The 72089-nt window shown below is 40.4% G+C and overlaps 3 protein-coding genes and 1 long non-coding RNA gene across 13 annotated transcripts; 1 reads left to right on the top strand and 3 right to left on the bottom strand.

Annotated features, from left to right (window-relative positions):
- Window positions 1–16321: 16321 nt before the first annotated feature.
- On the bottom strand, window positions 16322–21537 carry LOC113463478 (3-ketoacyl-CoA synthase 4-like). Its single transcript, XM_088704863.2, has one exon. The coding sequence runs from the start codon at window positions 18189–18191 to the stop codon at window positions 16614–16616; it is 1578 nt and encodes a 525-aa protein (XP_088560989.1). The 5' UTR covers window positions 18192–21537; the 3' UTR covers window positions 16322–16613.
- Window positions 21538–32524: 10987 nt separating this feature from the next.
- LOC113463744 (uncharacterized) lies at window positions 32525–43814 on the bottom strand. Of its 2 annotated transcripts, none has more exons than XR_015969002.2 (2): window positions 34150–43814; window positions 32525–33437 (listed from the first exon to the last, which is right to left on the bottom strand). It is a non-coding gene; the product is annotated as an uncharacterized LOC113463744 (long non-coding RNA). The 2 variants fall into 2 exon arrangements; XR_003388530.4 differs by having other exon boundaries at window positions 32525–32947.
- A 10024-nt stretch (window positions 43815–53838) lies between these two features.
- LOC103723463 (polygalacturonase At1g48100-like) lies at window positions 53839–58921 on the top strand. Its single transcript, XM_088704843.2, has 7 exons — window positions 53839–54342; window positions 55566–55697; window positions 56124–56288; window positions 56872–56916; window positions 57025–57232; window positions 57864–58054; window positions 58323–58921. Exons 1-7 carry the CDS (start codon window positions 54034–54036, stop codon window positions 58713–58715), a joined length of 1443 nt encoding a protein of 480 aa, XP_088560969.1. The 5' UTR covers window positions 53839–54033; the 3' UTR covers window positions 58716–58921.
- LOC103723462 (peptide deformylase 1B, chloroplastic-like) lies at window positions 56387–70387 on the bottom strand. Of its 9 annotated transcripts, none has more exons than XR_015968996.1 (7): window positions 70136–70385; window positions 69794–69932; window positions 65619–65811; window positions 64283–64393; window positions 63797–63859; window positions 57755–58665; window positions 56387–57677 (listed from the first exon to the last, which is right to left on the bottom strand). XR_015968996.1 is itself a non-coding variant. In XM_088704854.1 (6 exons), exons 1-6 carry the CDS (start codon window positions 70332–70334, stop codon window positions 57654–57656), a joined length of 729 nt encoding a protein of 242 aa, XP_088560980.1. In that variant the 5' UTR covers window positions 70335–70385; the 3' UTR covers window positions 56387–57653. The 9 variants fall into 9 exon arrangements, 2 of the variants coding, with proteins under 2 accessions (XP_088560980.1, XP_088560977.1); XR_015968998.1 differs by having other exon boundaries at window positions 56387–57630; XR_015968999.2 differs by lacking the exons at window positions 56387–57677; window positions 57755–58665 and adding exons at window positions 60790–61016; window positions 61103–61215 and having other exon boundaries at window positions 65700–65811; window positions 70136–70387.
- Window positions 70388–72089: the final 1702 nt, after the last annotated feature.

Below are 72089 nucleotides of genomic sequence, written 5' to 3'. Positions count from 1 at the left end.
GTGTCAAGCACGGACGAGCCCACCACCAAGGACCAGCAGCCCCAGAGAACCGGATCTCACGCTTGGGGTTGCACGTGCCAGTCTCCGCGTCCTACCTCCTCTAGCCCAGTTTGGTCACGTGATTCTCTCTCTCTCTCCATTTCTCTCTCTAGTACATACGTGGGACTTGGAAACAGTATATAATTAAGATAAAGAGAAAGGAAGCAGTAAAAGAAAAGGAGAGGGAGGATTAGGATATTATTATATTATAGGTAGCGAGGGCCTGGGAGCCTGGGAAAATAATGGGGCTATGTGTGAGAATGAGACGGCATTGGTCATGATTACAGGAGGCTTCAAAAAAGTGGGTCGGGCCAGAATCATCGGTCCAAGGACCGTTGGACCGGTTGGTCAGGGGCGGAAGATCCCGTCTTTTGACACCAATGAAAGCGAGAGGAGAAGAGAACATGGAGATCCATCGATCTATTTGATCGTATTTATCTGCAGTTTCGACAGGAAAAAGGAGCGGAGGCTACTGTGTAGCTAATCATCCCTCCCTGCCTATTGGCACGGCTCCGTGAGCTGTTTACTGCGTCTCTTTCCGAAGTCAAAGGGAGCTCGGGTTGAAGAGAAAGCGAAGGCCGGTGGAGCCCATCATTCTAACAGCCAAACCCCTCCTCTCCCCGACCGGATCAGCTGTCCCCTACGCCCTACCCACCGCCGCTCACACTTCCACCTTAAACCATTAACCAGCTTCCACGTGGAAGATAAACAATATATATATATATATATATATATATATTATCAAATCCAATATGTTACAGGTTTGGGTTATAGAAGATGCTGGATCTCATCATCTCGTAAAATACCATATATATTGATGGCTAACCAAGTATAAAATGCAGTGACATGACATAGCATGACCATGCATGTACACCGTAAAGATATATAATGGGAGCCGAGAGAGCCCTCTTAAAACGTTCATAATATTATGACGGCTGTTATTTTAAACACGAGCTGAAGAAGTACGTACACTGATGCACCGTGTTGTGCGCCACGGGTGTAGCAGCTGATCGACCCAGGGAGATCGCCGTCAAAAAGTTTGTCCCGGCAGCGGCCGGAGCCGGACCTAGAGATTGGCGTCCGGAATTCTTGAGGCTCGGGAGGTGAGAGAGTGTGCGTGATAGCGAGAGCGATCGGTTTTGGCGACTACCGCTTTCCAAAAGATGCCTCTCTCTCTCTCTCTCTCTCTCTCTCTCTCTCTCTCTCTCTCTGCCTATAAAATCCAATCCTTGCAAACAACGAGCTCGCATCGTCCCCGAAAAAGAGTAGTAATTGAGCCGGACGACGGAAATAATACTAAAATAATAGCTATCCGCAAAAGTTATCCCCTCCATCTCTTTCCATCTCTCTCCCTCCTTGATGACCGAGTTCTCTTGACCAAGGCGGCTGCAACGCTTCGATGTGTGCGTCACACACCCGAGCAGTCAATGCACCAACTACAACATGCCACGTCGCCTCACAGAAGCTTGTCACGTAATCCAACGCGCGATCTATGTCACTTTTCCTTACGTGGAGATTTCTAGTTGGTCGGAGCCTGGATTTGTTGGTGTGTGACACGAACATTCCAATCCGGTAGCATCAGTGCGGTGTTATGATCCACGCCAGGCGCCCAGACAGATGTACTGTTAAACGGCTTTACGTGTAACGGACCGTTGGACCGGTTGATATGACCAATCTGACGTGGTCCCTCTTTTGCGTCCCCACAACCTCACGCTTTTCCCATGTATCGGCGACCCTCCGCGGTTTCCTAAAATCGGTCCTCCCACTGACGAGATCGAGATTGACCGGATTCTCGGGTTGTGTGGAAGATTTTGGTGATGTGCCCGTGGAAAAGCTACGAACGTGTACAGAACTACCAATTGGAAGGTAATGAGCCCTATGATTTCCCTTGGAGACAATCCCAGTCGTGGATTCTATAGAGCCGGATTCCTTGCACGACGAATTTCGTTGGCTCATGATAAATAGTGTGCATGCGTAATTTGCACAGAAACACGTGCATACGACGCACGTGCATGCACCCATACGTACGTTGCTTATATCAATTTGAAAGCCTCCCATGTTCGATGCAACCCACCATGGTGATGATTCATGGTTGCTGCTTCACAGCATATCCACGACCAAGCATGTAAAGAGACCTTGAGAGTGACACAGGACCCTATGTGGAGTGCCTCTTTTTCTCATTGGGATGAGAAGAAGGTATCCAATAAATAGGGTTTGTGTAGCTCTTCTTACGAGCAAAACATGGATGGAGCTATCATGTTAAGTAATCAAAGAGAGGCAGTTATCTTTGCAGGTGAATTGCAGCAACGAGAGATTCTGAATTTGACTCTTGGATTGTGCATTTCCAGGGAGGTTTTGGATTGGACTTGAGATCTAACTAAAAAGACGACCATTTTGGTATAAATTGTTCCTAGTATTCTACTAGATAGCAATACTATATAAATATGATGTTGGATGACATTGCTGCTGCAGCTGTTGTTTTATTGATATGTTGATATATACCAATTGCAACTCGTTAGATGACTTGATGCTGTTGATACAATGGTTATGTGATTTTTCTTCTTAAATGGGCTTGGTTTTCAAATTTATCGAGGTCTGGCCTTCAAATTATTATTTCCACTTGTTAGCTTGGATGATTTATCGTTGAAGAGCAAGAAAACACATACCTTCGTAGCCTATTAACTCAAGATCAAGGGTCACATGAATATTATTTTCACATTGTTATTTGAAGTGACTATCTTTACATGATATATTCAATTCAGAACATATCCTTGAGATATCATAACTCGACATACAAACATATCTTTTTCTACGGATAGCACCTTCCATAAGAGTCTTAAAGGGCAAAGCAGGGCACCGACGTCTCGATCAAGATCAAATACCGAAAAACAAAAAAAAAAAGAAGCAGCAGAAGAAATTGACTCCATATCTTGTGCGTAATATGACGATTATTTCAGTATCGACACCGTTCTCCAAAGCGAGTAGATCGGCAGTTTAGAAGGAATTTGTCACTGATGTCTAAGAGGACAACAAAAAAAAAAAAAAATCCTTGCATAAAATGTTTGCACCTGTCATTTTCCTTTTTTCGAAAGCAGGACTCTGCAAATAGTATCTTTGATGGGGTAAAATTTTATAACCACACACATAAGGTCCAGACCCCAAAAGTCACTTCAGATATCAGGCTTTCATCGAACCACTAGTCCAATCGTTCCAAATGAGTGAAGTGCAATCTAAGCAGGATCACGGGGAATACCTGACTGTCCAAAGTACATATGTCATAATGATTCTGAATGCGAAGTTGGCTCCTAGCATTTGGACTAACCCACTTGCGGGTATGTCAATGGGCCAGGTCTCTACAGATTATATGCAACGATGTTGGATAGGCTTAACTCCAACCCAGTCCAAAACAGGGCCTGTGAGTCAGACTGGACAGCCATCAGAAATCAAGCAGGTCCAAATTAAATTGGGTTGGCTTTATTTAAGCTTATTATTAAGGAACTATAATTTATGTAAGCCCCTGGTATGCTCATCGCGCACCAAAAATTGCACCCTGCGAGGAGAGAGGCCTGCTCTGTTTCTCAAAAATCCAGTAGGATTTCGTTCTCTCCATTGTAGGAGTTTGTGCATTCTATTTTTTCTTCTCCAATAAATTTCAGTGGAGTTCTGTCCTTTTTTTTGAAAAAATGTTTGATCATAGGAGCAATTTGACACGAGAGAGCCTTTTTTTTTTTTTGTCCCCTTCTTTGAATAGAATGGGATGGTAAAACCCATCCAATTTAATTAATGGGACACATGAGATAGCTTATCCGTTAGGCATAATGTCATGTTTGCAGAGCCATACATGTATGATAATTGTCACTGCTCTTTCGTGGGGTTGTTGGCTTCAAGTCCCCATAAAAGTTTTTAGAATTGATAAGCTTGCAAAAAGAAACTAGATGAGCACAATGATGAGCTAGAGGCTTTGGTGCCGTGCCCAAGTTGCCTTCTCTTGCAACGTTTTCAAAGGCTCATCTCTCATTCATCTTGGAGGTGGCTGACATAAACATGAACCGAGATATCCATCATCTTGGTCAGGATGGTAAGCTAGAGAATTCAGAAAATAACAAGATATCACCTCAACCAAGGACTGTGAACCTTGTGGCAGCGCCCTCTTCTTCTGGTCCGTAAAGATGATATCACGGGTACAAGCATTACCCCAGTGCAGTGATAGAATGATGCCATGATGATTCTGTTGCTAAAATCCTTGTGTCGTTATATGCAAGAGGCTGCAACTGGCACCATGATTAAGTTTTGTTGTTTGACTCTGTTTGGTTGTTCATTTTGTTTGATAACCATGCTAATAAACAAAAGATGTTCTTAAGTTGACGGCATTAATTTCTGATCGAGGAGTCAACCGGCAAAACCACTAATGGCTTATTGCATTCGCCAATGTATATTTCCCTCAAATAATATGGCTTGAAAACATCAATATTCTCTCAGATCACTTTCTTTTATCATCTCCTCACCTTAGACATAGGAAAAATTACACGATTTCTCACGTTTAAGATCATGTAAAGATGGGGTTTACGATCGAGCATGGCAATCCAAGTCCTGGAAGTTGTTTTATGAAGCTTCTACTAAGAGTTTAGATAGAGAAAAGATTATTCAAAACGATGGCAAGTATCAAGAAGGGCTTAGAGGTTCACAATATCATATGATATATTAGTTTGCTAAAATTCAAATAGAAAGAGAGTATTTGAGCTTTGGCGTGCACTAGAAAATGGATAGGCGCATGAACTTGTGACAGACAGCAATAAATACTTATATTAAAACGCATGGTTTGAGGGTTAAACCAAAGTGAAGACAACAGGAGTAACCCAGTATCCTTGCTTACCAAGATATTCAAAGTAGACTGACAAATAATAAGATCCTTCAATCATTATGAGAATGCACAAAAACAAGGTAAGCACGGTTATAGAACACAAATTTATGTCCAACAGGGCATTCAATAATCAAATCCGGATCCTGGCAACTTGCTGTATCAGGTGCAAAACAGCTACAATTTTGAGCATAACAGTACAATATTGGTACTTCTCACGGTACCATCTGAAATAGCTCCATATAGTGATGAATTTGGAGTAGGTCATTGTATAACCAATTGGTCCACCTCGACAAATCTCTGACTCGATCAAAGCATGTGCAATATGGCTGATAACAAGCAACGAGTATAACAGGATATCATAGAATTTATTACTTGAAGACATATAAATGTGGCTACATTATCATTGTATCCACCATATTTTTCAAGGTCATATGCAACCTGTGACTTTTGCCTCCAAGGTGACAAAACTGGCTGCTTGACTGCAATTGCTGGATATCAGTCAATTAATGCACCAGAATCAAACTATAAATACATAACCTTGCCTCTACTCATCTACTATAATCCTGAACTCGCACAAGTAAGGTGCTTTCATTATCAGCATCTCCACATTTCTGAGGCGCACTTCACATTGCTAATGTCTTCATGCTTCCCAGTCCAACTACTTTATCGCTTATTAGTTTCTTCACCTTATCAGCATCTCTACTGTCTGTTGCACTTCCCGTTCACAATTTTTTTCAACCGAGTGCATTGCGCATACCATACTCCAGTAACATTAATTGTCGTCATCATCATTCCTCACTGGGGAAGTACTCTGTTTTGCTTGTTTTAGCAAATCCAAGTCCAATCATCATCCAGTGGAACCTCTTCTGCAGCTTTAAGAGGATGAGTTATGGTGTATCTGTGATGGGTGTCAACCATCAATGTAGATAAACTCATCAAAATGTCTCCAACAACACCATTCACTGGTTTTACCTCTCAGGGCTTCTGCTCTAACATCCTAAACTCATACCACATCTGTGCAAATCACCCAAGTCCGAGTTATCTAATCTGTTATATGGTAGATACATCAAAACATCCATCCATTGTCGATGCCAAAAAAACTCTGATCTAGATGGATAACCAGGTTCATCAAAGTTTTGGTTCTCGATGAAGTCAAATGTTAGACCACCAACTTTTTTCCTTATCATAATATAGAATTCATATTTAAATAGTAGAAGACCACTGTTTCCTTCTTCATGCATGGAAACCAAAAATGATGCTTTAATTCCATGCCCTTATAAGTTTGCTGCCTTTGGGCATCAATCTTGGTGTACATCAAATGTCACGAATCTGTCAACTCCATTACTGAAGATTTAAATGGAAGTGTATACTCCAACACTAAAAACAAATGTACGAATGCATTTGCTAATATTGACACGTATTAATGCCAATGTCAGACATATTTTGAAGTTTCTTTTTTTTTTCTCCTTGAAATTAAAAAATTGGATCCACGAACACAACCACATGTAATTGGATCAGGTGTGTGTATGCACGTATGTGCATAGATGAGTTTGTAATAATAATAAATACAACATAAATGTTATCTATTTGGCAACCAATAGTTACCACAACCATACAGTTCTCCGAAACAATCATCATTTAGTATTGAAAAGAGTTAGGGCTGCAAACGAATTGGGTTGGGTCCAGAAGATCCAGAACTAGCCCATCTGAATTCGATCTAGAAATGTTGATCCAACCTGATCCACTTATAAATTTTCTCCATTTGATTGAAAATTACATTTTTTTATGATCCATTAAGGATAATGGGCAGAGTTTGGTTGCCCTAGACCCAGGTCCTTTCCCATAATTCTGTGGTCGGGGTTGGGTTTGGATCAGAGAATATGAGGGACAATATTAATGCAGCCTGTTATATAATAAGACTGCAAAATTTTAGCTTAAATTGCAAAATTAACCCTTGAAATCTGATTTAATCTGATATTTTACTCTTTAGAACATCAGTGAAAGAGCGATTCAAGGTGGGTGGGAAGGGGCGGTGGTGAAAAGTGGAGAAAACAGAACAAGAGATAGTATGAGATAAAATAATAGAGACTAGAGGAACATCTGGGTGGAGAAGAGTCTAGAAGAGTTACAATGCTTGAGAGAGTACCGGTGTTATTGGGTTGGGATATCACCCAATCTGGGCATTGATCCAATAGGGGTGTTAAGAGCCTAAATTTTGTACCAAACCCTACCAATCCACCAATCAGGTTGCCTCCTGGTCCGGGTCTGGGTAGGTATGAAATTGTACGACACGTCAAATCTAGGGTATTGCATTGGGTACAGATCAGAAGTAGGCCTGAGTACTGAACGAATCCATTTGGACAAAAGTCAGAAAATGAAGAAAAAAAGATGATTCATTAGAAGATACTTTATGAGATACTCTAATAATATACGAGTAAATTATTTGTATTATAATCGAAAAAACATGACTCTAGAAGATTTTATATGAGATAATTTAATAGTATGAATAAAACTGTATATATGTATATTATACAATATAAGATACACATATTAAATGTATTGAGTAAATTGTTATGGGTAGGGTTAGGCATGTTCTGAAGCACTTCGTGGGTCTGCCTCAGTACAGCCAAAACCAGGACAATCAATAACATATATATACACACTCAAAAACTTCATTTATGTTATGCTTCATTTTCATTAATGACTGATGACTTATTAATAATCATTTGGAAGTGACAATAACATTATTTTGTCCCTTTGCAATCATTCATCTCATCTACTGCTCACAATCGTCTCTGCCAACACCTGGGCAAGCGGACAGCCCTCAAATGGCAGTCTTCCACCCCCAAATGGATGCTCTTTGGAAGTGCTCTGGCAGCCAGCAGACCTCTGGCAGCCGTTTGATAGCTTGCCTTTTTGTTCTCCTCTTCCCCTTATCTTCTGAAAGATGCTTCCAGTTTTCTTCTTGCTTTTCTTCTTTTATTCTTCCCCTCTATTTCTCCTCTTCATCTTTTTCGCCTTTGTTGTCCTTTTCCTCCTTTTTTTTTCAGATTTCCTTGTCACAATCTTTTCCTATGTCTTCATTAGTCTGAGCTCCTATTATACTATAGTGACTTATTTGGTTATCTATATGCATGAAAGGAAAATGAGAGCCCACCAAATGCTTTTTAGCCTTTTATGATTTTTCAAACTCTTTTTTCTTATCCAAAAAAAAGGGATCAAGTGCCTACATAAGTAGTCAGTCCACCTAGGCAGTCACGGGCCATGCTAGCTACGGACCACCTGGCAACCTTGAACATTCGGTCCATCTTTGGGCTCATACCCATTCCAAAAGTCTTAACAAAATCCAGGTCAGTTCCATGTCTAAGTGACAGTCCTAATAGAGAGAAAGTATCTATTTATTCAATGTTTACTCAAAATTGATTTTACAAAAACTCTTCTTCTCATTATAAAGTTAAATACACCACATGACTTCCCTAAATATGACTCCTAAGTCCATAATTAACTAGGACACTTGCAGACTCCTTCCGTGCACCATATAGTGAAAGGGCAACCAAAAACTTTCCTGAAATAGCAAAATTCTAATTCTAGGGAAGCAGACCATCCTCAAATTACAATCCTGATGAACTTAAAATTTTCCTAATCCAACCTAGGCCCAAGCTTGAACTTTTAAATGAAATTCCTACTTAAAATGAAACTGAAAACAAAAATCGCCATAAAAAATAGCCCCTAAATTAAGAATGAAAATCACAAGAAAATAGAAATCCCAACCTTCCTAAAAAAAGATGCAAGCATAGCAGATCACTGTCCAGCCCTTGGTTTAACTACCATTTAATGATTAGTCTCTGGCTATGTTTCATTTACCATATGTGGTGGGTACTATACTTTACATGCTTGCGCTTTGTTTTATATATGCTCAAGACTAAGACTATATTAAACACAGATATGCCTATTTTTATCACTTGTGCTTGTTTTATACACATTTTACCTTTTTTTGTACATAGTCCAGGGATAAAACATAAATTGACATGAAAACAAGGGACTAGAAAGTAAATATATGATCAATAGGTTGATCACTAAGGTGTCGACTGAAACAAGAGCCAGAAAGCAATTTCCAAAAACTAAATATGATGTCAAATTAACTGGAAGTGAAACAGAAAAAAAAGAAACTCAATCTACATAATAGGAGACTAAATTACATCCAATCAAAGATTCAAGTGCTGATGTAACTGGGTGTGCCAACTAGTGGCTGGCAAAGTATGTATTGTTCCATGCCATGCCAAAACAACAACTAAAATAAAATAAATAAAGCAGAAGAAGTGGCACCATACTGAGCAGTATAAAGACATATAGACCTGTCCTCACAAGGTATGAAGGGGCACGTGTTATTGGTGCCAACACTATGTTGACACTGCACAGCATGATATGATTGGCACTTGAATCCTTGAATCAAAGATCTTCTAGGTATCGGCAACAATAATTACGTTTTATTACAATTCTCATGTAGGTTAAAAAAACAAGAAAAAAGATATGTACATTATAACTTCCGTAAGTTAAATCCATTATTCTGCATTATAGCTTAACACCACATTATTGATCACTGTTAAAAACAGGATAATTTCAGAGCATCCAACTCAGATATGCGAAGGCCTAACGAAAAGGCCACTCTAGTGATAACAATGATTAAATGGCCTTTATGCCTACTTCAACATAGCATTTGTTAATTTTCCTCATTGAACTTGACTAACTAAACATATACAAGGTTGGGCAGGGTATTGTGGGGCCTGGTTAGCTATGGGAGCTACCTAACCCATAACCTTCTACATGTTATTCAGATCCGGTTGAGTCAGGATGGGGTCAAAAAATGAAAGATGGAGTCTAAATCAGGACCTGGCCCAACCAATGATTTTATATGGGTTAGGTTGGGTTGGATCGGATCTTACTAGGCTGTGGTCTAGGTAGGATTTTGATGGGACTTAATCCATTTGCAGCCTAGGAAAAAGAAATGAGATGATTACTGCATCTGTGAAGCATGTACTATATTCTTTTGGTCCACCGAAGAATGAAATCCAAATGGACCCTAAGTAAATTTCATTTATATCTCATAACCATATTCCTAGAATTTCTTAAATATGATTTGCCATTAATCTAGTGGATTAAAGATAGAAAAATGAAAACAAGAAATTATCGATTTTTTCGGTTTATGGCATCAAAGAAGAAAATCCAAGTGGATCATAGGTAAATTCCATCTATGACTCATAAATATATTCCTAGAATTTCTTACATATGATTTGCCAATAATCTAGTGAATAGAGAAATGAATATAAGATATTATTTATTTTTTGTTCTACAGAATTCTGGAATTTCTTCATGTAAGATCGAATTTCTTCATCAGAGTAATCAAGTTTAATCCAGCAGTTATCGATTCTATCTGGTTGTCAGCATGCATCAGATATCTGTATCCAAGCAGAACAATCCTAGAGATATAGGATATGGCTAGCAGTTGGCTGCACATATAAAAATCAAAAAATATTGTAGGCATAATATTGAAAATTGTAGATAGAATACTCAGCATAAAGATATCACAAATTTGTGATGTTATTAACTAAAGATAGAATACTCAGCAATCTTGCAGAGATTGTTGATGCGAAACTGAAAGAACTAAGTGCCTCCCAGAATTCCCTTTCTAAAGGTATTAACAAGTATGATTAGAAAAAAAGCTCATTACCACAAATACACAGACAACGACAATATTACCTCTCTCACAGCATTTGTTGCTTCAGGACGGTGCCCTACCATTTTACTAGCAACTGACAAGAGGAAGATGAAAAAAACTATTCAGAATTCAGTTGTTCTGGTGCTGGTTGGTCAAGTTCATAGTTCATACAGTCAAGTCCTGAATAAAGGTAAAGAATAATTAAAGACTACAAAGAATATAAGATTGAGAAAATATCATTATTATAACTCAGAAGGAAATACCGAGATCTACATTCTGATATGGTATTTGCAAATCCCACCAACAATCAGTGATCTTGAAATGCATGCCATAAATTTGACGTGCAGCTACCATGGTACTTACACCTTGTATACCCTCATAATCATGCATCGTGTAATGCTCCTACCCACCTCCATCCCTTTTTTACTTCTTTGGGTACCATCCTTGTTGTTTGAACTCAAGATTGCAGCTAATAAGCTTTAAAAAGTGCCCATGGTATTGTCGAAGCTGGGCTACCACACAGTGAATATTCAGTACACAACAGCATAAATGGATAAATATCCAATTAGTATTTTAGAAAAATATTAAAATAAATAAGTTTGATGACAATAGATAGGATTAAGAATATACTTCCACCATTATTTTATTCTTTTCTATTATGCAAATGCTATAACTTACAATCCACCATGCAGCCTAGCCGCATATTGGGACTGCATTGTTCCGTTGTGGTGCAGTCACGACACCACATTCACATAATGGGTGCATATGCAGCTCTGTAGACTGCATTTTAAGGTAGTAACACTGCAGCTTCTTTTCAATAGCAGAAAAATGTGAAGATTCTGAAGTTGCTCTATGCTCAGATAGGAGCATCCCCCTTCAATCAAAATTTATGCTGTTAGAGAGTCTTGAGTGTTTTAAGTTCATCTTTCTCTTGTTACATCCAGCTTTAATAACTCTATATCGGTATGATCTCTCATCAAGCTCATCAGTCAACTATACTGTCCCAGTAAATTCAGTCACATAAGTAATCCGGAACAGGTATCTATCCTTTCATAAATCACTTTGCAACTCTGATCCTACTATTTATGATATGGAGAGATAAAATCATGATACCAAAATTGGATGATAAAAGTTTGTACTGCTTGATTCATTGCACAATTGATTGTCAATTGGTTTTGTTTGGGCACCATAACAAAGATTTAGGCAAAACTAAAGTACGCTATCTCAGTACCAGACCCTGTATCAGTGCCACCTGTCATTGTCGATATTCTCAATACGGGGGCCAGTTCGGCGTATCGACACTCGGTACACCTTCCATACCGTGTACCGAAACCAAACCAGTATGGTACGGTGTGCCCCATATTATCCAGTTCAGTATGGTATGGTGCAGCATAGGCAAAACCAAATAGTTTGGCTTAAAACAAGTCATTACAATATTTTAAGCTGATAGAGATAAGACTTCTCTTACTAGACACGAGCAAAATCTTCATATTACAAAAGTAATAAAAAAGGAGAGGAAAAAAGGTTTTGACATATGATAATTAAAACAATACTCCCATATCCCCTCTATTTCAAATTTTTATCATGCATGTCTCATTTTTTAGTTTAAAATCATGTGACGCTAATCTAATGCACAGTTTCCACTCATATTGGGGAGGTGCCAACATGGCTGGGGTCCATGCAACCTCAGTGGTGAATAAAGAAGGAATTGGAACTGCACTTGTTGCAGGTAAACAGGAGGCCTAATATATTTAAGAATATTTTGGATCAATGGATGCATGAACTCAAATTGACAAGTATTGTGCTCAAAAACAACTTAAAAGAAAGAAAATGAAATATATAGTTTGCAGTATGTTTTCTCATTCCAACTCATTCTGTTGTAAAACTTATTTCCAGCGAACAGTTTTTTGCATACTATCACGATTACTACCAAGTAAAGCCAATTTCTCTGAAGGGCCAAAATTTATCTACCAGATATGGTGAATCCCTCAAAATTTGACTCCTAAAAATAAAAACACTCTTGTAATTAATAAGATAGACCAGTTCATTGTTTTCATTGGGATTGTTCTAAGAGGATTTACTTTATAATGCTTCAGTTATATGCAACCTTCAGTCATATGCAACCTCCATTAAATCAGCCAATTCAACAACAGTTACTGAATGTATGACTATTCTCAAATGACATACCACTTAAATCCTATACTGCAATATCTTTTGTCATAAGAGATCAAAGTGTTTTCCACATAATGCAAGGAATCATCTCCAATCCATATATACCTGCATTGATGCCTCAAGAAATTGAATCAGATGTCATTAAGTGGACCACTAAATATCAAGAGCCAAAATAAACTACGAAGAAACTAGGACGCTAGCCTCCAACCTTCTAAGCATCGAGGCATCCAGCTGATAAATCATTAAACACTACAGATCTTTAATATTGTCATAAAGATCTCCATCCACTTTCTTCATTTTATAGACATTTAATCTCTCCATTGAGGACTAGATTTTGGTCTTTAGTCTTTACAATATTGTGTCTTATGTACTTATATAATACAAGTGTGTCTACCTCTACACCACTTGCATTGACTTGTTGCAGTACATCTCAGCTTACAATAATGCGTATCTCTTTAGTCTAACTGATATTTAGTGGCACAGTGAAGTATATTGCTCCCCCACATTAAACCTATGCTCAATAAATCTCATCCCTTTTATATTCTAAACACTCTGAAGCACTTCCAGTTTGATTGTTTTATTTCTATATTAGAGGCTGTGTTATATAGCAAATATGATACTCATGTAAAAGCGCCCTCCTAAATCAAACCAAAAGGCTAGAAATTAAGGTTACTTATACTGTATGAGCTTTTCACAGTAATACTAGTAAATGAAATTTCCAAAGTACTGACATTAAATGCATAACAGGTACACTGCAGTTAACAGGTAAACATAGTTATGAGCTTCAATTGCTACCTTGTAATCATAATTATGTAATGTTAGTTCATATGACAAATTTATTTATGTAATGCATATTAGAACCAATGATCAACAGATATATGGGACGGACTGCAATCCAAATTTCTAATAAAAAATTAGAAATAATGTTTATTTTTCAAAATATATATGTATATAAAGTAGTTATGGTCCATACCAGGGAAATTTGATCAAAGTAGCACGTTAAGCATGCCAGAAATGGATTCCTTACTCTCTATAACCTCAAAGGTCAATCAAGCAATTCCCTCTATCACAAGAATTTACAACTAGGAAATCTAATTAAATATTATCATAATCTCTTTAAAGCAAATTTCTAATCCGTACAAGCTGCTATACCTTGTGCACTAGTCTCTGCACTAGTTTGATTTTTCTGTCATACAACCTCCATCTTGTGCACTACTTGAAGCACAGTCACACTTATCTAAACAACAAAGGTCATGATTCCTTCCATTTCTTTTGAGATCATTCTCTCATACGTCATGGAGTTTTACTTTAATTCTGAGATAATAACAAAAACTTGCTGAAAGAGCACAAAGAGGATTGATTAGCTTCACAAGATTATGACTATAGAAAAATAATCATCATATTCACAAGAAATGAGATGGGAAAACCTTATGAAAACAAGAGAAACAATGAAAACAAATCAGGCAATAGCCAAACAATCTATTTATTGAAATAGGAAACAACATCAAGGTTTATTCTTTATCAACTATAGTTCTTTAGAGATGTAATCACAATAATATACAGGCAGAAGCAAAAATATATATATGCATTTTTTTTAATTAAAAAAAAAGAGAATTACAAAAACATCTTGCCAAACTATACATCAATGAAGTTTCATCCACAAGATATAAGTGTTTGATCTACTGGCAACAGGAGACCTTTAAGGAAAACAAATGAAAGATACTTTTAGCATTGGTATTAGATGTCGAGCATTGAGATAAGAAAAAAGGTGATAGGATCCATTCTTTCATACATAGCTCTACACCAAATTAACTAGCTTACCAATGATTAACAAATGCACTATTTTTGACACTCATTGTTGCATGGACATTGATGCAAGAATCAGATTTGGGAGCATATCTAAAAGTGTTCGACTCAGTAGGAAGGCAAAAGAAGATATGCGGAAATATATGATTAATTTTAATTTTAACAAAACTATACATATGTATACCTTTAATTTTACATTTATTTAAATATAAAAAGTAAATATTGAGAATATATTATTTGTTAAGGTCTTTCAGCATTAAAATATCCCAATTAACTTAAGAATATGAGAAAAATGATATTTTCCAAAGTTATTTCAATGCCTAAAAGAAAATAAAGGGTCAAACTCATTATTGGAAGAGTTCAACTCTCCACCAATCTCTAAAAGCAACAATCAAAGAACTTCTAAGCACCAAGTCAGATACATATATGATGCAGTTTTTAGAGCCAGATGTGAGTGTTGAGGTGACAGAGTGATACAGGTTCATGCTCCTATTTTTAAATTTCTTCTCTAGATATTATGATAAATTCAACTCACCAAGTCTTCAAAGAGGAAGCCCCATTCGATATTATCATAAGCTCTTTCCAAGTCAAGGTTCAATTCATAAAAAATGACATGGAGTTTACACCAACATCTAGTCAAATTAATAGAAGCTAGGTATGATTACAAATACACTAATTCAGCTAGGAATCAGCAAAGACTTTACGATACAAGCTTATTCTTTTGAATTCACATCAGCTAGTATACTCAAAGCGCAACTGCAATCCATTGGGAATAGGGTATGCCGTACCGGCCGATCTGGGCCGGTACGAACCGATCCGGGCAGGGACATGTATCGAATCAGCGTGGGATCTCGTACCGAGAGCTTTTCATTGAAAAACCAGCCGGTACGACAGTCGTACCAGTACGGACCAATACGGGCCGTCACCGATACGCCGACCAGTACCCGTACAGCGGACCTTGATTGAAAATTTGAGCAACACCCTCCACCTTTTTCAACATCAATTTCTTTCAAAAATTGAAAGCAGATTATATTAAAAAGATAGAAAATTAACCAATTTAATTGGATGGCATGTGCAGGATCGGGTAGTGTCTTAAAGATAGTCAATGAAGAAAAAACACTAGTAACATTCAAAGAAATGACTCAAGAAAAATCTTGAGGTGAAAGGAACAGAAGCTGTTTTGCAAAAATTAACAACTTGGCAGGCATTCAGGTTGCCTCGTAAATAAAGATAGTATTCTTGCTTCCCCGACAAAGTTCTTTCCTAATGTAATTTCATGTCAATTTCATCAAGTTATCTTACAACATTAAGTCTCAGCCAAACCATTCGACAAACTCCAGAAAATGCATAAGAAAAAATTACTTCAGAAAATATTAAAATACCATCTTGTGAAGAAAAGAAGTTTGTCACAGATTAATAAAGGAACCATCATTGACAAAATCTAAGTTTTAGGCATTGACACCTCAAAGACAAAAATACCTAATTAAAAAAAGAACTCCAGCATGCATAGTAATGAACGGAAAATGGTATTGAACAGAAAAATGCATAAAAAAATCTAACCTGGAACAGAGACAGTTAATCCAACCATCATAAAATAATATAATATATCAGACAAAAGTAGATGATACCCAAACTATTACTGAGGTCTTAAACACAAACATGAAGAAAAGAAAGTTCCTTAGAGAAGAACAAAAAAAGCGGGAAAGAAGAAACAGATCGAAGCAGCATGTGGAACCAGGAAGCTAGTCATAATTTAAAGAGTAAGTTACAATGACATTTTACCTTAACGCACATGAGGTCATGGTGCCTGAAAACTTTCACACTATTAAAGTACAAGAACAGAAATCCAGAACTTTAAAGTGCTTGCACAGATACACTAAAGACAGACCGTCTTATGACTCCCATCATTAAGTAACAGATTAAAAGCAGAAAGACAAGACCTAAGAGAAGAATAACCCAATCGTGTTCCTAGACCCCCACAATCAATCAGCTTAATTTTCGTCAGAGACACAACCACCATTATTGCTGCGGCCGTGAAGCAGGAAAACCATCAACTAACTGCACAGGGTACCTATCCATGCAGTCCTCCCATGGGCTGTTGGGAGAAGGCTTCACATTGCGAAGAGCCTGCCACACGGCGCTGTTGCACTTGAAGCCGCTCCCAAAAGCAATCTGCCACACCCGGTGGCCCCTCCGCATCCGCCCCTTGGCCTCGATGTAGGCGAGCTCATACCAAATGGAGCTGGAGGATGTGTTGCCGAACCGGTGCAGGGTCATCCGAGAGGGCTCCACATGGACAGGCGTGAGCTGCAGGTTCTTTTCGAGCTCATCGATCACAGCACGGCCCCCTGCATGGATGCAGAAGTGGTCAAACGCGAGCTTGAAATCCGGGATGTATGGCTTAACCTTGGCATTGAAGAGCTTCTTGGCGACGAGGGTGGCAAAGAAGAGGAGCTGCTCGCTGATGGGGAGCACCAGGGGGCCGAGCGTGGTGATGTTGGTCTTGAGCGCCCCTCCAGCAATCGCCATGAGATCCTTGGAGAGCGAGACGCCGACCTTGCCACGGTCATCCTGCTCCTGGTACACGCAGCGGAAGGCCCTGTCGTCGGCCCCGCGGTGGGTGCGCACGACGTGGACGAGCCTGTACTTGGAGCGGCGGCGGTCGGAGGAGCGGTTGGAGAGGAGCACGGCGGCGGCGCCGACGCGGAAGAGGCAGTTGGGGATGAGCATGGACTTGCGGTTGCCGAAGTACCAGTTCTGGGTGATGTTCTCGGTGCTGACGACGACGGCGTAGGTGCTGCGGTGGGCCTGGAGGAGGTCGCGGGCGAGGTCGACAGCGATGACGCCGGCGCTGCAGCCCATGCCGCCGAGGTTGAAGCTCTTGATGTTGCTGCGGAGCTTGTAGTGGTTGACGATCATGGCGGAGAGGGAGGGGGTGGGGTTGAAGAGGCTGCAATTGACGACGAGGATGCTGATGTCCTTGGGCTTGACGCCGGTGTTGCGGAACAGGGCGTCGAGGGCGCCGAACATGACCTGCTCGGCCTCCTCGCGGGCGTAGGCCATGGAGGGACGGGGCGGCAAGAAGTGCATGGCCTCGGGGACATAGGTCTCCTCGCCGAGGCCGGAGCGCTCGAGGATCCTGCGCTGGAACTCGAGGGCGCCCTCGTTGAATTCGCCGGAGAGGCGGGAGTGCTCCATGAAGCTGTGGAAGCGGACCTGCAAGCGTTCGGGGGGGCGGTAGCAGGCGTAGTCGACGAGGTACACCGGGCGGGGCCGGGTCATGATGTAGACGGTGCTGCCGAAGACCAGGACTGCGGAGCAGACGAGGACGCTCACCAAGTTGTACTGGAGATGGACCCAGAGCTGCCGGATATCGTCCGGGTCGGTCCGGCCGGCCTCCACCAGGATCATCGCCATCAAGGGAATCAACAACAGGGTCACCAGGTGGGTGATCAGATAATGATACCCCAATTTCACATACTTGAGATTCACGCTCTGGAGGAAGTCCGGCAGCCGCCGGCTCGGGCTTGGCCCCGGGACCGCTTCCTGGATCAGGACGCGATCGGCCGCCGCGCTCGCCGCTCCTCCCCCGCCCATCCTGGACTGCTCCTGGAAATCGAATCTAGGGAAGGAAGGAGGAGAGATGGAAAAAAAGGGGGGGGGGGGGGGGGGGGGGGGGGGGAAGGATCCTCTTCGATCCCTCTGGGTGTCTCTATCACTATCTCTATCTAGGGTTATCTATATATCTATGCTTTCCCGGCCACCACCTTCGGTTTCTAGGTCAACACGGATCAGTTCTTGAAGCTTCCACCCTGGTTCCTTCCGCGGCTGGCCAGCTCCTAGTTATCTATTATATAACAAACATGAGAAAGAAAAGAATAAGAAAACCCAACCCCCGCACGCAAGCAAGTTGTAAGAAATCAGATAGGCGAGTGGAATTATTCCAAGCGATGCCGGCGATGCTGGTCTCGGTGTCCCTGTAGAGAATGGTTTGAAGGAGAGATGGGAGAGATGGAAATTAATAGAAATAGAGAGGTCGAGTAAGGGGGGCGCGGTGGCGGCACAAGGGAACGACGGCCGCCACGCTGTCCCCCTCGTGCGCGGATGCCCCGGCGAAACGAGAAAAAAAAAAATAAAAAAAAAGCTCTCCCAAGGGCCCGCTGAAGCTGGGTTAGGTGAGGGGTGCCGTCGATAGGAGAGAGAATGCGAGGAGGAAAAAATAGAAAAGATTAACGAGAGAAAGGGAGGGGACGAAATGGGCACGAAATGCTGGAAGGTTCCGCATAGAGATGGGCACTGGGCCGGCCGCCCATGGCCCGGCACGGCTCATAAGGGCCTGCCTGGGCTGGCACGACTCGTGAGCCAAGCACGGCCCGCGAGCCAGTCCGGTACGGTCCATAAGGGCCTGGGCTGGCACGATTCATGGGCCTGGCCCCGGCACGGCCCGCGAGCCAGCCCGGAACGGCCCATAAGGGCCTGAACCGGGCCTGGGCCGGGCCAGGCATGGCCCGTCTCCCTTAAAATAAATGGAAATAATTTTTTTAATAAATTAATAAATATTGAAAACTAAAGATTTATTAATATAAATCCATCTTAATGGTGGGAGGTTTGGCATAGACGCCTACCAGTTTATTAATTTAAATCAAAATGGTACATGAAAAGAGGTTTGGACCTTGGTCTGACCTCCAGAATACAATAAGAAAGGAAAAAATAGAGATGACTCACTTTAACAATTAAAAAAATAAAAATATACCATTATAAAAAATTAAGAAATCTTACTAATCATCAGTGATTCAGTATTCACTATTCAGTAGTGTTTGTATCATCATCAGAGAAGGATGTTGTATTATGTCCACCTTTATCTTGAAGTCTCGCCTCAGCATCCAACCAATCTTTGAAGCAGAGAAGCATCTCAACTGTTTCGCCAGTCATCCTACTTCTCTTTTCGTCAAGAACACGCCGACTTGCACTAAAAACGGATTCTGATGCTACTGTGGACATCGGCACAGCTAAAATATCGCGTGCAATTGCAGACATAACAGGATATTGATTTTTAACACTCTTCCACCAAGATAATACATCTAGACTCTCTATTTGATTTTCATCATATGCAGACTGAAGATCATTTCGTAAATAAAATTCTAGTTCACTACTTAAAGATGAAGAAGATGAAGATGAACTTGAAGCATGTGTGTGTTTTCTCTATGCAATGAATGAAAAAATAGATGACGAACGAGAACTACTAGAAGAAGAAATAGAGCTTTGTACGGAAAATCTAGATCCACGAATTTTCTCATCATATATAGCATAAATATCATAAAGAAATTGTTTTACCTCAATTTTAGCAGGTTCAGGATCTTGAATCATATTTTCACAGTATGCATCAAGTAAAATTAGCACGCCATTCAATTTAACTCTTGGATCAAATACAGCAGTTAAGTTATGCATAGGACATATCTTGTCCCAATACTCATTCCATTTAGATTCTATTTGTTCAATAATAGGCATTAAAACATCATCATATCTATGTTCTGCAAATTTTTGACTAATTATATATGCTTGTTATAAAATGAACATGAAGTTGGATAATAAATACCAGAAAGAACATTAGTAGCATTATAAAAACTAAGCAAAAAATCTTCCAAAATTTTTCTTTTATTCCAATCAATTTCAGTCAATGTAAAGCCTAATCCACGATTATTAATATATGCACTTAATAAGTTTTTATATGGGTATGCATCATGTATCATGCTATATGTTGAGTTCCAACGAGTAATTACATCAAGTTTAAATTTTTTAAAATGTTTACCATGATTTATACATAGTTCCTTAAATTCTTGAAGTCTTGATCTTGAAGCATAAATAAAAGAAACTGCATTTCTAATTTTTGAAATGACATCTTGAATCATGCCCATGCCAGCTTGAACAGAAAGATTTAAGATATGACATGCACATCTAATATGCAATAAAATTCCATTTAACATGGGATGCAATGAGTCCTTTAATAATGTAACAGCAGAATTATTATTAGATGCATTATCAAAAGTAATAGACATAATTTTATCATTAATATTATATGAACATGCAGTTTGATAAATGGCATTTGAAATTTGTTGCCCAGAATGTGGAAAATCAGAAGCACGAAAAGCAAGAATACATTTATTTAATTGCCAATCATTATCAATATAATGAGCAGTAATGGCAATAAAACAATTACTACCTACAGATGCTGACCAAATATCAGAAGTTAATGAAACTTTTACATTTAAAGTAGAGAGTGTTTCAATTAAACTTTGTTTCATTGCTAAAAAGTTAGTCATAGCTACTCTTCTAAATGTACGCCTACTAGTTCTTTTGTAAGCAGGTTGTAGGTTTAATTGAACATATTCTTCAAAATTAAAAGATTCACATAAACTAAAAGGTAATTCATCCTTAACTATCCATTTTACAAGTGTTTTTCTTTGATTTTCATGATTATATGCAAAATTACCTACAAGTGATCCCCCTTGTATATTAAAGGTACTTTGAGCATGAGAATCATGCATCCTATGACTTTCTTGATGTCTTTTTAAATAGCATGTTCCCCCACTACTACTACAACTATAAAGTTTGGCACATTTTTTACATTTTGCTTTCCAGACTTCATCAACCATAATTCTATCAAATTCATTCCATACAACATTAGTCCTCTTACGAGAAGAGGTTTGATCTTCACTCGGTTCACTAGTTCTAGAGGAACTAGGAACATGGGGTTGGGGATTAGTTTCTTCTCCCTCAGAAACAGGAGGAATGCCAAAATGACTTTTCTCAAAAGATGACATATCTAAATTGGTGAATGCAAAAAATAAAAACTAACCACAAGGAGGAATTGAGTAGAGGACCAGAGGGCAGAGGTAGAGCCGAGATTTCTGAGCTTCCTCTTGTGCTCTCAACAAGGAGTGACCTTCTCTTCTCAACAAGAACCTCCTCTTGTGTAGCACTTGAACACTTGCTAAATGCACATTAAAAATTAAATTGCTAGAAGAGCACTTTAGAAGAGAGAAATAATAGTAGTAGAGAAGGAGAGAATAGTTGGTTTGGTGTGGTGAGAATGAAGGAGGAAAGGGGTATTTATAGGACTCCAAATTTTTGTTTTCCCAAAATACCCCTCAAATTAGCTGTTTTTGGACAGTTGGCAGGGGTATTTTGGGTAAAAACCAAAAAATAGCCGTTTGGAAACGACTATTTTCTTCCCCCTGCCAGACGGGCCGTGCCTGGCACGGCCCGTAACGGTGCCAAACGGGCCGTGCCTGGCACGGCCCGTAACGGTGCCAAACGGGCCGTGCCTGCACGCCCCATCTCGTGCCAGGGCCCGGCACGGCCCACCACCCTACGGGCCTAGGGTCGGACCGGGCTTAGCTTTTAGGCTAAGCGGGCCGTGCCCGGCACGGCCTGTTTACGAAGCGGGCCGGGCCAGGCACGGCCCGTTTATTCTGCGACCCGGTGGGCCTGGGCCGGGCCCGGCACGGCCCGATGCCCATCTCTAGTTCCACATCCTGCAACTCGCAGCTAGCAAAATGGATCTGACTGATTGCACGAGCATAAAAAATAGCAAGTGATGGGGAAAAAGCGGACCACTCCACAAAATACAATTAAAGTACCTGAATCCGACCGCAAGCATAATCTCAAAAAGAGTGACCTCGGCAAGCACGGCCTCAACAAGAATGACTTCGATGAAAATAACCTCGGCAGGAACGACCTTGGCAGGCATGGTCACGGCTGAGCAAAGTTCTATTGACCTCGAGCCGACCCCAACTCCACCAATAATCAAGCCAACCCGCCTAAGGAAAAGACCGTCAAATCCTCCATATCCGGGATCAAATCCCGCAATCTCCGCCTCAACGACTGTCAATATTTGAATTCATGTAATCTCAACCGATCGCCAGCTAGCCCGAATTCTCGGGCCATTTAAGGTGACTCATTTAAACCAATATTTGCACAATCACGCCCGATTGCATCTAACCGCTACATCCCCTTCTATAAAAAAAGGGGGAGCTCTAGGGGGAGGACCTTCTCCACTGGCCAGAAAATACCTTTCCATTATCTCCATTATCTCCAAAGCCCCTCTCTGACTTAAGCATCGGAGGGCCTTTGCCGGAACCCCCGGCCAAAGGCTTTTGGAAGGTCCGCCGGAGATAGCCGTCCGCCACCACACGGCACCAGAAGCTCCTCCTCCTCAGCTCGTGGTCGCCCTCAAGTCTATTTTCCAGCAACAATTGGCGCTAGAGGAAGGGCCTGAGTCGTGATCATGAGACTAAAAAGTAGAGGAGCTTCTAATGCCTCCCGACGTCGTGCACCAAGCCCTGGACGCTCAGTCCAAAATTTACCATCAAGACCTCCGGCAGATCAAGTTCCGCAAATCCAACCTGAACAGTTCGATGTGCTGGTGCAGCAAGTCCAAGCACTAGCCATTGTAGTCCAAAATCTGCAACAAGTGGGGGCCCCTCTTATGCCACCTCCATGAGTCCACATCCGATCGGCACTCCTTCTAGACGGGTCTGTGGCCCTAGGCCGTGATCCCCATTGTTCCTCGAGGATCAATAATAGGAAAAGGCGCCGTCGCCAGGGTTCTTCTGGGCGTCCCCCCGGGGGGAGCCACCGAAGAGTCGCCAGGATAGGAGGTCGTAGCCTTCTGAAACTGGATCAACCCTGGGTCATTCAGTACCAAGATGGACCACCACGGTGACTTCCCAGGCGGAGAACTCGACAAGAAGGTCGAAGAGCTCTCCAGGATCAAAGAGTAAGGCGCGAGGGAGATCCTGATTTTACCACCAAATCGCCTTTCTCCTGCCAGATCGAGGATGAGCCAATCCCATCGAGATTCAAGATGCCCCAGATAGAACCTTACAATGGAACAACCGATCCACTGGATCATCTAGAGAGTTACAGGGCCCTCATGGCACTGCAAGGATCCTCAGAGGCTCTACTATGCAAGGCCTTCCCAGCAACCCTCCGAGGAACAGCCCGGCTCTGGTTCTTCGGGCTAAATCCGAGCACCGTCTCCTCTTTTGAGCAGCTCAACAGACAGTTTGCGGCCAATTTTGCTGCCAGCCGGCGCCAGTGACGAACATCGGATTCTCTTCTCGACATCAAGCAAAAGGAAGAAGAATTTCTGAAAGACTACATCGACCGCTTCACCGCCGCTATTTGGAAGGTCCGCGAGTTCGATCAATCAATCGCCATGTCGGCATTAAAGACGGAAGCTTGGTCTTACAAGTTTCTCTTCTCTATTGAGAAGAATTTTCCTGCCGACTTCACAGAGATGCTGGCCCGAGCTCGGAAGTATGCAAAGGCTGAAGAGGCCATGGTTTCTCGGTGAGACGCCGCCGAATGACCCTCAAAGGGGCAAAAAAGGCGTCGCGAAGAACATGGCTGCCTAAGAAGTCGATCACCTCACCGCGAGAAGAATATGCCTCGATTGAGAAGCTCGCCTCATCCGAGGCCGCGGCCCTGACCGAGATCACCGCCTAGGCATAGAACGCCACCAGGGAGGTACGTGAACTATACTCCCCTCACTGCTACTTGGTCCGAGATTCTCATGGAGATAGAAGGCCGAGGCTATCTCTGAGCTTACCACCAATGCGAGAGTCGGAAGCTCAACAACGCTCAAGGAAGTACTGCCGCTTCCATCGAGATCACGACCACGACACAGAGGAGTGCTTCAACGCCATAGGAGATTGAAGCGCTTATCCGTCGTGTGATACTTAATCGGTTCGTACGGAACTGGCATGATGAAGGAGCACCAGTGGAAAACGCCGCGCCACCTGAAAATCAAAATGATAACAGACCCATTGCCGGCACCATCAACGCCACAGGAGGATGCCCTGCCGAAGGAAGCTCGGCTGAAGAACCTGCTAGGAAAGAAGCCCCCCCCCCCCCCCCCCCGAAGCGTCAACACACGATAAAAGCCATCTCGTTCTCGGACAATAATTTAAAAGGAGTCGAAACTCCTCATGATGATGCTGTAGTCATCTCCCTTGTCATGAATAAATTTGATGTAAAACGTGTTCTGGTTGATAATGGAAACTCTGCAAACGTGTTATTCTACGATGCTTTCCAAAAAATGGGAATGACTGAGGAGCAGCTTCGAAGAATGAACGCTCCACTAGTCGGATTCACAGGAGATTCAGTCCTAGTTGAAGGGATAGTTAGCCTACCTGTCACGGCCGGGCACGCCCCTAGAGAGAGTACCGCGAAGATGGATTTTCTAGTGGTCCATATGGCCTCGGTCTACAATGCTATTCTCGGCTGACCTGGGCTCAACGCCTTCCGGGCCATAGTCTCAACCTACCACCTGCTCATGCGGTTCTCCACTGAACGAGGGGTTGGCGAAGTTCGAAGGGACCAAGCAACGGCCAAGCAATACTACATGGCGACCCTCAAAGCAAAACAACCAGCTGAAACTTCAGCCCAAGTCCCGCCCTTGGCGCTACCTATCGAGACCCTGAAAGTGCAGGACGAGCCTAAGAAGCAACGAGCAGAGCCCGGGGAGCTCCTACTTCAAATCCCCTTAAGAGAGGACCGCCCGGATCAGACTGTGCAGATCGGCTCCAGCCTTAGCCCTCGTGAGCGAGACCGCATGATTGAATTTCTCCAAGCCAATACCAACGTATTCGCCCGGTTGCCTACTGATATGCCGGGGATAGATCCCGAAGTAATGGTCTACCGACTCCAGGTGAGCCCGACTTACAAGCCCGTCAGGCAGAAAAAAACGAAGCTTTGCACCAGAACGACAGCAAGCGGCGGCCGAGAAGGTGGACAAACTCCTCGAGGTCGACTTTGTCAGAGAGGTCACCTACCCGGACTGGCTTGCCAATGTGGTCCTCGTAAAGAAAGCTAATGGAAAATGACGCATGTGTGTGGACTACACCGACATAACAAGGCCTGCCCGAAAGATAGTTTCCTACTTTTCATGATCGACCAGCTCGTCGATTCTACCTCGGGTACAATCTAATGACATTTTGAGATCAAGCTCGGGATGCCCCGCTACGTCGACCGCGAGCCAAGTCTCCCTTGACCTTGGGTACAACCTAATGACGTCCCGACCAAGCTCGGGACGCCCCACTGCATCAACCGCGAACCAAGTCTCTCCCGATCTCGGGTACAACCTAATGATGTTCCGACCAAGCTCGGGACGTCCTGCTACATCGACCGCGAGCCACGTCTCTCTCGATCTTAGGTACAACCTAATGACATTCCGACCAAGCTCGGGACACCTCGCTGCGTCGACCGCGAGCCAAGTCTTCCTCAACCTCGGGTACAACCTAATGACGTCCTGACCAAGCTCGAGACGCCCCACTGCGTCGACCGCGAGCCAAGTCTCCCTCGATCTCGGGTACAACCTAATGACATTCCGACCAAGCTCGGGACGCCTCGCTGCGTCGACCGCGAGCCAAGTCTCCCTCGACCTCGGGTATAAACTAATGACGTCCCGACCAAGCTCGGGATGCCCCACTACGTCGATTGCGAGCCAAGTCTCCCTCGACCTCGGGTCCAACCTAATGACGTACCGACCAAGCTCGGGACGCCCCGTTGCGTCGACCATGAGCCAAGTCTCCCTCAATCTCGAGTACCACCTAATGATGTCTCGACCAAGCTCGGGACGCCCGCTGCGTCGACCGCGAGCTAAGTCTCCCTCGACCTCGGGTACAACCTAATGATGTTCCGACCAAGCTCGGGATGCCCCGTCGGCGTTAACCGTGAACCAAAGCTCCCTCGACCTCGTGTACTACTGAACGAAAATCTGACTGCAATTCGAGATGCCTATGGCAGACACTACGGATCGAATGACACTCAAGCCTAAAAAAGCTTACGGTTCCAATAGCCGAATAGTGGCCCAACTTTGACCCGCATAACAACTAGATCCGAGCCCGAAGACTTAGTGAAATTCTTCAAAAAATGCTGGAATCACATTCGAAAGCGGACGACGCGCAAAGTCCTGCCCATGCAATCGAACACAAAGGATTCGTCGAAAACATAAGAGACAAGCTCAAAGATACAAGAGAATTGAAGAAAATGTGTTCTTTATTGATGAAGAGCCCTGAGGCTTAATACAAAGACACTGACTATGAAGTCGGCTCACTTAGCCGAACAATGGATCTAGCGGCCGACCTCGTTCACAAACAACAACAACAAAAAAGAAAGTAGCAAAATTTCAGGTCGTCCCCTGAAGTGGAGGCCTCGACGCCGACCCCGTCGCCTACTGGAGGAACCTCGGGAGCCGCTTCGGGGGCATACTCTGGCGCCACCTCAAGTAGAATCTCGCGGGCAGCCTCCGAATCCATCTCAGTTTCGACCTCAGGAGTCGCCTCAGTCTCGGCCCCGACGGTTACAGAGGCGGGACTATCAGGAGCACTGTCATAATCAACAGCCTCGTTTGCGTCGTCCACAACGGCCACAAGAAGATGAGGCTGAAGGTTGTTGAAGTCAAGCTTGGGGCAAAGCCTCAGCACTTGGGCCCGAAAGTTCTCGAAGCTGCGAATGAGCCTGTCAACCGCCTCTTCCTCGAGCTCCTCTCGGTAGTCGCCCGATTCGCTGAAGATTTGCACCGCATTCCGAGCTTCCTCCACCGCCTTCTTCTCTCGAGCTTTGAGCTGCTCGATCTTCAGGCGGAGGATCCCCACCTCGTTTTTTTGCCCAGCGAGCTCAGACTGGGCGTCGGCCAAGCGTGCCTCGACAGCACAAAGAGTCGACCTAGTGAGGGCATGCGAAGCTTCCTCCTCAAGGCACTCAACCTTGAGCTTGAGCTCGGACTCGAGGGCCTCCGCCCTCGTGATGGATTCCTTCCACCTGGCCCCGCCCTCGGCGAGCTTCTTCTTCGTGACCTCCAGCCCTCTCTGGCTCTGGTAGTCAGCCACCGCGGAGACTAACACGTCAATTTCATGAAGGTGCTGAAATGAGGAGGAGTAAAGGTTAGCCGAGATTAGAAACTTGGAAGGATATGAAAGGGAAAGTATGAGAAAAGCTTACTTGGATGGCAGAACAGTAGGCCTAATCGACAAATTTGCTGACCCCACCGGCTTTGAGCTCGGCTCGGTCAGTTGGAAGCATCGCGCAGCAGATGACCTTGCGAGCGACTTCAGCGTTATGGAGGGCTGAATCGTCCTCACAGATCGACCACTCGGAGCAGTAGGGCCTCCTCTCAGGGCAATCTTCAACCCTTGAAGAGCTCGGGAGGTCGGATCTCGAAGAGCTGGGCAAGGAGCGTGGGAAGAGCTCGAGACTCTGAGGCTGCTACCTGGCTCGGGTCTTGAGCTTCGCAGACGAATGATCTTGTAGACTTTAAAAGGGCCCGCGAACGAGCAAGCGCGGGCCGATGGTTCCTCTACGGCCTCGGAGGGGGTTGCGCGCTTGGCAGGGGGAGCCTCTTCCAATCTAGGCTCCCCTACTTTCCTCCGGCTGTTCTTTTGAATGAGCTGGGGGGCCTCGGCCTCAAGATCTTCAACCTCCACAGGAGCAGAGGTCGAGGCCAGCCTAAGCCTCTTCTTAGGCATGGGGTGAGCTTCACCTGCTTCGGCTGCCCTCTTATTATACCTGGCGAGAAGGGCCTCGTTGTTGGACACCATCCTTGCGATCTCTGAAAAAGAAAAAATTTCAAGTCTCAGACTAGCTCCAAAAAGAGAAAAAAGTATAGAAAAGCGGAAGAAAAACGAAGGACGACGAAATGAAGGAAGGAGCAGTACAATCGTCCTTACCCTCAGGGCGTGCCGAGCTCAAGCCGACATTCACCAAGGTCTCCTCACTTAGGAGGTCATTTAGAAGGATGTCCCCCTCCAAACTGCGAAGAGCATCAAGGATTCTCTGCTCATTCGCGGTGAGTTCGGGGGTCTTGTTATTGGCCTTGAGTCGTGGCAGGTCCCATAATGGATCAAACCCCCATGGACGCTCGGAGGAAAGAAAGAAAAACTTCTCCTTCCACCCACGAATGGAGGAAGGAGCACCTCGGAAGAATGGCCGACCTCCCCGAAAGACAAAATACAGCCATCCTCCATCCGCGGGGTTCGATTTCAGCATGAAACACCCGCGGAAGACATTCACCGAGGTCGGTATTCCATGAGCTAGACAGAGAGACAAGAAGTCGATAATCGTCCTCCATGAGTTTGGAGCGAGCTACGCTGGAACGAGACGATACATCGTCAGCAGCTCGTTCTCAAACTCATGCAGGGGGCATCTCATACCAGCTCGAAGTGTCTCCCAATACACTCCAATCCGACCTGGGGGGGTCTCGTGACCCGGTCCTTTGGCCCCGCGAGCTCGAAAGCGAACCCGCGCGGAAAGGAGAACTGGGTCCGAGTCATGCCCAGTTCTTCCTCAGTCAGGTTCGACCCGACTCCGTCCAGGCCATAGCCCACCTCTGGCTCGACCTCTTTCCTACCGAAAGGAGCCCCAGCAGAAGATGAAGCGTCGCCCGACATTTGTCCTGCTCACGAATTTAACAAAAAAAAGAGGAAAGAGGATGAAGAAGAAAAAGCAAGCCTCCAAGCAGGCGTGAGTGGGAGACCTACCGTGGTCCTCTCCCAAAGCACCGACAGCTAGACATGGGAAATCAAGAAGAACCTCCAAAAATACTCAGAGGCACCTTCGGGAAAGATTAGACCACAGTCGGAGGAAAGTAAAATGGAGAAAGAAGAAGGCAAAGACTATGGCGGCCAAATGAAGATCCTTAGGGCTAAGCTGGGGTTTATATAGACCCTCTTAACGGATCGGATCGACAAGAGCAAGCCGCACCTCCCGTCCAGATCACGCCACGTGCCAGCCTCAGAGATCGGCCTAGCGTATTAACCTGGATCGCCACTTTAAAGGCGGAATGGGAGCAGCCGTCTTTTCGAACACTAGAGTCCCATTATGAAGCCGCAACACAAATCGCCTCGAAAAATAGAAATCCGCCTCGCGCCTTCATTAAAAACATCCAAAATCACCTTTTCCCCTCCTTTAGAAACGACAAAATGATTGGAAGCCGCCTAACCTCATCAACATGGCAAAATTAGCTACTTCCTTCGCCCGAGCTCGAAAATGGCTCGAACTTGGAAGTCGGAGGGTAGTGATGGGAAAAAAAGTGGACCACCCCACAAAATACAATTAAAGCACCTGAATCCGACGGCAAGCATAATCTCAAGAAGAATGGCCTCGGCAAGCACGGCCTCGACAAGAATGACTTCGACGAGAACGACCTCGGCAGGCATGACCTCGGCAGGAACGACCTCGGCAGGCATGGTCTCGGCTGAGCAAAGCCCTATTGACCTCAAGCCAACTCCACCAATAGTCAAGCCAGTCCGCCTAAGGAAAGGACCGTCAAATCCTCCATATCCGGAATCAAATTCCGCAATCTCCGCCTCAACGACTGTCAATATTTGAATTCACGCAATCTCAACCGATCGCCAGCTAGTCCGAAATCTCGGGCCGTTTAAGGCAACTCATTTAAATCAAGATTTGCGCAATCACGCCCGATTGCGTGTAACCGCTACACCCCCTCATATAAAAAGGAGGAAGCTCTAGGAGGAGGATCTTTTCCCCTAGCCAGAAAATACCTTTTCATTATCTTCATTATCTCAAAAGCCCCCTCTGACTTAAGCATCGGAGGGCCTTCGCCGGAACCTCCGGCCAAAGACTTTTTGCAGGTCCGCCGGAGACAGCCGTCCACCACCGCACGGCACCAGAAGCTCCTCCTTCTCGGCTCGCGGTCACCTCCGAGTCTATTTTCCAGCAATAGCAAGCAATAAAACCACCCCAAAAAAATCCGATCAAAACCTGAGGAGGCTGAGCTGAGGACGGTCTGATCGGGGCTAGGCTATGCCCGATGTATCTAGCAGTTTTTTTTGAGGAAAACCTAGCTACAATGATCAACTAAATTACAGAGAGCACCGACGGTGTGCACGAATACCACCCCTGTTGCGCGATATCAGAAACATGGCCGAGGACGTGAAGTTTTAGGCCAAACATATCTTTAGAGAAGAAATAGGGCCGCGGACTGAATGGCCTCGCATGTAGCCAACCACTCCAAAAATATTCTATAAAGTAGAAAGAGGAAGTTGTCTATAGCACTTCGCGATTTGCTACTTTTTGATTTCGTTGGATGCATTCATACTAGATCTATATGAATCATCCGTTAAAAAAAAAAAAAAAAAAAGAAGAAGAAGTTCCGGGAGGCTGCACTTTGCGGTGGATGGGGCCATGGAAGAATACCTGAGGCGCCGAATCGAACTTATGGCCAAAGAAAACGACAGCCCTTGGGTGGAGTCAAAGTCCAGGGCTCAGAAGTAAATGGGAGCGACGTCTCCAAGTCTCCCGTTAGGCTTCAGAATGGAATACTTTTCAGCAGCGTAAAGGAGAAGGAGAAGGAGAAGAAGAAATCGAGTAATTAAAGGCAGCAATCTCAGCCTCAACCAGTGGGCATATAACTAAAACGAGTGGGACATCATATGGTTTGAGTTTTTATATATATATATATATATATATATAGAGAGAGAGAGAGAGAGATATGGTTTCAAGTTTAGACAATAAATTTTGGTGTGCTGACGAGTCAAATTACAGTGGCGTTGGAATGAGAGAATCTTATCGCCTTCATAGATACACTAAAGCAGTCTTAATTGCACATGACATGATTACTCCCACTGTTACACAGTGCACATTTCGTACCACATGACCAAAGTCACTTTGAAAAAAAAAAAAAAAGATTCCGTCAGCACTCCAGCAGGCGGCAAGGCCTCAATCAAAAAAAAAAAAAAGCTAATTTAAAATAGTTCGATAGAAAGAAATTAAACATTATCTTTTCAATTTATTAAGGGCACAGGGGATAGGCATATGAAAACAAGGACATGAACAGCGAATACCCGCCTACATGTTTACCTGGCGCCTGGCGAAACACAAGTAGTTGACCCTTCATGGTGATAGGGCTGAGTGGCTCTGAAATTAGAAACTGAAACTCTGCTATAATTAGGAAGTTAGGTTTATACACAAGTCAAGGAGAATTTATCGGTCATATATATATATATATATATATATATATATATATATATATATATAAAAGAGATAGGTGATATTAATTAAAATGGATTCTTTTCTTAGAAACAAAGCGATTCCCTATTACAAGAATTGACGATCGCTACTTTTCTATTAGCTTTTCTTGTCTAAACATGCTGGCATCCCTTGCCTTTCCACCGGCACATGCTAATTAAAATTAAAAAAAAAAAGATTTAAAAATTTTGAATGGCCCGTAAAAGTTTTGAGATAGTTTGTGGCTGAATTTGTTCTTGAACGATTTTTGCTTAAAAGGACATTCTAGCCTGGTTCGAAAACAATATCTCTTCGATCCTGATTGTAATATCTTTTCATTCTTTTCTGTGCCTTCTGAAGCTTCCATTTAACATTTGCAAGGACTTCGTCTCTTGCCATCAGTTTCTTCTCAACCTCGTCTCTTTTGGCCATGCCTCATGAAATGGAAGGCATGACCCCACTCGCTAAGTTTTTTCACTTGGTCTCTCTCTTCATTTGCTAAATGCCCCTTGAACCTCATGCATAATTGTACGAGGGTAGACTAGTATATGAACCTCATGCATAATTGTACGAGGGTGACCTAAGGCTTTTATTTTTTTTCCCCAATACAACAGCACTTTACACAAATGAACATGAGCGAAACCAACAAAATCAAAAAAAAAGAGAAGTTGGGGGAGGAACAAACACTTAATTCTTCCGAGCTATATCATGGCTTTATCTTGTGAGTCACGGCTAAGCCTTGCACACTCCTGGCCTGGGTTCAGGATCACACTCCACACATTTCAAGTGAACAAGTTCAGCAGAGGTAGGTTGACATCATTCTTTGAATCGAAATATTCAATTACCAAATTTTTCTCACCCCATCTAAAGTTCTTGAAAAGAAAAAATGAACAAAGATATATAGGAGAAAGGATAACTTGGTTAAGACAAAGGAGAATATTATGACAGGCCCCAGGTAAGAGGTAAGAGATTGTAACAAAAAATCCATTACAAGTTTTCAGTTTAACATCAAGATTTTTTCTGTGTCCCCTCTCATAAGAAATTAGACACTATCAGCACATGTTTTCTTATTCCAAAAATGGGAACTTGATGATGAACCAGGAAGCTAGTACCCACCCGACAACCCAATTGAAGAGTGACTACCTCCATATGCGTCACATCTTTGTCTATGTTCCATGCATGTCCTTTTCTTGGTAAATTCTACGTATGCCTTTCCGTAGCCGCCAATTAAATGCCCCATGCAATTAAACCAGAAAGGTTATACTTTAAAACCCACTTATGGGTTGTGGGGATGCCTCCAGCTACCTGATTCAAATGATATCCTGTTCGCGAGGTGAAGCATAGTTTCAACTTTTCAATAAAGTAAGGAAGAGAGAGTGAAGAAAAAAGCTGGAGGTATTGGAAGGGTCATTAATCCTACAGTCCTAAGATTTTGAACACGTTAATCATCCGTCATCTGGAGCAGATGTGGACGTGGTTGGAGTCTTGCAGGCTCCAATTCCAAGTCAATGATCAGAGATATCCTTCCATCACGCCACTCCAGAACCTCATTTGTCCAGATATGGGGTATATTCCGCATACCATGCGGGAATACAGTGGCCACCAAACAACCACCACATCCTGTAGGCTCCAACCTAATCCTATCTTGCCACCCAGGCAGCCAAAAAAAAACAGCAACCATCCACTCTGCTCTAGTTCCGAATCAGTCCAGGTTTTTTCTCCCTTCAATTTTATAAATTATGCTGCTACTTGTCATGCAAGGACAAAAATCCAAGAACTTTTTTAACTACTGCAGGAGAACAAGTGCCGAACCTATTCAGAGTGAGATTGGTGTGAGCCGGTAAAAAGACGCTGTAATGAATCATGAAAAGAGATGTAATTTGATGATATAGTAGAGGAAACAATGTCTCATAATAACACCAAATTGTCTATGCTAGCTGCACCACTGCTGACTTTATGCATCAGCGGAGTGAGGAAAACATATATAATTTTATGTTCTGCATCATTGATTGCAAGTCTCCTATCAGAAATTTCTTTACAAGAAAATGACATAGGGTATAATATCCTAAAGAAAATACAAGGGATTTAACAATTCAAGGAGACTAAGGGCTTAAGCAGGAACAAGAATTGACGGCTCGTGTGGAAAAAGTTTAGGAATAGCATGGCATGAGAAATACACAGATTTTTTTTTTCTGTTCTGAAAGTATCCATATCACAGACATCTAGAAAGACATAGCCGGACTTAATAGTATTTGCAGACTGATGGGCTAGTTTCTCACTATCCAAGCATCATGGGTCATATCATGTAATAGGAGATTCAGTAAGGCCACTAGTGACTGATATTAGACAAAATTTTAAATTGTAGACACCTAGATGCACTGCATGAAACATTCGAGAAATGACTGCATTAACTCGTCTAAATAATTTTAAGCTATGATCCAACATTCCTAAATCGAAGCCGAGGCAAGTAGACTTCATTTATTCTATTGCAACAGCATCTCAGGAAACATAGAGAGAATCTTACCGGAACCGACAGAAAGATAAGGAGACCGTGATTCCCATCCTGCACCATAAACTTTATACCAGCCAATAATTGAAGCTTGCAGGAACTTTCAGTTACTGTAGCATGAGCTGACCATAAGTTGCCGTGCTAACATGCTTAACAACAAAGAAAAGAAAGCAAGTAATATGCATATCTTTAGCAAACAGTGGTAAAGAAAGGAAAAGCCTCAAAATACGTTTAATAAAACCAAAAAGAACGAGAAGGTTATCAAGCTTCACTTTTACAAAATCAGGCATAAAATAACATCATCAAAAGCCAGCATAAGCAACAGAAAGCAACTTTTAGACAAAAACATTTTCCAGTGAAGGGTTTATACATGTGCCCACAGATTCTTGGGTATCACATCAAACTTTTTGTTATGTAATCAATTACAAATCCAGATTTTGTTTTTAATATCATTAATATTCCAGTTGCACATTGTCCGCCCTGGTTATACAAGATATCAAGGAATCTGTGATTCTAATTTAGATTATAGGGCCTGTTTCCTGACAGTTTGATTTGAACTTCCTTGTCCCAAGACCAATTTGAATTAAAAAATGTAATAGTTCAACATTAATAATATAGCTTTCTTCATGGAACTTCCCGAAAGAACAGTCTAGCGCAAGCAGCAGCTAGCATCATGTAGACAAAGACAGTTGCCAGTAAAGGCTGATTATACACCCATCAATTCTATAATACCTGCATCGGAGTTTTTGGAGATACAGTATCCTTTTTATATAACATTCAACATTTAAAAATAAACCCAACATGGCGGATCAGAAAATAGTGTTCATGCTCCTGACCCAAACTAAATGGGCAATTATAGGCTCAAGGAAACCAACATTGTGTGGGCATACACCCTCCTACTACTCCAAACAAAAGATAGAGTGGGTGGGGCTTTAAATAACCATCACTAATTTGACTGATAAAGCACTAATAACTGACCCTAGTTACTGATAGGGTTGACTGGCTCAGAAACTAACACTGTTACTACCCTACTGAGACGTGAAGGTGATACACTGAACTCTGTGGTTTGCACACAAAAAGTCAAATTTGAGTATGTGACATAAGACTGTATTTGCCTATGTGATGGGAGGCCATTTTTCCAACAATAATGAAGTTGTGTTCAATTCTTCAGTTTGAGATGCATGTCTGCCTAAAATCACAGCCTACTCGACTTCAGTTCAGGATTGTAATTCATGCCTTTTCAAGTGAAGGAGTTTAGTAGCTGATATCATCCTTTAGATCGAAAATTTCTAGTACCATATTTTGCTCCAACTGATCTGAGGTTCATGAAATAAAAGGAAAGATGATCTGGTCAGACAAGGTGATAATAATGATGGCCGTGCAAAGGAGATTTTGATAAGAATTCCAACTTTAAATTTTCAGTTATATGGCACCTATTCACTCCAATTGGCACTCTCGGAAGGATATGGTGAGTTCTCTAACCTGGACATTGCGAGTGAGAGCCATTTAGAATCAAGACATCAAGAAGCTTTTGCTTATCTAAATTTGTTTGAAAGATGTCTTACAAGAGGAGGCTAATAAAGCATTGTTAAGCAGACTTTAGGCACCAAATCATACATCTGTCTCAATAGAATGAGTAAACCTAACTAGCAAGTCAACACAAGCCTGATTGTGTTGAGCTCAATTTTTTTTTTGCTGTATTTCTTTTCATGGGAAACCAGATCCACTAGCAGCACAGATTTTCCCTTCAGACACATTTCATAGATCAAGCATCTTATGTTACAACAGTTTGTTAACTTGATGTTGACCCTGAACCTAAATCCAACTTGGCATCCTCATTGAAAGAGTGACTACATCAAGATCTGTCATATATGGGTCTACGGACAAGAAAATGTTCCATGCAATTGGACTAAGCAAGTTTATATGGTCTTAGTATGCTGACAAAACTCATACCTATTATATTTCAAAAATAAAAATTAATTTTATGAATCAAACATGTACCCAGCTACCTTATTTTACAATATCCTCTTCGTGTGGAATGCACATAAATTTTAAAGCTTATGATTCAGTTGACAAGAGGAGGCAGAAGAAGGCTGCATTTGGAGGGCTTGTAGGAGCCACAGGACCTACAGTTCAAGATCTGGGACACTAAAAATCACCACATAAATGAATCAGGGGTATTCTCATACATGGATGCAGCTAAACTCTCCAACTCCAACTTGATAAGCAAATAGATATCCTCTCCAACATAGCATTCAGAGTCTCTCATCCAAATTTGGCATACACAAACACCTCTGAATCCTTCACAGTATCCAGTCCAATGCTATCTTACCACTGATGTAGCAATGAAGTATCAAGTTATCAACTATCATTCACACTGCTCCACAGTTTTGCATAATCTGATCTTAAACTAATTCTGCCTCAATTTTGTAACTTGTGCCAATGGTTCTCATGACAGGACGAAAAACAAAGAATTCCCTACCTGTTACATGAGCAGAATGTGCTGAACCTATATACTTACAAATACAACACAAGATTAGTGTTAATCGGTAGTAATAACAGAAGACAAGTTAAGATTTACGACAACAGATGGTAATTTGATGAAATCAAGTTAAGAGAAAAATATTGCTTCATATTGGCAACTGTGCCAACTCTAGGTAATAATAAAGCAAGGTAATAAATTGCTAGTTCCAATTCATAATTTTCTTGCAAGAACAGAAGATAGGGATTTTATCCTGAAGAAAGTATTATGAATTTAATAATTAAAGGACATGAAAACTTCAAGAAGAAACAGAAGTTGGCCATATTATAAATGACTGAATGCTGTTAAATACTGACATCACATAAGCAATGTAGCAAAAGAAGTTTTGCCCTTGATGATAGTATCCACATCAGAAATATGTTTATGTATGTACATAAATATGTGTACATTTATGCATATATGCATTTATTTATGTATGTATATACACACATATGCATATATATACATATGCGCGCGGGCACAAATATATGCATCATTAGTCATACTGGACAGTGAGGGGATTTGATATGCTCGGACTGATTTGGATAACTATTTTAAACAATAAAGCTTATAGCTACATTACCTGAAACATTAAAGAGATGATAAATTAACTCATTACAATAATCTCAAGCTATGATTCTACTATTCATGAATTGAAGCCTAAGCAAGCAAAGATGCAGCAAGACATAATATCTTTATCATTAAATTGCTAAGCAACATGCTTAAACTCTTAATTATTCTACTAAAATTATATCATGAAAATAATAGAGATATAATTAAATGCAAATTAACTGATGGAAGGATAAGGCAACAACAGCATCCATCCAGCTCCTGAAGATAGTATGACAGCCAAATATTAGCATGAATTGAATAAATTGCTAAGTTCACATGTGAAACAACAAAGTAAACAAAGTATGCAGTGGGTACATCTATAACAGAGACAGTAAAGAAAGGAATTCCTTAACTTTAAGTTCGTTATAACCAAAAAGAAATCATCATATCAAGATATACTTTGTCAAATCGCACATAAAGCATCACAATCAGAAGACCAAATATAAGCAAATATAAGCAAAAACAAGCAATATTTAGATAGAGACACTTACAGTGGTGGATTGATTACAGGTACCCACAGATTCTTAGGTTTATTATGTAATTAATTAAATATTTAATTATTGATTTTCTGTAGCATTAACACCCTGATGGCTCATCATTCAGCATGTTTATACAAGATAACAAGGTACTTCCAATGCTGATGCAGACTAGACGGGCTTGTTTCTTGACAATTTTATGTGAAATATTAATTGCACTTCCTATGAAATATGATTCTTGCTAAACTTTAAATTATATTACATAGTTTGCTAAAGTTTGGAAAACATTGTCTAGCGCAAGCAACAGCAAGCACTGTGCAGACAGATGCTTGCCAGTAAACTCATGTATTAACAGGTGCAATATTTGATACACTTACAAGATACTAGATATATGGTTGCCCTTTTCTATAGTTACATAGTTAGACAATACTTCAATGGCTCAAGCTCAACATGGCATAGTAGAAAATTATGGAATTTGAGATACTGATAATTACTCATGGAACCGCTACTCAACAGTTCAGAGAAACATATTGGATTTGTTGCTAAAATATTGGTATTAAACCCGAAACTCCCGGCGGATGGCCAGTGACCCAAGGAAAGGAAAGAATCAGTTACATTTTTCATATGCTCTCCTCTTATAGATAGGAGTAACAAAGAACAGAGTTCTTTTTGTATCACTTCGTCGTCCCTTTTTTGATCGCATCTTTGCAAAATCCTGGGCCCAGCAACCAGTTCGAAATGAAAAATAAATTCTTTATTTATATTTTGACCAGATATCGCTTTTCCAAAATTAACCAAAAGCTTATAATATCTAGCAACCTCAGCTAATTATGTCCTGCACAAGGAATGGTTGACTATCATTTCTGCAATCCTGTTCACGAATTTCTGGTTCATGCTCCTGCACAACTCAGGATGCCAATATTTCTTGTTTATCCATTAACTTTCATAGAAATGGAAAGAATTAAAACTAATTAGGGACCTGAATTTTTTTTCCAGGCACTATACAGATTCTGAAAGTGGGGATTCCAAGAAAATTGCACATTACACTAAAATAATTCTAATTTCATGTCTCTTATTTCTTCCCTCCCCATTTTAGCATAGCATATAGCTGGAAGAAATGACGTCCATACAAAAGGATTGCAAGTGAAAAATATCATAAGGTGGAAAAACCAAGCCCTGCTCAATCCAGAACATCAGTTCTCCATCAACAGGTCTTGCACCAGTGCCTATTTGTCCTTAAAAAACATCAACTGGCAGATATCGATATCTAATGGCCTTGAGCCCGGAACAATCATCTAATGTAAGTTGTTTGAAAAGTGAAGGATGACATTCATTTGTAATTAGAAATTCTACCATATCTCTCTCTCCAAACACCACAAAGAATCATAATAAAGCAGAATCATTACTCTACTTACGAGGTATGCTTTAAATATAATCAATTCATTGGATCCTAGTTCGGGACTGACGGGGCTCGAACCCACAGCTTCCGCGTTGACAGGGCGGTGCTCTGACCGATTGAACTACAATCCCAGCAAGGTGTATGGCATACATATTCTTACTAGTTTTATAAGAACATTCTATTCGTTGTGTTGTAACAGAAACACGAACGATATACTGAATATCCACATGAATATATAATATAGTGAGAGCGACATGGATTACTAGTAACGAGTGGTTATTTTATTGCCAAAAAAATGGATAATCAATTTTTCAATGAGAAAAAGAACGAGTCTCGCTACAAGTCGAGCTTGAAATGGAAAGTCCAATGGATAAAGTATCGCTCGCTTAGACAGGAGCGATATACGCAGGTCTTGTCTTGTTCTCTTTTCACCTTTCTAACTCCTCCCGCCAAAGGTGCGATGAGAAAGGAGAAACCAGTTCCCAACAGGCTTGAAAGTTAGATGACCAAACCAAGATCAAAGGAAAAGCTCCCCTTTCTGAAGGAATCCCCAAGCCAAGTCTGGTTGCCAGATGCTAGAACCAGGCAAGGTGCGGGAAGAGAATGCGAGATTTCATAAGCCGCCTTATTTGGCTTATGAATGTTGGAATACTCCAAGTACAATTAGCAACCAATGAACTTAGACATGAGTCATGCTCCAGCTAAAAGTTAGCCTAAACCGGAAAAAAAAAACTATGGAGATAGCCATTGTGCATTCTAAATCATATAATCTTAAAAATTGCCAACATTGTGCATGGGTTGCTGACAAGATTGTTTCCAATATATTGCAATCCCTATCCAATGGCGAGTGGAGACCTAGGATTTTGTTAGAGCAATTACCAAATGGTCATTTAATGAATAATCACAGCTTGCAGTTTGCTAGCATCTTGATTTGAAAACTTTGTGTTTCCCAAAAACTAGAGTTAATATCAAACTGTATCCTAAGAGTTGGCCTAAGTTTGAGGCCTAGCCTCAACCAATTTAGGCATAATAGCCCCCAGTTGGTGGAGTAAATTTAAATTTACTAACTCCAAGTATTGGACTCAATGTAGGTCCATGGTTCAAACCAAGGTTCAAAATGCTCATCAATTGGTAATACCTGAATTCAGCTCTCTAAGATCCAACAAGATTAAGGGAGAGCTCCCTTTATAAAACTCAAGGTTACAAGAGATCAAGCTCTGTATAAGCAAGAGCTTGGATGAAACCATTGCTCTACCAAGGAGTTACTTCTCAAAACAGAGCGACTCAGAAAGAGAATGGTCCTTTCTACCAATGGTAATATATGGGAGGAAGAAGGGGAGATCTCTTGAGGCCTGTACCACGGCTGTCCATGAATAAGAGTTTTTAGATATATAATCCTTGGATAGAGCCTGATCCTCTGCTTCTTTATAATAAAAAAAGAAAACATCCCATGAGTTTTGAAAGATGCCAAGAGTGGTGATGGTTTTGGACCTTTTCACTCACTGCCAAATAATTGTTACTAACTGATTATTGCATTGCTTAAAAAAAAAAGAAGAGGATTATTGCACTGCAACAACACTAGCTGCAATTTTGTGATAGAAGCCAATATAACAAAAAGGGACAATTGCAGAAAAACAGCAATATGAAAGCTATATATAGGTATATACATAATGCATGTTGCAGAGGAAAATATTTCATTCTCAATTATAACTAAGTGAATAAATAGTAAAAGTTATAAAATTGATTTTTTTTCTTACTTCATCAAAGGCACAGAGTAAAGCATTAACTTAGATCACTGGTTTGCATAAAATCAAAGCAGAAGGGAACAGGAGATGCCTTTTAATTTTTATGAAGTTTCTTTCAAAAGATTTTGAAAAGTGTATTTGGAGACCAGAAAGAAATCTGAGATTAAGAAAAAAATATATTAGGAGAGACCTCCTTTCTTAATCTAATGGCCAATATAGATTGCAAGAAGTCTAACGGTCATAAATGTCCAAGGACAATTTTTTTTTTGAGAGAGAGGGACAGATACCCATCTGAACTACAATTACCTAGGTCCCAGTGCTTGGGAATGCAGCATCTAAGATTTGAATCCAGAACCTCTGATTGCTAGACAGAGGATAGGACCACTAGAGCAAGCCCAGTTCATATGATAACAGAAATCTCCGTATGTTTATATAATTTAAGATATATTTTCTTGCTTATTGAACTTAAAAACACCAACGGTAACGTTTAACAATTCAAACACATCATTCCCTTCATTATCTTCCACATAGGAAATAAAGAGATCAAGATAAGAGATTAGGAACATCAGTAAAAATCAATGGTTTCCATGAGTTACGTAAAATCAAGTAGAATATTCATACTTCAAACCCCCACCTCCCCAAACCCCAAAACCTATTCAGGGAGACTAAAGTTATATTCAATAATTCAAGCAATTAACAAGACATGATCAATATGGCCTTTCATATCAATCCCAAACCAGCAAAGTTTTCTTTTTTGCTTAATGACAACAATTCACACCTTACATACTCATAAATAGTGGTTGGACAACTGAGCATTTACCAACTACTTTGAAAACCTAGTCCTTTTGTCCAGAGTAAGAACCAATCAATAAGTAAACCTGAGCTCATTCTTCTTTCGCAAGATCCAGGTTTTGCCCCAGTTCCTGGGAGCCACAAGTCAAACTATGCCATCCTGATCTCATGGATGCCAAAAACTTAAATTTCATTAAATACCAACAAATCCTACTATCAATAGCATTATTATACCCAGCATTTAAAACCCCAGAAGCAATCAGTTTGTGAAGGCACTGTACATATGTATAGCCAAATGACGGTCAAGCATTAACATTTCACATTATCTTGTGAATACTCAACCAAGGCTCCACATACTGGTATAAGACCTCGTACCTTTTTGTTTTTTGTTTTTTGCTAGAACGGTAGAGTACCAGATACAAACACATGACACAGGACTGCATCCTGCACCGATACACTGTTTACCGATGCTAATAGCCTACAAAAATGGTATGGTACCATTCATACCGTCCTGTTCTGGCAATATTTGCAACCTTGACCTCGACCATGTCTAGTTATTGTTTCATATAACCCAAACATCAAGAATAAGCTGATCTAGTATTTGCAAACTTCTTATTTTTTCTTGGAAAAACAACCTGAAATATTTGCATTTGCATCCGAATAATCTATAATACAATCACATCTATGATCAATTTTTAGTTGTATTGATTAATTATAAATTGTAATCTTCATATAACTTTTTCAGTTCAACTAGCTGATTATTGCACTGCAATAGCAATGGCTGCAATTTTGTGAAAGAAGCCATTCAAAGAAAAATGAAACTATTGAAAAAAAAAAAGGAGTAACACAAATGCAAACATTTATCTTTTATTTCTGTTTTTTGAAAAAAAAACACCGGACTACCCAAAGATAAACTATTAAACAGCACAGAACTTGTCAATGAAAATGTAAAAGCAAACCCTGATCAGCTTCAGAACCTACTTCACATGGCCCAAAAATCTATCTCCATAAAAGAGGAGCGTTCATAGAACTGCAATACCTAATCATACTGCACCAGAAGCAAATCGAGGCGATTTTTAATGGTTAACCACGATTTCAACCTCGAAACACCGCAAAATTTTCTACATCTTACCTACTGATAAAACTTATTCTGAATTTGGCTCGAATGTCCCATACCATGATGGAAATTGCAGACAATTTTAGGAAAGACCAGACTTACCTGCGTTCATCACCAAATAGCGATCGATTTTAACTAATTTTTTCAGCTCGATTTTCGACTCGTAACGAATCACAGAGGCCGCTCCACCCGATGATGGAACTAGAAGTGGAGAAATTATAGCCTACTCCTGGTGAACCACCTCAGCATTACACCAGGCCAATCCATTTTCGCCGCATGGCCATTCTGGCCACCTCGGCTTGGGGGGGGGGGGGGGGGGGGGGGGGGGGGGGGGGGGGGGGTGGGGGTGAGGAAATGAAGGGAGCGCTCCGCGACGGGAACCCCAATTCACGTCTTGGTGGGCGATCCCCCGCTGGTGGCACGCAGCCATCGCCTCCATCAGCGGGAGCATCATCGCGGCAGCCTCACGCTCGGGGAGCGAGGCGCGGCCGAAGATGCAGGCGAACAGGTCGGGGCCCGGGCAGAGGTCGAGGACGGGCGGAGGGGGTCGGCGTCCTCGTAGGCGGCGTGGATCTGAATGGCGTGGGGTTCACGGCGGAGGCGAGCTGTTGTATCTTGGCCTCCCGGAGTGCGAGATCGCCGTCAAGAGGTTCGGAGAGGAGGGCCTTCTCAATGGATTTCGCGGCGAACTCCTCGCCGGAGGCCAGAGAGGAGCAGCGGGTACATCGCGCTCAATCTCCCCGTCCGATCCACGCCGGCAGGTTCCGCATGGCGGCGTAGAACAACGGCACTCGGAGCGGTGGTCGTGATTGGGTGGAGAGCGGAGCAGCGCTCGGGAGGCGGAGGACGCGGGCTAGGATTTCAGAAGAGGGCGGAGAGGAGCAGGGGAGCAGTTCCTACTTTTTTTTTTCACTCTCCTTAATCTGAGGTGGTTATAATGAACACGTGGTGCAATTTTATTGGTTAGTGTACAGATGAGGTTGTACACCAGGTGTATGGTGTAATCTCACCTAGAAAAGGCTATGGGCCGGTTTGGGTCGCATCGAGTCGTTTCTTTATATCAACGAGAAGCGGGACGAACCCCGAACTCGAATGCTAAGCCTGCTCCTACTCGTTAGCGGATCGGTTCGACCAGATCCGAACCCGCAAACGAGAAAATTTTGGGCTCGGAGGAAATTTATTCGCCACATATTGGATTCTTTATCCAAATTTTTTATATGTATTTTAAAAAAAAAATTGCTTGGCGGCATAATAAAGGATTGAGGGAAACCATTACCGACTCCGAAATAAAATAATCTATTAAAAACAAATTTGAAAGAATTAAGTATTTATATTTCTCATTTCTCAACTAATAATCCATTGGCATGGGATCCTATTCATTGATCCAACGGGTCTCAATCTGTTGCAAGTTTGTTCTAGACCCAACTCATTATTAGGTTTGGTCCAGGCCTTTTGAATTATGATTTGAGAAGTCAGGCACAAACCCCAAAGAAGTTGGATAAGGTCCTTGAGACTGGTGCAACTTGGATCCTCTCAACTGGAAACTGATCCAACCCAATCCATAGTTTGTGTCGGATCTGCCAGGTTGGGCCTATTAGTTCAGTTGGATTTGGATTGGTAAACATGAATTATTATATTTCAGTGTTATGTGTTGTAATATTCCACATGCCTTACCATTTTCTTTCTCATATTCGTATGATTCATAGCAATTCAACATTGAGTGAGAAATTGATCGTATGTAATCTTTCATCGATTTTTTTTTTATAAGATATAAGGAGGGTTACCAACCCACCATTTTATTAAAACTTGTAAGAACTTGTGTAATTTTAAATTGAATTCTTATGCTTCCTACCGTTTGGATTTTTTTTCTTTTGTTTATTTTTTCTTATACTTCTTAACAATAAAGCTGGATTATGAAAGATAATATGGGTTAAGATCGGTAGGACAAGTTGAGTTGAAACAAGATGGATTAGGTCGGCAATTTTAATTTAGGTTCTAAAGGCTGCGACATATCAAGTTGACCCAAAACAAAATGGATTAAGATAAATGGGCCGAGTCAATTAGTTGACTTGATTGCTAAGAATTAAATTGGCTTGAATTGGGTATCTTGGAGGGTTAGGTCAAATTAGTCAACTTGAGTCCTCAGAAATAAATCAGATTAAATTGGATATTTTGAAGGTGATATGACTCTAGAAGGGAGGATGATATTGCTGACATTGGATGGTTTGGAGGTAATCTAAGTTTGGTCAAAAAGGTGATTAAATTATTACCTCTAACCAAATTCGGGCCGTATACAAAATAGTTCTATGTTATTTTGCTACACTATATCCTATCTAAATTGTTATTAACCAAAGAGACTACTATTTCATTTTTCATTGTGGTCATAATAGTTTTAATTTGTTCCATCCATCCCTTCTTATTTAGTTATAATAGCAAAAAAAATGCAAATACTGGCCATCATTTGTTAGAATAATATATTAATATGACTTATTATAATGATTTTTTTATTGTTATAATAATCATTATAATGTTATACAAATGCCTGTTATTTTGATACCTTTCAAGAACATGCTGGTTTTTTTGAAAGTAAATACAGATGACTCTATGTTAAGCGGAATGAAGTTAGTTCAAATGCATAGACAAAAATACTTTAAAAATGGAAAACCTATAAAAATGCTTAAAAATGAAAATCTATACTGTGATATGTATACTAATAAAATAATAGACTTTGTAGCGGCAAGGAGAGTTACCACGAGTAAATTGACCAGCTATACTAATTTTACTCTAAAATTTCAAATATAATAGCATAACAAAAATCCAGAGATCAATATATTAGATAGCTGTGGAATAATTGAAACCTTATGATAATTACTTTGAGGGGTTTATGGGCGCTTAAAAATATAAAAACACAATCAACGAACCAAAGCCTTTACATTGACTATTAGTCTTAATCAACAAACTATCCAGATCTCTCTATATGAACCATATCCGGATGAGCCGACTCATCCCAATTTCGTAGCCTCGAGCCTTCCTACGATCCAGCGGGCCATAGCCAAACCTTAGCCGTATTGCGTTCTGGACCCACACCTTTTCTCCATCTTCCAACTCGCAATTGCATTGAGGTATCGTTTTGCTTTAAAGCAGAACGGAGCATAGATGTTCTGTTGATTATTTATTTATTTTCTCTAGTATATAATTTTGGTTGCCTCCAACAGCCCAAAACATAATTATCGCAATGCATGATGCTTAATATAATATTTCAAAAATATTTAAATAAACAAAAATAAATAAGAAATAGCAATCATATTGAAGAGGAAGCCAAAATACATCACTGTTAGTTTTAAATATATTGATTTGAAGTTGAAGAGACATAGATGATCATAACATTAGTATGTGTTTGCCATGCATAAACCATGATATAATCATGAATTATATATTTAAAAGCAACTTGCTTTTCTGCATTCTAGAACAAAGTTTCCAACTCTATCACATGTTAAAAGAAATGATAACTATATAACAATATACTAAACATAGAAAAGCAATTAATTTTAAGCTTGTATCTAGAAAATTCAACATTTCACAAAAATTGGTCTTAAACTTGCATGTAAAAAAGGTACTTTGCGGGAGTGAATGCTTATTACAGCAACATTGAAGGAAGAGAGATTTGGTGATGATAAAATATGGAGTGAGGAAATGAGAAATTCGTCGAGCTAACATGGCACTTGAAAATCAAAGTATAAAGTATAAAAAAGGATTTCTTTGCACATCTCCCACTTTCTCGCTTTTCTCATTTAGTTATATGATAATATACAAGAGGATGAATGGATTTTTTTTTCTTTTCTTTTGTTTCCTCATATCAGATTTATTAAACGGACACTTGTATACAACTCACTCACTAAGGAAAAGAAATGAAAAAAAAAAAAAAATTGCACTTGACCCTCCAATTATACATCAGTCGATACATAGAGAAGGAAAACCTTCCAAATGTCATAGAAGTCCAACTTAAAAAAGATAGAACTGCATGGGCGAGCCAAACACTATGTACTACGTAGTTGATTCGGATCACTTCTCTTGCAAACTGAACTAGGGAGCATGGATGGGCCCTCAATCCCAAATTGCGTCACTAGTGGTTGATTAAAACAAACTATGCCTCAGTTCAATCACGGTCATGTATGCCTACTTGCTAATAATACTCGTCACACTCTGTGGCTATTTGCATGCACTTAAGACTGGCCAGCCCCACCGACCATTGTCTTGGTCACCAACTCGAAATTTGTTGAAGACTCTTATCCAATTTGTTTAGCGTAAACAAGGATTTACTGAGGCCTAAATGCCTCCACAACCCATTCCTCATTAGCTTGGAAGAATCTTAGAGCAGGCAGGATCGAAGAGGGCAACTATTTGCGATCATCATATATATATATATATATATCATTTTAGGTGAGGAAGTACTTGGTTGGCCTTCGTGTATCCACATTTCTGCTCGATCGATGCGAGTTGGACATGTTGATCAGTACTAGCATCATATAAATCATTGGTAGCTGAAATAAGCAACACCGTTGGAGTATAATTGAGACCAAGTTATAAAAGTATAAGAATCCTTGCACCTTGGTCTAATGCCTTAGTTCTTGATTATAATGAATGAAGCACGTGAAATAAGGATTACTTGAATAAAACACTTAAAAAAAAAAAATGAACACCGCTGAGAGTAGGAGCGGCAATACATAATCATTTAATCATTCCAATCTATTGATGATCAAGCTAGATTATCTATTTAATAAATCCGGATCTATATTTTTGACTTGCAGTTTTTTGATCTTTTATGCATCTGATCCAATTTGTATCTTATCTGATCCAATCAGATTGTCATCCCTAACTAAGAGGCTCTGATCCAAGGCCTGTTTGAGGACTCTCAATCTGAGTTCTTCACAAAATCAGCAGCATAAATATCTGGCCAGCAAAGTGTCAACTTATTTAGTAACTCTCTAGTTGATATAAGAGATCTAAGTTTAATGACTCAATCTCGCCCTCCTCTCTTTCTCTCTCTCTATCTGTCTATCTGCCTATCTATCTATTTGCCCTGGACTTTCAGCTATTTTAATTCTAAATATCTAAGAATAAAAATAAAAAAATATAAAAACAACAAACCATCAGCAAGCGATAAAACACATTCACAAGCTACAGGTGATCACATGGAGTGCACCACATCAAGACAGTAGTTAAGATTACATGGGTGGACCCCTCTGACATGGCTTCCATAGCAGCCTGACACATGGGATAACCAAATCATATGCCCCCGGATTCACGTTCCGGCGATACACCAGCAATCAGAAAATGTCAGCAGGTCAAGCAACGAACCCGATCAGAGGCCACACCAGATCAAAGCCCTTTCTTTTGCCACTCCGGCATCCCGTGATTGCTCGTAATTATAGGCCCCTTATTGGTGTCCCAATGAGAACAGAGTAGGGAGAGCCCCTCCGTCCCCTAAAATTATAAGGCATCAGAGGCCGGAGCTTCCAACTAAAGGATCACATGACCGAACTCCAGCCACAAACAATAAGAAAATGGTACGAGCACAAAAGACACCCTGTTTTCTGGTGAGAAATGTGTGCTTAGTATTCCTATATGGGATTTCTAGAATGATCCGTGACTCCTCTGCTACGTTTCTTTTTTTCTTTTTTTTTTGGGTTTATGTGTCTGGCGTTCTGGTTTGAGACAGCAAATTAATGTTGGATTCCATTTGTTTTTTCTCCTCAGGTGACAAGAAGCATGGTAACGGGAGACTCTGTTAATGTAGCAGAACAGGGGGGGCAGCCTCCCTTATCACTTTTGGACAACGGATGAGACCAAAAGGAGATGATTTAAACCTTCATATGTGTTGACACAGTAATTTTCTACTTAATTATAGTGTAGCTCTATTTTTTATTTATTTATGAATAATTAAAAAAAATTATTTTATGCTTCTTCTATTTCGATTGTCTTGCAAATCTACGTAGGCCTTGATGATTTTTTTTAGCCGATTCGTTTTATTGCCCAGGACCACGACCATCCATGTGAGTTTACAGGCATTCTATTGTAAGGAGTAATCTATCCATGTGAGTTTTTGTATGATTCTTGATACGGAAAATTTGTGGCTTGTAAATGGTTTGTTTGAAGAAACGTGGATGACAAGTCATAGGCAAACACTTCTCTCATGTTTTATTATATCTTTATTTCACCAAGAAAAGAAGTTTCAAAAATATGCATTAAAGAAAATGGCTGAGTGTTGAAGTCGTTGCTCAACCAAGAGTCTTAATTTGAGGACATGTTTCTTCAATACCTGATGTATGTGTTCGGTTAGGAGGCAACCAAGTAGGTAACACCATACATAGCAACTACCAGGATGGTAGCACGGTGAGAACGGAGCTTTGATTTCACCAGAGTGGCCCATGTTCGAAACGCGCGGGCGTCGATTAAATGCAGAAACCGGATGCCTCCCGTCTGGGTGAAGTCGCTATCTGGTCTGTCGTTACTTAGGTGGTGCTGGTGTGACGTACTCACATGGAGATAAGGCTGCTACACTGGTGAAGCTCTGCCACGGGTAGGGAGGTTATGAGTAAAAAAAATTTCTATCCGCATCGAACACTCTCCAGCAGGAAGGGGGCTCAGTGGGGGTTGCTACGCTGATGAGGTTCTACTCACCCCCCTCTTCCCTTTTCCTAAGTATTAAAAAAAAAAAAAAAAACCATACATAGCGCGAGATCTGTGTTGGAATTTGCACCATAAGGACAAATTCTCCACCCTTAATTATAATTCAAATATGCAAATGTGCAAGAATCCTAGAGAACTCTTACTTCTAAGGACACTATATTTGAAAATTGAAATATTCAGCTACAGGAAAAGCCCACATTTTCTACTGCCTAAGAGCAAGACCTTAACTTTCCTCTCGTTATATCACCTAATCCGAGATCAAGCTCTAGTCTTTCCTCTAGTCCAGGGCACGGGAAGCAGCAACTCTAACAAACCTTATTATTATTTTATGCGTGGAGTTCACGAGCGTCGTAGGGTTCACGAGCTCTGCAGCACTAAAAGACGGCTCTGAGGCCCGTTTTTCCAGAAGCTCCATATCGAGTGCATTGATGGAGGTCAGCACCAATCAAAAATCCCACAACCTCCACTCTCAGTGAAAGAGATATGGTACAATGGAATGGTGAAATGAACTAGATTTTTCCTTGTTTGCATATAAAATTTCCCGAATTTAATATATCTATTAGATAAACCACTCTATCTTTGTTTTTACTGATAATTCTTGTATGAACAAGTAGATAGATAGGATGATTTTTAAGGGTTTACATATAATTGTTATACTTATAGCATTTCTTTTGAGAATAATCATAATTATTAATTTGGGACTTTGTAAGGTTAACATATAAAAAGCAAGAAAAAATATTAAAAAAACACATGAAGTGAGGGAGTTATTATATTAAAGATACTGAGCCAGTCTTATCGATTGTTGTATTGTAATTGCAATAGCTAATTTTTTTCCCCCATTTGTTTACATGTGGTAGAGAATGCGTACAAAGACAAACTATATATTGGCTTCTAATTCTTTAAATTACCTTATATTTGCTCAAGTACAATCTCTTTTTGTCTGAACTCCATTAAAAATTTGATGGAAGCTCTACGAATATTTGGTGAATTTTGTTATAGAACAGTTGCAATTTGGTAATCATTGAGGAGCAGGTAGTTGAGTTGTTGCCATCTTTTTTTTTTAACAGTTTCTCAAAGAACATTTGACATAGGTATTCGTCTCCCTTTTTCTAGTTAGGGTTTGTTTAGAATGTTCTTTCTTTGGCTTCAATGTCTCTTATCCTTGTCATTTTTCTCGACTGATCTAATGCTTGCTTGTCGCGGCTAGTATACAACACACTCAATAATTTCAGCTAAAATTTATGCATATAAATATATACATAAAGTGGAACTATGTTAGATAAAAAAGAGCCATGGGGTCATTTCTAGCTATGATCCAAAACCTGGGGGGGATTAACCTCCTCTCTTTTCAATAAGAAAAAAAAGGGGACATTCATGATATATAATTTTACAAGATCAGAATATGATGCATTAAAGACTTCGAGATTCATGTCTAGTAGATGAAATTACAAAAAATGTTAGCAGGGAGACGAGCAAATAATAATTTGCTTTTCATAATCATTTTGCAAAAGCAATATCTATCACGAATTGCATCTTGCCTAGTGGAAATATTGTGTTTCACTACATAAACAAATTTGAATTGCACACTTTATGTCATCATCATTCTTGTACCTGTGAGACTACTACATCTGCATTTGAAATATTGTCATGCATGGATGGATGCCATGGACTTTAAAGACAATTTTATACCTATGTTGAAATTAGTTTCCGCGGATGCTTCAAAATTGTAGCACTGTTCTTGAAGATGAGCTCCGAATTTTCTACGCAAGCTTCAAGAAAGTAGCATTTTTAGAGATGGTGATCTCTCCTGGCATTATTTTTACAAGAACTTTTGACTGTATTGCTAAATTTTTTAGGAGAATATGGAGCAGACCAATTCCACCATGACTTTCTTGCTACTCCTTTTCAATTTCCTCCATATTGTGTAAAATCTTGTTTAACCAACTGAGCCGATTTGATTATGATTTTAAAAACTTACGGTGATTATTAGTATAAAGCTCTTGATGCTGATTTGATTGCTTTTGTCTACTAACTTATTGACTAATATCAAATCTTTCAAATTATGATCATAATACTTGTCTATCAAAAGTTAGTATATAAAAAACTAATACATTACACTATTATAATCAAATTATTAACACTCTAAAAGAGCAAATGTCAGGTGGACTCTCGACCATCCTCTCTCAACACCCATATGCATACACATGTAGAATACCCACAAAGGGTGATGGCATGCATGAAACGTTCCTAATATGAAGTATTCAGTACGTATTTTTGGGAAAACCATAGATGATAAAACTTTAAGTGAGAAGCCTCTGCCCCCATGGGGTGTTACCACTCATATCATATGATCATGGTTGGTTCGTGCATGGGATCTCATAAAAATATCAGCCAGACCAACCATGCACTCGTAACACACGGGTGGTAATACTACTGCAGACGCAAAGAATCCGTGCTCATATAACTTCATGAGCCTACAAACAAATGTCACACGAATGTTCTTCATATAAGAAGTTATTAGAATGTTTTTTTTTTTTTGAAAGGAAATCAGATTAATCAATTGCGATAACGACCTTTAAAGTTGCTCGATTATAGTTTAGACAGCAATCTAGAGTATCTACAAATCCAATGAACCAGCCGAAGAGCAGAAACATTAGTTTGGATGGAACCGAAATGGGTCAAGTCCTTTCCCCATTCAGGAAAAGGATCTACGTTTAGATTTTGAGACAAAAACAAAACCGCTTCACTGGTTAATCTATGGGTGTTTAAAACCAGGGCACCTACACCTCCTCGTAGCCTGCAACCTAACAGCAGGACTTCGCCATGTGGCGAAGTAACGAGGCACGAGGGGGTAACCAAGATACGTACGTGATGTGGAAAATGCCAAGGGCTCCATCGTTAAGACATTCACATCATACACGATCCGATCACCCTCTGATGGCTGTACAATAATTGGGATAGGCTGGGATCTTGTAGGTACGGTGGATTTTTAGCTGACGTGAGATCATAGATTCATATCCAATATTAATTAGCATTAGTTTTTGCAATTTGCTAGTATAGTATGGTATCCTTCTTCACATAGATCTCTACATGTACCCACACGCATTTGCATGCAAAAATACTTCCTCCTTTTCTGACCAAAAAAAAAAAAAAAGTTTAACTCTGTACACAAATACTTCACATTAGCTATTAATATTCAGTTGTGCGAATGTTTATTACCAGGCATATTTTGTGATGCATATCTATAGTATTGCAGATGCCCGTAGCATATACAAATATGGTAAGCTCCTTAGAGATTGGTTGATGCCTATTTTTTCGTAAGATTAAATATGACATATATAAATGTTATCCCAAAGTGTGTCGTACTCAAATGTTTTCTATTTATACATTTTATCTATATTTGATCAAACTCAATTCAGTGAGCTTGGCACTTTGTCTTTGGGAGAGCCTTCTCATTCCTCTTCACCAAATTTTGGTCTCATATTGATTGAAGAATTGGGTTCTGAGCTTTAGTTGTACGGCGGTAATTGGAGGAATGAAAGGTAATCCGGTTGGCCCCTCTCCTCCTGGCAGTTGGTGGGAAGTAGACAGTACGATGCTCGCGCCCGTGACCGTTGCACGTGATCACAAGGAGCTGTTATGAGACAAGCCGTGGTTGTACCAAAAAAAAAAAAAAAAAAAGACAAGCGATGGCCCAAAGACCCACTCACGTGTCCTCCTTTGGCTTTTCCAACAACAGGAACTACAAAGAAAAAGGAAATGTAGACAATAAAAACAATGGCAACCTGTAAAGAAGTGTATACAAATTAATGCGATAATATTACTCTCCAAAAAAATAAAAGAACAGCACTACGACATCAATTGCCTAAGAAATGAGTAGAATTTAAACACCTGATTTCATATAACAATTAGGGTTAAGAATGTGGAAGTAATTATCTTCGTGTCAGCTCCGATTAGATGAGTTTTTCTGATATTTTTTTTCAAAAAAAAAAAATAGTAGTCGAGAGCTGGCTGTGAGTCATGGAGGTGTGCTAGAATTTTACTTTGTTGCACCTTAACCTCAATTTCAGAGTATACGTGATAGTCCACCAACATACTTTATCGTTGCATTCCATTTTATACTAATGACTCAGATCTTTTCATAGTTTTACTCAAAATTGAATGGCTTTGGGTTATTGTTTTGATTGGATAATATTATGCACAAATGGTAGCAAGTTGGGGAATAAACTATTCCAGCAAATTGTGACAATAAAGGGTCCGTCCATAAAGGATGAACTACTTGTGTGATAACAAAAGCAAAAAAGTGAGGCAGCAGAGGAAGTGGACATTTAAATTCCTTGGCAATTATTATTTTTGTTGTTGTTGTTTTCTTTGGTGAATGATCGAGCGTCCATATTGCTCCTTATGTGGGCAGGTGGTCAGAGGATGTGGCTATTTAAACCTGCCCTTCCCTCCTTTCGCTTCTCACCACTCGCTCCCTCGCCCCCTCTGTTTCTTTCCTCGCCTTCACACACATCTCAACACATCACGTACACACCAACATCAAGATGAGCAGCGTGAGTCTAAAAGGCCTTGGGGTGCTGCTTCTCCTTGTCTTTCTGGTTTTGTGCTCCACTTTTGATGTGGGAGACGGGAGGAGAGGCAAGCATTGGAGGCAAAGGAAAGCTCCATCTTCCTCCTTGGCAAAGAAGAAAGGAAAGGGTAAGAACAGCGGAAGTCACCACCATGGTGGCGGAGGAGGCCAGTCGAAACCGAAACCCAGCCCGGGCGAAGCAAGTCCGGCCGCCCCGCATGCAGCGACGTTCGACGTGCTTGATTTTGGAGCAAAGGGTGATGGAGTCACTGATGACACGAAGGTGGCTGACATTATCTTATCTAAGTTTTCCATTGGAATCAACTCAACATTCTACTACAACAGGGGAGATCCCTGGTGCTTTCAATGACTGTTAGTTGGGGTTTAGGCCATAAAAATGCCAATAACCAACCGGCATTGTTCTGTTTACTTGGCATTTTTCACAAAATTATAGCCAGTATTTCTTTGGCTTAGTATTCCTCTGGGTAGCGGCAATGGGCATTTGCAGCCCCAGATGTTTGAGGTTTGGTGTTTATTGTTATTGTTACTTTCTTTCCCTTTTCATAAATCTTTGTGTTTTTCGTAGGGACAGTACAAAAATAGGTATTTGGTAAATCAGCAGGGTTTTACATACAGGAGCCTGTTAACTATTCGTTACCTTTTTTTTCAGAAAAGATAGACATATAATCTTGTTGCAACTGCAGCCCTGTGACCAAGGCTGGTGTCCATTTTTGATGGGATAAGACTTGTTGCTTTGTTTGTTTGCTTCTCTGTTTGTTTCTAAGAAGATGGCAGTTGTTTCTCTGTTTGTTTGTAAGAAGATGGCAGTTGGCAGGATATTTCGTATCCTCTGATCTACCTCTACCTCTTTTTAATAAACCGAATTTCACAATAACATGCCGATATTTAAATTCGATGAGATAAGGCTTGTCGTTTATTTACATGTTTATTGAGAAGTAGGTATTTGATCTTTGGCTTCTTTTTTTTAATAAATTACAAAATTTTTCTGAAATTTATGTTTATTATATTTACATCCAATAATTTATAAAATTTATATCTAATTAAATTAATAACGTCAGTAAATCCATTTACCTCATATAAAAACTCAAAATTACTTTTGAATGAAGAGAAGAATACATATATTTTCTTATGTTATTGGGCACACGTAAGGTTATTTTGGTCATTTTTAATTTTTTTCTGACGTGATATTTAGGTTTCATTTAACGTTAACGGTTTGACTAACACCCTGTTAAATTATGGATTAAAGCATTGGATAAAAATAAACCTTATGAGAGGTTTTCATATTATTGGTTGTATATGTAATTCACTTCTAATCTCAGAGAAATTTTTGTAATTTATTTTTTTTCTCTTATTATGAAGCAGAATTGAAATGTCTGAAATCAATCAGAGCACTTGTATATCATGAGATGGATCATAATTTAGTAGCATGCACAAGTAATACCGGATTCTCATCATGCTTTGCAAATTTGATCTCATGAAATGCAGGCATTTGAGGCTGCATGGGCTGCTGCTTGTAAAGTGGAGGCTTCTACCATGGTGATCCCAGCGGAATCTCAATTCCTGGTTGGACCAATCTCATTCTCAGGACCTTACTGCCAACACAATATTGTATTTCAGGTTGCAACATGCTTCTGCATCAGTTATTTGGTTACTAGGGTCTCCTCTGTGACCTTATTTTCTCTGCTTATAGAGGTGAAATTGAGTAAGGTCGTGGTCTGGGTCAGGACCCAGGTCTGAATCATAGCCCAAAAATCTCAGTCCAGAATTGAATCATGTCCAAGTGACCCACTTGAATCCCTGTTTGCTGCTTGTTTTAAACTGACTTTTGGCTGACACCAAGTGAGTTTCTACTCCCCATGAGTTTAACTTGGTGATTTCAGACAACAGGCAATATCAGCCACCAGTCATTCACTAACTGGCAATAATCTGTGACAGTAGCGAAATCATGTCAAAATAAGTGAAACAAACATTAGCATGATTGTCCATAGGTGAGTATAATGCAAAAAGACACCAAAACTAATGACAAGGTGGTCTCTCTTGCAGTTGGACGGGACGATCATTGCTCCGACGAGCTCCAAAGCTTGGGGTTCAGGCCTGCTGCAGTGGCTTGAGTTTACCAAGCTCAATGGAATAACCATCCGAGGTAGCGGCATCATAGAAGGGCGAGGCAGCGTCTGGTGGACGCACTCTGAATCTGATGTCGACCCTGTAAGCATCATCATCTCCATCTCCCATTCACTTGGTTGCAAGGTCTCAATGCCACGAGTTATAGCAGCTGTTATTTCTCAAAAACTTGCACGGATAGAGAAATTTTCCAACTGATCTGTCCAAATCTTTATTGACTGAATCAAAAATAATTGACTGCTAACAGAATAACAAAAAAATAATTTTTCCCACTGTCACATAAGTATGAATTTAAACATATTTTTAATAGTGAAAGCGAGCAATTGTCAAATAGCAGCTGAGATCTTCATACCAGTTATTGATATTTATAACCAAACAGCCTCCCTCCAAAATCATTAGAATGATCATTTGTAACAGCCACTAATTTAATTAACCTTTTACAAAAGGTTAAAAAAAAGAGAAAAACAATTACCGAACTCCATCATTCATTTTAAGCATCCATATCTGCTGGCAGGCTGGTGTGTAAATTGTATCAGAAATATGGGCTTCCCCAGTTCCAATTTCCACTTGATATTCCAGACTCATTTCTCAGCTTGATGACTGTGATGCAAAGAATCATACTTTGAGTACCGACATGAAAATATTTACCTGTATTTATTTGTTGCAGATTAATGTCAAGCTCAGTGCCAAAATGCCACAGATCAAACCAACAGTAAGAATTTTATTCTGGCAGCTGCTTTTTTTTTTGACTAAACAATGAGCAACATTTCCAGTTGGAATGAATAACACTGTGATTTGCTCTTTTTCCCTTTTGTTGCAGGCTCTGAGGTTTTATGGGAGTTTCAATGTAACAGTCACAGGCATAACGATACAGAATAGCCAACAATGCCACCTTAAATTTGATTACTGTGAAGGAGTTCAAGTCTTCAACATGACCATCTCTTCCCCTGGTGACAGCCCCAACACAGACGGAATACATCTCCAGAACTCCAGAGAGGTTTCCATCCATCACACCAACTTCGGTTGCGGTAATTCCACTACCTGGTAAAAAGTTCTCACTGTATCACAGTTTCAAAGATCATCCAGGCAATTGTTAACCACCATTTACTGCCAGCAAACCTTTCATTGTTCATTTGTAACGAGAATAGCAGTATAGGGGCCTACAATAGACTGAACAAGTTCCTCACCGCCCAAGGTAGGGCGTGAAAGAAAGAAAAGGAAAGAACCAAGAGGAACCCATTCCTTATGTCCATCTCACAAGTTCCACTTGTGCCATCTTTAGCTTCCCTGCTTGCATTAAAAATAACGATACCGAAGATTCTTTAGGCTGTCTTGCATCATCCCATTGGCAGCCATGCTTCATGCATAAACAAGACTAGACGTTCCTTTACCAAGTAGAGATGGGATCCGCTACACTCCCTTGAGACTGAAATGAGGCATAAAACATCATCAAAGACTGTTTCTGTTCTTCACCTACAACAAGGAAAGGAAACAATAAGAGGGTAAAAAAAAGGACTCCAACATTCTAAAAACAAAGGCAACGCAATTACCTTTCATGGTATATATCCACTGCATAACAGAGCACATACTGCAGCGGTCAAACAAGTCTGAAAATACCACATGCTTGCTAACATTAGCGTTTTGGTTTGTGTTACACAGGCGATGACTGTGTCTCCATCCAAACAGGATGCTCAAATGTATACATACACAATGTGAACTGTGGACCAGGCCATGGGATTAGCATAGGCGGACTTGGGAGGGACAACACCAAAGCATGTGTCTCCAATATAACAGTAAGGGATGTCAACATTCACAACACGATGACTGGTGTCCGAATCAAGACCTGGCAGGTAACAAATTTCTCACCTCCATAACAGACCAACCATGTAACAACCTTATCAAATTCCCCCTACATACTACAGAGTACTTGTGAAACAAGAATTTTTTTTTCTCCTTTCAAGATTTCATAGTGATGCAGCATCAAGAATTCCCATTGAGAATTTTCCCTTCTATCAGAGCTGCTGTATAAAACAGAGGATGATATCCTTTGAGCCTATAAGTTACCTGGAGATGTTAATTGCTAAAGACTAAATTGTTTCCATAACATTCGAACTGCAGGGCGGCGCAGGCTCTGTTCAAAGCATAAGATTCACAAACATAAAAGTCTCGGAGGTTCAAACACCTATTATTATCGACCAATTTTACTGTGACAGAAGATCTTGCAAGAACCAGACATCAGCAGTGGCACTGTCAAGCATTGCATATGAGAACATCAAAGGGACATTCACGGTGAAACCAGTACATTTTGCATGCAGTGACAGTATGCCTTGTTCAGACATCAGCCTAACTGAGGTAGAGCTCGAACCACTGCAAGAACATTACCACATGTATGAACCTTTCTGCTGGAAGGCTTATGGGGAACTGTACACCCCAACTGTTCCTCCAATTATTTGCCTGCAAACTGGAAAACCAACAAGCAACCGGATCCAATCTGATCATGACTCATGCTGAGTTTGCTGACAATGTCTCAGTCAAGTGATATTGGTGTACACCCCTTCGCACCATTAATCAGAGTACATATATATAAGTTTACATTAGCAGCATTACAGTTATTACAACAGTTTACATTACATGCTCATTCAAGGCATATACTGCCATTGCTGAGCCCTAGGATCATGCTGGTTCAGCATCTCTATAGTAGCGCATAGAGAGAGAGCTTGCTATGGTGGATGCCACTTTCCCATATTTGGGGAATATAGACATCACTTATGCTAGATACTTAATGGCTCAATGTTTGGAAAGTATAAAACTCCTATGTCGATTCTCCATTTGTAAAAAATAAACTACTCATGGCTATTTGAAAGCATTATGGATACACTCACATCTTGATTTTTCAGAAATTGCTACTTCTAACAGTAAAAACTTTTCATGCCCAAGAAGAGAATAAAAAATTACAAACAGACACTGGAAGTTGTCCAAGAGAAACTCAAGGTCTTAAAAGAAAACTGATGCTTCAGGAAAAAAAGATTTGATATGGAGAATGACAGATCACAGCCATTAACAGAATAAATGGCACGCATCATTTTTCATATCATGCAGATGGAATGTTCGAGGAAAGCTTCCATCTTAAAGGATCAAAGAAAACTAATTGATAAATTTTGCAAATAGATAAGGTCTATAAAAGTACGAATGAGGTGCCTTGTTAGAAAACCTAAAAGGGTATCTTTTTTTTCCCCGATACAAAATGAATTCTATCATGCACTTAGATAGGAATAAAATTTACATGTTGCTGACCTTAACTGTAATCTGGTTAAAAAGGAACTACCACATAATTCATCTAAGAATGTAACTTCTAGATGAAGGAAGAGGTATAGGGTAGAACGACCTAAGGTTACATTGAAGTGACAGAGTCTTGGTTGGGATTTTTCAGAGAAGAGGCGAAAAGTGATCTATAACCAACAAAACCTTAACTAATGATAGAATCATTATCACTGGCCTTGAGATCATCATGAAAGGGCCCTCATGCAGTCATCAGCATGAGGGGTAGAAAAAGCATTGGAAAGGGAGGGTATTTTGGTTTATTTTCATGATGTCATGTTTTAAGAATGATTGTTGTTACTTTTATGAGACTGTCATTTAGTGGTCTAATGAATTGTTAGGGTGTCCTGTTAGCTAAATGATACAATGCACAATATTCAGCATGTACACATGACCTCTTTCTTGATTGTCTGATACAATATTTTTTGTTTTGCTTTTGAAAAAAACTCCTAAAACCCTCAGAAAAGAGTTTAAAATTCTAAAATGTTTTAAAAAAAGGTTTGGTATCATTGCTGGTACCCATTGCGTGTCAATGCATGTTGTCCACCGGCAACATAGCACGCCAGTGGACAACATGCAGCACATGTTATGCCAATGGACAACATGCGGCGCATGTTATGCCAGTGCCCAGCCAGCACATGATATTTAAACCCTTGGTCAAATCCCACGCATATCCACATCCCAAGGAGTCTTATAGGTAGCTAAAAAGAGAGATCTAAATCCACTTCAGACGTTCTCCTTCATTCCTACATCGTCAAGAGTCACAGTTTTACTTAATAAACTTGTTACACATAGACAATTTCTCAGAACAAGGAACCAACCTGTGAAGAAATCAGCAAATTATTTTCCTTCTTCTAACAGACTGCTGATTTTCAGGTGTGTCTGTTAACTGTTTCTTTAAATATATAGGAGTAGGCTTGACCTTACCGTTGTTTTTTATTATATACACAGCTCCTTTAACAACAGATAATCTCAACATTGATGTTTAATTTTTTTTATAAAATCCTGCAATTTCAGAATAAGTTTCACTTTCTAAGAAAGAATCATGAGTTAGCATTTCTTGAAATAGGCTCAGACTATCTGAATTCCAAGATAATATCCAGAAATACACATTATGTAAAAAATGAAAATATTCATTCACATTTTTATCAAATTCAGAAAAGTTGTATGTTCCATCATTTTGTCCCTTTTTTTTTTTGGGGGGGGGGGGGGGGGGGGGGGTGGAACTTTTGTCTGATTGCAATTATGCACAATGTAGATGTAAGGCTTCAGAAAATGCTAATGTGCTTGATATTTAAGTCTAATACAGCACGTCATCATTACATGTTCTCAACAAAATTATGCTGTGCAAGGACAACATACTACAATAAGCTGCAACCTTGTGAATTTATAGTCATGGGCCCCTGACACATGTAATCATCATAATATGAACTATTCCTCTTGGTTATCAGACAACTTCTACAGAACATGTTGACCATCCTGTAGGTACAAAAACTGAAGCAAATAAATATTATGGAAGTCAGTACAAGTGGACATGACTAGATAATTAAATCTGCAATATCTGAGTCAGCAGTAAGAACCTGCAGGTAAATCATGTTCTAGCAAAACCAGCAACCTCCTTTGTTCTTTCCTATTTGTCAATGCTTTCGGGGCTTGGCAGTCCAGTTCTGCTTTCATATTTCTTTTCTAGTGCCTATTGTCAATGCAGCAAAGTTTAAAAACCCAAAGAAACTAACCAAGAAAACAAAAGAGCTTGATTATCAAATCAAGAAAACAATTCATAGCTGAAACTACATCCGTTGTTTCCATGTATCAGTTTGCTGCATACATTCAACATACAAATATAGGGTTTTTTTATTGCACCTAAATCTGTGAAAATATAGCTTCTATTTTGCAAACACACCCTTAGATGTCCAAAAATTGCTCCTGTTGTCACGTTCCGTTGTTGTTCGTCCAACATCACAACTTGACCTGGGAAACAGCTATCCCAAGTTCATATCTTTCAGACCACTCATTGGGAGGCCTGGTCTTATTCTGCAGACTCCTCTTCTCCTGTTTGACCTCAGTCACTCAAAAACCCAAGATATCTTTCAACATAATTTCTTGGAATCAAACATCAGAATACTTCCAATTCATTCATATCTTGAAAAATCAAGTTCACTTAATAAGATGCTTACCAGGATTCAGATTAAGGGGAAAAAATGAGCAAATATAAATCATGTATGGCTGTTAGATCAATATCAAACAAAACTATAAAACCAACATTGGTTTTGATTAGTTAGGGCCATGTTAGAACATCTTTGCTTTTGGTTTCAATACTATGAAACTGGCATTGGTCTTGGAACAGTTCAGGCCTATATTGGAACATCTTGGTTTTGGTTTCAAAGTCCTACAGAAACTTAAAGCTGTATTGACAATTGCCTCTTTGGGGCAAGTATGCAATCATCCTCCATGCAAAGAAGTTCTCTGTTGCACTTGCTTGGAATACATCTTAACGAAACAAACCCTGCATCTAAAGATTTCAAACTAGCTTTATGGCACCCTTAAGAAAAAACCAAGTCTCACTCTTCCACTCAATATAAACCAACCCTTTATTGACGATTGCCTCTTTGGAGCAAGTATGCAATCATCCTCCATGCAAAGAAGTTCTCTGTTGCACTTGCTTGGAATACATCTTAACGAAACAAACCCTGCATCTAAAGATTTCAAACTAGCTTTATGGCACCCTTAAGAAAAAACCAAGTCTCACTCTTCCACTCAATATAAACCAACCACGTTCTTTCTCCTAAAACACAAGGTGTTCATAGTCTTCCCACTCATCAACAACTCCAGTTCCAAATAGCATATTTTCCTTTAAATTTCTTCATAGCATACTTCTTAAAAATGCGAAACTCCCTGCTCTGCAAAAGAGCGCATCTTTCAGGTGCCTGGGAAGCTTTTGTTAAATCTGATATCCCAAATTTCATGATCATGATGGTAGAAAATTTGGTCCCTGTTGCTAGTTTGAGATGAAACTTTTTCGCCATCTTCTCTCTATGCTACATGCACCAATATAACTAAAATAGGAAAAACAAATCGCTAACTCATACAACTGAAATCATTCTTCCCCTTCCATTCTGTTCCCAATATTGTGGGATCAGCAACCCATCTCCCAGAGCATCTCAAATATAATATTTGGGGTCCCTTTATTCATGCATATATTTTCTCAAGTAGCAAGATGAAATTCAATTACCATGAAGCTCTTCCGTGACATGCCTTGCTGTAGAATCCCCAACTACATGAATCCTAAAGTCCAAAATATGTAGATAAGGTAGCCTTCTCTCCTCATTCCCAGTAGTGATCAGTGAGATTATACTGAATGGAAAAGTCTTGATTGCCCGAGCCACCTAGCAAACCTAGAGTGAGAGAGACTTTAGTAATGCGGAGACTGATCTCAAGGTTCCAGGGCAAGCATCTTTTCCTGAACAAAGCTGTCTATGACAGGAATTGACACCGATTAGTTCTCAAAGTCTAGTGGATCATAAATTGGTCTGCAGAGTTGCTATATGCAAGTTAAGATGTCCACTTGTGAATTTTCTGAACATCCATCATCATAAAGCCAAAATTATAAATATATATAGTCAGCTGGTTAATTGCTGTTCATTTTTCATGCTTAAATTAATATTAATACAAAGGAGCAAAGTTATTGCCAATCATCAGTACTATCCATTAAGAAGGCAGAAACCAACAACACCCCTCCCCCCACCCAACCCCTTTCTCCTCCTCCTCCCAATTCTAGGAGAACAAGTTGAGCTAAACAGAGAAAAAATCTCAAAAGACAAATCCCTCAAGTTTTCCCACATGGTTATATGCATTTTAAAGGATAATTCATAATCATCAAGCATGATTTCTCTCTAACAAAGAAACTGAATCCCAACAACCAACCTTGGTGAAGCAGCAAGTCAATAAAAGGAAGCTCATGGTAATCCATGTCAAGACTTCCCACATTGCCATACAAAATCATGACAAGATCTACAATTTTTCAATTGCTACCATAAGTTTTCATAGCTGCGCTTTTTCTAAGACCAGATTTGAGATGTTAGATTGCTCCAAAATGCCAAAGAATGAGAAAGTTTTGAATTTGAGGTAATAAAAAATTAAATATTTTGCACATTTTTTAGCAAACCTAAATAAATGAATGGACAGAAGATTTAATTAATATCCACTCAAAAATAAAAGAAAATGAACAACAATAGCTAACATACAGCTGCAACGGTCAGCATTATTCTACTAACCTTCATCTCTGAATGAATGCTTTCAAGAACATCTTCAGTCATCCTATCAAAAAACAGAGTTCCCTGCACATCCACAACCTAGCTATAAGTCTTTGTAACCAGTTACTTGGCAAAGTGTGAAATAGGAAAGATCTGAATAAGCAATAGAGACAAGGACTCCAGAGTGGGAAGACTATTAAACATTGGCAAAATTTATACAGCTCTGAGAAAATGATCTTCGACTGAGGTCTGTTAGCTTCAAAAATACTTTATAATCTTGCACTGAGGTTTGTTAGCTTCAAAAATAATTAGCTGCTTTATTTTCGAGTGTACGAGTAACTGCATTCTCATGCACTGATTGAAGCCATGCTATATGTGGAGAATAAGACATCCGTTAGGTTTATTTTTATTCTTTTATTTTTCCACCCTGCTTCATATTTCATTTCAAGTACATGATATAACCAAAGTAAAGAGAGAATGTGACAGCTTGATAGAACAGAAGAAAACCTGCAAATGATCGAATTCATGCTGGAAAACACGTGCAGGAAGACCAGACAGGTTAACTTTAAACCTTCCACCTGTTATATCTCGAGCATCAACCTTGACAGACGCAGGTCTCTACAAGGATAGAACAAAAAAATGTATTAGAAGATCAATTTATTTTAACACAGTATCCAAACCAAATGTGGCTTGAAATTATAAAAAAAAAAATGTAATGTCAAATTTTTATTTTGGTCACACGTTGTAAACCTCCCAAATCAGAAATTATAAAACTGTCTTTAAAGATACTGGTTAGCCATTAATATTAATAACTGCTGATGCGTTAATGCTGTATTAATGCACAAATAGTTAAAACAATTGGATTGATTTGGAACTAAAGAAGGGGTAACTCAGAATATTTGATGGTCCAAATTCAACCAGTATTTTGAACCCACTTGGACAAAACAATTCTAGGTTTAGGTCATGGGCCACCAATCTGAATACAGATCAACATTATAACCTAGTCCTTCCCTAATTCCCACCTTATTAGCCAAGCCATCCGCCTCCACTTTCTCTAAACTTATGATCCCCCTTTATATAATTGCCTCTGTTGTCTCCTAGCATAGCCACCCCCTCCGGCTCCTACATCTCAATGACCAAACCTCCAAAATTGATGTTCGGCCATTTACATGCTTCAAAATCAAAACTCTAGAGGCATGATATCTTTTCAATTGGTTCCATGAGTCACAGTAAGGAGGGGTAGAATCAAAGTTGCAAACAAAGGATGACTTGCAGTGTCAACAACGACTACGCCTTAATGGTGGGATTTTAAGGTAGCGCCGATGGATAAAAGATAGGGCTGGATAGGAATGGCACACCTCTAGTAGCAATCAAGAAACTATCTCTAATGGCTCCTTTCCTTCAATGATGGCATCATCTTCTCTAGAAATATATTCCTACTCCAGAGGCATCCTCCCCTCGCAACCATGATAAAGAAGAACAGGAGGGAAGTGAAAGTAGTGGCAGCTATGATAGAGAAAGAGGAGAGGCTACGAAATTATGGTACAGGTGTACAACTTTTTTTGCCTCTCTTCTAGTCTTTAAAACTAGTTTGCCTGCTTCCTTATTTTAATGGACAAAAACACCCTCTACCAATTTTTTTTCTTGATATATATATATAAACTTGTAATGTAACTATTCCAACATAGCATACTTGTTCCTGCTCCACTTTTTTCTTATTCCTGAACCAAACATAGGCTTCACTATCGCAACAAAATTACTAAGGATTCAAAGTCCAACCAGCTGTATAAAGCTGATAATTGATGCACAACACAAGCCAAAAAGACAAGTGGTTAAATCTTACCTCTATATCTGCATAGATTCCTGGAAATGATAAGCAACCCTCATTGTAAAGGATAGACCTTTTTGAGGTTTTGTAGACTACCGGGTTCACAAGAACAATTTCCTCTCCTTCACCACGTTCACCAGCAGGATTGAATACCATAAGTTGAACGTTGATTCCAACTTGGGGTGCTGAGAGTCCAATGCCATCAGTTCTGTGAAGAAGGAACAGATATTTCTCAAATTTAAGTTATTATCAAACAATCCTGATAGGTCTACATCAGAACAAGACTAATCTGAAAACATATCCAGTTCTAAAAAAACATATTCATAATGAACAGCCTTATCTGAGGAATGATTTTGCAGATCAGAGACAAGACACATTAAAAGCCAAGAGCACTTGATCAAACAAATGGTGAGTAAAATTGGTCCAAGCATGCATCGATTTGAGGGAGAGAGAGGGTGAGGGTGGCAGTGCCGGAACAGGGCTGAGGGAGGGAGAAGAGAGGGCTTTCGAAGCCCTCTCTCTTTTATGCATTGGAACAAGGGTGGAGTAATTTTAAGCCCTCTCTCTTTTATGCATTGGAACAAGGGTGGAGTAATTTTTTATATTTTTATATTTTTGAATAAATTACAAAAAAACTCTTGAGGTTTACGTTTATTACACTTACACCTAATAGTTTGTAAAATCTGCACGTGTTTTCTTATGTTCTTGTATGGTCGCGACTTAAAGTTATTTTGGTCATTTTTGAATTTTTTTCTAACATGGCATTTGGGTCCCATTTAAGATTAACAGTTTGACTAACGTTCTGTTAAGTTATGGGTTAAAGTGATGGATAAAACAAAGTCGGGAGGGTAAGTGCAGGTTTTTCAAATAATTGGATAAGTGTAATTAACCCCTACTCTCATGGGGAGGGTTTGTAATTTATTCTATATTTTTTTTGAATTTTTTAATTGAAGTCAGTAATGGGGGGAGGGTTTGTAATTTACCCTATATTTTTTTTGAATTTTTTTAAGTGAAGTCCGCAGTGGCCACCGACTTCACTTAAAAATTTTAAAAAAATAAAAAAGAACTGAAATTTCTATTTTCTATTGAACAGGGGCTTAGCCCATGTTCCAACGCATAAAGGAGATAGGGCTTCGAAAGCCCTGTTTCGGCACCGCTGCCTTCTCCTTCCTTTCGTTCCTCTCTCTCTCTCTCCCCCTCTCTTTCCTTCTTTCTCTCCCCCTTCCTTTGCTGGTTTCTCAATTTGAAGGTCGAAAACATCTCGGTCAGCCATCAATATGGCTCGGTATATTCCGAACCAGGCAGTTCGGGATAGGGGTGGCAATCGGATCGGGTGGGACATAAACAGGTCGGGTCAGATGTTAAACGGGTCAGAAAAGTATAAACCTAAATCCGACATGTTTATTAAACAGATCAGAAATTACAATCTGAACCCGATCTGTTTATTAAGCAGGTAACCCGATCTGACCCGTTTAACATGTTTAATAAACAGGTCGATTAAACAGGTCAGGTTTGCTTTTCTAACCCGTTTAACCAAATGGAGAGAGAGAGATGGGAGGGTGGCTGGGGGAGGGGGGGTTGCTTTCAGCAAGAGAGGGAGAGAGGTGGGGGGTTCGACGGAGAGAGAGAGAAAAGTCTCTCTGATGTTCAGAATCGGAGTCCGAAGATCTGATGCGCGGCGGCTCCCCTTGCGACCAAGTCACGGCCTCAGCAGAGGGGGGAGGAAGAACCCTTTCTGCCTTGCCTACCTGCAGCAGGGGAAGGAAAAGAACCCCTTAGAGGAGGAAAGAAAGAATCCCAGCACGGCCGTCGACAATTGCGGCTACGACGGTAATCAAGCGCGGCGCCAGATCCACAGCCGAAGACCCTAGGTAGGTTCCTTCCCCCTTCCTCTTCCTTTTCTTCTTTTCTTTTATTTTGTTATCATGGGGTAAAAGAAAACAAAAGTTAGGGTTTACCTCGCTCCGGAAAGAAGCTGTAAAGCTACTCTCTCCGGTGGCACCAGTTGTCGGTTCTGAAAATCCTAGCCGAGAGGAAGAAGGAGGGGGGCGTTGATGTAGCCGCGAGGGGCGTTGACGGGGTGATGTAGCCGCGATGATCTCGTCCCAGGTGAGAGTGGGATCGGCCGATCGGAGGGCATGATGTAGCCGCGGTCGCCGTCGACGGAGAGGCAGAAGTAGTCGGCAAGGAGGAGCCAGGGAGCAGAGGGCGGAGGCGGAGGAGAGGAGAGGGAAGACTAGAGACTAGAGAGCTCGGGCAGCGCTTGTCACAAACCCTAAGTCCCCCAACCCCAAATGGCCAAATCGCAGCTGAGCAGCTGAGCGGTGAAAAGTGAAAACCAAATCAGGCCGAGGCGGAGAAATCGGGCCGAGGGGAGTTGGGCTGGCTCTGGCCTTGTGGATTGTGGCCCTTATCTTCTATCAGCACGATAGTTAAACGGGTTAAACGGGCCAGACGTCTAAAATCCGTATCCGACCTAATTAATAAACAGGTTAAACAAGTCAACCTGTTTACGATCCGAACTTATTTAGGCCAAACCCAAACTTGTTTATGGCGGGTCGGTTGGCGGGTCGGGTCATAATTTGCCACCCCTCGTTCGGGACGATTCCACCATTCTTGGTTCCACCTCTATGCTTAGGCTCCGTTTGGCAGAACTATTGGCAGCAGAGTTTTAGAAAGTAGAGCTTTTTGAAGTAGAGCTTTTATAAAAAACTATTTACTATTTGGTAACTACATTTCTAAAGTGCTGTGTAATTTTAATATATATTTGGTAAACAAACTGAGAAAGTACTTTTAGTATGATAAAATGACCAAAAAAGCCATTGTATAGTATTATACAACAAAGCATAATAAAATATAATATGTATTAATACATAAATATATGATATAGTATAATATTATTGTAATGTAATATAACATTATTATAATATACTAATATAATATTGTATACTATAGCATAATAATATAAATAAGTTGATATTATATAACATAACATATCAATATATTATGATATAATGTAATATAATATTATATTTATAGTATAATACAATAATAAAGGTATAAAATATTAAAATAATTAGTGTAAATTTATTCTCCATCCTTTGTTGGGACTGCTGCAGATTTTTGTAATATAAAAAAAAAATCATGTAATTATAATATTTTATCATGGGTATTTTGGTCTAAAAAAATTATAAATCAAAACAGCATTCCGACGCATGCTAAAAGTGTTTTTCCGAAGAAGCTCCATTAGCTCCAAATGGAACTTCTTCCAAAAAGTTGTTTTAGTTTTCTGACAAAGCTAAAACAGCTTTCCAATTTTTTTTATCAAACACCCCTATTTCATCCAAAAGTACTTTTGGAGGGTCAAAAAGTACTTTCTGGCCCACCAAAAGCTCTGCCAAATGGGGCCTTAGTCCATTTAGCCTTCAAAAAATATTTAACAAGTATGATATTGTGTTTTTTTTTCCAACATCGGAAACCCATAATTAAGAAGCAAAATTATGGTGTTAAGCAAAACAGTACTACTAAATTCATATGTGTTGTATTAAATGCATCAACCCGGTCTTGCAAAGGCACATATTCTTGCTAACATTCATGCTAAAAATGAAGAGTCATGTGCTTGGGTGGAGTGCCCCACTATGGGTAGAATTTCCATTGGAGATTTCCAGATTAGCCCAGTTGTGTGCTTCCAAAGAACTGGTCTTGACCTCTTAACCAGGCCCAGTTTAGATGCTCTGTTTTACCACTCTACCTGAATGAATTCCAAATCCTCATGGAAATCTTCATCTATTCATTCTTATATGTCCATCAAGGCCTTTATGAAACCCCTTCAACAAGCATTGAGGTCGTTTTTGTCCATCACTGCATACAAATATACTACTTCAAACAACTATTTAACAATTTATCCCCTTATTATGTTTCAAGGGGAATTTATCTTTTATTATGTTTCACAACCACTTCCAACTTTCCACTACGCTCTAAAATCTAAACAGCAATCCACTGCTGCCAGCAGTTAGCCAACACGAGACATGGACAAGAAACACCAAGATGTTCAGCATCTAGCTCAGTTCCATTGGTACATTTCATCCAAAAATTTGACGGAATTACTAGGGTATTTCAGGCATAAGTCCTTGTGAAAACCATGACACCAACTCTTTAACAAATAGTAATAAACAAGAAGAATAACTCACCTGTACATAAGATCAAACATCTCTTCGACCAGCTTCCTCAAGTTCTCATCAAACGTATTGATGCGCTTATTCCTCGCTCTCAGGATGGGGTCGGGATACTCCACAATCTTTAACGACGACTCGAAGCACAAATCAGCAGCTGGAATCCAAAATCATACATAATTGCGAAATAAAGCATCAGATCAGCATAAGAATTTGATGCGCTACAAAGAGAAAAATTTGGATAGAAATCCAAAAAAAAAAGTTCTTGATGGCCCAAGGGAGAACCAGGTATCAATATTTCTTCTGAATATAATCCATATAATCGTATTTATCTCCAAAAAAGAAGGGGATACGGCTTACGGGAAGCGAAGTCGTCTTCTTGGAAGGAGAAGCCGCGCCGAGCCTGTGCCGAGACCTCCATGAGCGGGGAACTCAGAGCAAGGGGTTTGGAGGAGAAGCGGCGGAAGCTAGGCGACTTCCCGATGGCGGAAAAGATCGAGCAGCGGAAGGGGAAGGCGGAGAGAGATATGGCGGGCGAGGCCTGGAGCCCCGCTGCCATTTGTTTTTCTTTTTTCCCCTTCTGCGGTTTCCTCTTGTCACCTCATGTTCCTTCTCAACTGGCCGTTTATTCAGGGTCGGAGATGGAGTGGGACCCGCGACGGACAGAAATGGGCGAATGCGGGAACCATTCGTTTTTGTTTTCTTTTCTTCATTTCCTAATAAGCAAGCAGCCTTACCCCACGGATCCTCGTGTACTCTTTATATTCAAGTCCGTGTAGACTATGAATCAAGATCGCTTGAATACTATTTATAAATTTTATTTAAAAAAAATCTAAAAAATATTTTTAATTATTTAATATTATATAAGTATCTAAATTTTTTTTGATGAATAATAAATATGAAATCAAACATATATCCGCATGAACCCTCACATACATGTATGGCCGTTTCCAAGCCAGGCTCATAACATCAGAACTTAACATAATCAGAAGCTCGATCAGATTTCAAAATATGAACCAAATTTGATTAGTGGGCACTGGGCAGTTTAATTGTGTCGCGGTGGGGAACCCTCATGCATTATGATGCTAGAATTGTTGTTGGTGCTTCCATGGAGGAGGTCTCTCTGCACCTCATTTGGGTTTTTTTGGAGATTTAGCTCCATGCCAGCACGGGCTGAGAGATGCTTGAACTTTTATATCTATTGCTCTTCTTTTTTTTTCCCGAGGAATGATATGGTTTCACATGAATGTATTGGATTGCTTGCTGTGATAAATAAAATTTTGGCATGTACCATGCTGTCCATGCATACGAAGTTGGAGATGCACCATCAAGTAACTCATGCAACATTCTGCTTTTCCCTTCCTCCCTAGAGCTACTGGTTATTGGATGCAACGTATAAATTGTTGCTAGGGCAAGTTGTCACCAAAGTAATGCCTCCATCTATGCGAACCTAGGTAGTGGTGGATGGATCAATTTGGCGGCACATAAACTATTAATAAAGGAGGAAGGAAAAAGAAATGGTTTCGCGGTCGGAGATGATGGAGGAAGCAAGCTACATGTGTATGTCATTGATGGTCTAATAAATGCGAGGAAAAAAAAATAAGTAGGTAACTTCTACCATGCGTGTTTTACGTCGTAGAAGGCTGTATAGCATTAAATAGCCATTATGTCATCCATCTCAGAGTTGGATAGCTTTCCTTGATCACCAAGAAGTGTTATGTAGAATGTTGAAGGTACTTGTTCATATTCTCGGAATGAATGAGAGCTATATGTCTCTAAGATGGTTGGCATGGTTTCTATCCAAGGTTGTACAAACCTCTGCGGTGCAAAACATGCATCGCAGAATATCTGATGCTAAATATGGCAGCTACATTAAGGAGGATAGCAAGATAAAGTGATTACACAAATTTTGGGTGGTTGAAAAGTTTAAGAGAGTCAATGAGGGCTAAAGATGGATTTGAGTTGAGCCAACTTTGCGTCGGGCTATAGGTAGGGCCTAAAATATTTTGGATTAGGTTTGGGCTTATATATAGAGCCCATATATTTTCGGGCTGGGCTTGGGTGTATCAATAGTTTGGTTCAAGCCCAGCTTGAGCTCGAGCTTAAACGAGGTCCAAAATGGAACTCAAACTCTAGCTTGGTAATTTCCAATGCAATGTTGGCCTTCTTAGCACAGAGTTGTCATGCAATCTACAGATTGGTACTTGTATAAGCATTGCATGGCGATTGGGTTAGCTCTCTCCTGCGAAAGGCCGTCATGGTCTTTTCACGTGCAACCACCCAATCATGTTTTGAGACGGCCTTTGCTTAGGTA

Source organism: Phoenix dactylifera, chromosome 1 (assembly GCF_051530095.1).
Source record: "Phoenix dactylifera cultivar Ajwa chromosome 1, Ajwa_hap1_PhDact_Kaust_v1.1, whole genome shotgun sequence".
NCBI lineage: Eukaryota > Viridiplantae > Streptophyta > Magnoliopsida > Arecales > Arecaceae > Phoenix > Phoenix dactylifera.
This window is presented reverse-complemented; position numbering and strand designations above follow the sequence as displayed.

Excerpts from the sequence above, each read along its gene's own strand:
- LOC113463478 (XM_088704863.2), bottom strand. The coding sequence starts at position 18,191 with ATGGGCGGGGGAGGAGCGGCGAGCGCGGCGGCCGATCGCGTCCTGATC.
- LOC103723463 (XM_088704843.2), top strand. The coding sequence starts at position 54,034 with ATGAGCAGCGTGAGTCTAAAAGGCCTTGGGGTGCTGCTTCTCCTTGTC. Across the intron at positions 56,917-57,024 it reads TGCCACAGATCAAACCAACA|GCTCTGAGGTTTTATGGGAG; the intron begins GTAAGAATTTTA and ends CTTTTGTTGCAG. Across the intron at positions 57,233-57,863 it reads TCACACCAACTTCGGTTGCG|GCGATGACTGTGTCTCCATC; the intron begins GTAATTCCACTA and ends TGTGTTACACAG.
- LOC103723462 (XM_088704851.1), bottom strand. The coding sequence starts at position 70,334 with ATGGCAGCGGGGCTCCAGGCCTCGCCCGCCATATCTCTCTCCGCCTTC. Across the intron at positions 69,933-70,135 it reads AGAAGACGACTTCGCTTCCC|CTGCTGATTTGTGCTTCGAG; the intron begins GTAAGCCGTATC and ends TTTGGATTCCAG. Across the intron at positions 57,631-63,796 it reads GCATTCATTCAGAGATGAAG|TCTCAAGGGAGTGTAGCGGA; the intron begins GTTAGTAGAATA and ends GCCTCATTTCAG.